Source organism: Rutidosis leptorrhynchoides, chromosome 4 (genome assembly GCF_046630445.1).
Source record: "Rutidosis leptorrhynchoides isolate AG116_Rl617_1_P2 chromosome 4, CSIRO_AGI_Rlap_v1, whole genome shotgun sequence".
NCBI classification, from domain to species: domain Eukaryota; kingdom Viridiplantae; phylum Streptophyta; class Magnoliopsida; order Asterales; family Asteraceae; genus Rutidosis; species Rutidosis leptorrhynchoides.
In genome coordinates this window covers 277,631,276-277,703,364 of record NC_092336.1, presented here as the reverse complement: position 1 = coordinate 277,703,364, position 72,089 = coordinate 277,631,276, and the positions used below count along the sequence as shown (strand labels likewise).

The 72,089-nt window shown below is 32.4% G+C and overlaps 2 protein-coding genes across 2 annotated transcripts; both read left to right on the top strand.

The window, feature by feature from the left end:
* Positions 1 to 26,664: 26,664 nt before the first annotated feature.
* LOC139841626 (uncharacterized) lies at positions 26,665 to 27,561 on the top strand. The gene is made up of 2 exons (XM_071831837.1): positions 26,665 to 26,838; positions 26,938 to 27,561. Exons 1-2 carry the CDS (start codon positions 26,665 to 26,667, stop codon positions 27,559 to 27,561), a joined length of 798 nt encoding a protein of 265 aa, XP_071687938.1.
* Positions 27,562 to 27,582: 21 nt separating this feature from the next.
* LOC139841625 (uncharacterized) lies at positions 27,583 to 39,164 on the top strand. The gene is made up of 6 exons (XM_071831836.1): positions 27,583 to 27,808; positions 27,852 to 27,993; positions 28,067 to 28,165; positions 28,631 to 28,685; positions 28,835 to 28,986; positions 38,474 to 39,164. The coding sequence occupies exons 1-6, from the start codon at positions 27,583 to 27,585 to the stop codon at positions 39,162 to 39,164; spliced, it is 1,365 nt and encodes a 454-aa protein (XP_071687937.1).
* Positions 39,165 to 72,089: the final 32,925 nt, after the last annotated feature.

Below are 72,089 nucleotides of genomic sequence, written 5' to 3'. Positions count from 1 at the left end.
CCTCAGATGAAGAGTCTAAAGAGAATTCGCTTTCTGTAGATAAGAGATCATCATCTTTGTGCTCTATCTTCAAACGAATTGACCCATCTTGAGGATCAGCCTCTAACTTATCCGTAAACCTCCTATCACGACGATCCAATCGTTTGATTCTCTTTGCCTGTTAGTCTGTCAACTGTTTCAGGTCAGCAGCTACCTTCTGTGATTTCTCAAGTTCAGAGGTCAATGAGTTCACTTGAGCTTGCAACTCATTCACCTTCTTCTTTCTGTCTTTATCCTTCTTAATCACATCATCAACCTTATTAACCAGATTGAGCACTGTAGCTTGGAGAGTAACAAATGCAGGATTAGCATTTTCAAGAGCCAATGTGCTATCCCCCTGAGTAGAAGCAGCTTGAGGTGTTGTGACTTGTTGTGTAGGTTGAATAGGTGGTACCGTAGGTGCCTGAACACACTGAGTAGACGGTTCCTCAGATCTTTAAGTAGGAGAAGCCCCACTTGAAGGATTTACAGCCCTTCTCACATGACCTCTCTTTCTTTTCGGTCTTCTCAGAGGTTCATCCACCTGAACTTCTTTCCTTTTTAATGACATCAATAACTCACCACCTTCAGTCACCTCATCTTCCAAACTAAAGTTCTCCAGATCATCAGTTGTTCGACTCGATTGAGTCCCAACCTCGACAACCTCATCTTCATCCTCCGTTTCAGCAAAATCAGGAACAATATCCTCTTTGTCGGAATCACTATCTTCATTTCTCTACATTCTAGGGTTCCTCACCACGTAATCAGCCTTTTCCAAATGCCCAAACAAAGGACGGTTTGGTGGTGCCACTTTACCCTTGTAGTAAATCATACGCCTTACCAAATCATTTGTCATAACGTTTAGCTTAATGAGGTCCTTATCCTTCCTATAAGCTCGGTATGTTGAGAATTAATAACAAGCTGGAGAAATCGGGGATATAGCAGATAAGGATCAGACTTAAACTTGCTGTTCTTGATCAAGTAATCAAAAATAACCCCAGAGAAGTTAAACGGAAGATTCAGAATTAAAGCCACCATCATAGATTGCATCACGAAATTCAAATCATCATGACCTTCCCTTCTCGAGCTCAGACAATGAACGATAACATGGGCCAAATATTTAAAAGTTGGACAGAAACCTGACTTCAACACTTTTGACTTTGTCAAATCTCCAGAATATTTGCATCTCTGGAAACAGCCTTTAGCAAGTCCCAAATTCAGCTAAGTTTTCATATCCGCTGCATCATGAAAGTTCATCAGCCTCCTTATATGCCCTTCAGTAACAACAATTGGTTTACCCTGAACCACACTGTTTAGCACATCAACCCTCCATTCACCATCCATAGCCTTAGAAAAAGTAACATTCTTCCAAAATTCACGTTGATGAGAAACATATGCTGGCACATCAATAGTGATAGCTGTGTAGATTCGAGAATGCTCAAGAAACTCCATAATCCCATGATAATCAGCCAAAGTATCAATCTTATTCAAGTTTGCAAGCATGTGGTTATTGGGTCCAACCTGCAACTCATTGTTATGCTCAGCAGCCTTCTTAGATCGAGACTTTGTTACCCTTCTTGGTTTAGACTTCTTTTCAGCACGTGGCTGACCAGAACCTGAACCGGTATCCCTGGCAGTAGGAACATTTGAAACGGGAGTTCCAGACATATCTGAAATACACAACCACAATATCGCGAACACAAAAATTATTAGCTAAAAATCAAAATTAGTGTTTCTGATATGTACCCGTACGGTTGTAATGGAAACAGAAACGGTTGCAAGTGTAACAGTACGAGTATGCTCTGTATTATACGAATGCACCAATGCCTGTTTAAATTATTGATTATGCTGTGCAACCGTGCGGATGCACAGAATAGTACTCAGTTGTAAGCACAACCTTGCGGTTGCATGGTGCAACCGTGCGGTTGTATTCATCCGAACAGTTAGGGTTTTCAAAACTCAAATCCACCAAACCGAGTGTTGATCATCAAATAAATCATTATAATAGCATCTAATACCTCCGATTAGCATGTTTAAAATAACAATTTCAGTTAAAACACATCAACACTCCCTATATTGATCTTAAGTTCACAAAAAATAAAAACTAATTAAAACAAGAGATTTAATGGATAAAAAGGAACCTGTTATAGATGAAATTGATTAGAAACTTGAGTAGAACCAGAAAAACGAGATCAAAAACTCCCCTTAGCACTTTGCAATTTATGAAGAATTTTACACTTAACCAATTTTGAGCACAAACAACTCACGGTTCTGAGTTGGGGTATATATACCCATCCTGCAACCGTGCGGTTGCAGTGTTGTATCCGGCATAAAAATTATGCAACCGTGCGGGTGCAAATTGTATCCGTACGATTGTAACTAAAGTTCAAAAACTCTTTAATTACACGTAACCGGGCGGTTACATGGTGTAACCGTGCGGTTGCATTGTGTAACCGTCCGGTAGCAAATTAACCTTTAAAATTTAATTTTCAATTCTCGTCTTTTCTAGCTTTAAATCTCAACCAATTCATCTCACTTATTTAATCTAGACCATAAAATCTCAACTTTTTCCCATCATTACCAGATCCAAAAGTATTTTAACCTAAGTCAAATAAATTAATATCCGACTTATAGAACTTTTCATTTTACGGATCTCTTTCACTAACTCTTTCACACTTGCTTACTCCCCCTGGTCCACTCATACAGAGTTTATGAAGTAACCACCAAAATGCAGATGCAAAATATACAGTATGAAACATGAACAAATATTAAGAACACACTAAATCTTTTCGTCTTTTTCATTTTATAATGCAAACTATGGAAAAGTAAAATAATGCATGCATATACATTATGATGAATTAAATTAATAAACTAACCGTATAGAGAATATCCCAAGCACGAAAACAGATTAAACTATCAAAAACAAACTATATTGCTAACACAGCATTACCTCATATTTTTGTGAGAAGATGAATTAATCAACATTTTTCTTGTGTGACGACCCGGAAATTTTTGACCTAATTTAAACTTAATCTTTATATGTTTCTGACACGATAAGCAAAATCTGTAATGTGGAGTCTCAAAAATTTTGAACTGTTTCAGATATTCAATTGACTTTCGACCATTCCCGATGATTCACGAACAATTACTTGTAAATAGATATATATATATACTTACATATATATAAATAATAATTTGAAATATATTATATTAGAATTAACTATGTAAAATAAAACAATATATAATAACTATTATTTAAAACATATCTATATATATAAATAAGGTATATTGAATATATAAATATAGTTTCAAATTTATTCAGTAAACGATAGAAGCACTCGTTTATCATTCAATGGTTATTTAAGCAAGCTAAACTCAAACTTATATGATTTTAAAATAAACGGAGATTCGAAAACTAGTGATATAAATTTTAGGCTTATTAAAAGTATATTTAGGAGCTATTTGCATATTTTACTTGGGGTTGGGAGCTAATAATTAATTTAATTTTTAATTAATAATTTTAAACAGTTAACGATCATTTATTTTTATAATAACGACTAAAATAAATAAATATAATTTATGTAAAATTTTGGGATTTTTCTATGGGCTTTTATCCGCCACTGATTATCAACGGAGTACGAAACATCCCCATTTAAGTTATGTCGAATGAACCATTCCATAATTTAAGATGGCTTTACTCTTAGTATTTCAATTCACATGTGTTAAGTATATATTATATTATAAATATTATTATATTATATATTCCTGTTATCAATTTGTTATCACTTATCCGTGATTGAACAGAGAAAAGATGATATTATGTGTCATGATTCAACTATCTTAAATATCCATTTATGTGTGTATATATATATATATATATATATATATATATATATATATATATATATATATATATATATATATATATATATAATTATTATGCAGAGAAATAGATATAGATATATAAAACCCACTTTCCATCACCACTTGTAGTTTGTGACGACCCGGAAATTTCCGACCAAATTTAAACTTAATTTCTATATGATTTCGATACGATAAGCAAAGTCTGTAATGTTGAGTCTCAAAAATGTTGGAACTATATTCATGTAATCAATTACCATTTGACCATTTCCGACGATTCACGAACTATTGTTGTAAATAAAAATGTATACATATAAATTTATATATATATAAATGTAAGTATATGTAACAAATTGAAATTATAAAATACAAGTTAATCAATAAAATTAATTATGTATACGAAATAATTAAGTTATTATTAAAATAAATACCTATATATACATATATATATATATATATATATATATATATATATATATATATATATATGATTCTATACAAATTAAGATTTGTATATATATTATAATGTATAAATATTAAACGGCATATGTAATATTAACAAATTAAATAAAAATTTCAAGTTTAGGTATAGTGATATATGAATCTATATATGTTTTCTATTAAATACATATATAAATAGTAATTATTCAGTAAATGTTATCGTATAATATAATAATACATAAATAATAAATGGTATTATATTAAATTATAAATTTGAATTTAATTGATATATTAATAATATTTTCATTTCTTTTATTATTATTATTATTGTTAATATTAATATTAACATTTGTATTGGTAATATTATTACTTTTAATATAGAATATATATATATATATATATATATATATATATATATATATATATATATATATATATATATATATATATATATACATATACATATATATATATATATATACATATATACATATATATATAATTTGATATGGTTAAATTGTATTATTATTATTATTATTATTATTATTATTATTATTATTATTATTATCATTAATAATATTAAGTATTATTATTAGTATTACTAATATGACTATTATCATTTATATTATTATTATCATTATTTGTAATTAAAATTATCATTTTTGATATTATCACTATCATCAATTTTATTATTATTATTATTATTAATTGTATTATTATTATTATCTTATAAATGATATTATGATTATTATTATTATTATTAATATATTTATTAATTATTAATATGTATTAAAAACACAAGATTACAAATTCAGATTTATATCCTTTTTAACTGTAACTGATTTGTATACTCATGTATCTGATTATTGAATTGATCCACTAATTGTACGATTTCTGTTAGATATCACTGTCTTTTATTTATTTATTTTTTTCTTCATGACTTTCTAGTCTGCTTGTCGACACCAGTGCTATAAATCCAATGAATTGTATTATGTTATTGATAACTTATTCAATTCATTATTTACATTATCAGTTACCAATTAAAATCGTTTTTATCTAGCAAATTAATCAGAATAAATGGAAAGAAACAGGTACGATACCCTGTTCTTGAACCATTTAATCAAAAGCTTGAATTTGAGACATTTTGCAAAATTTATAAATGCAGTTGTCTTAGAAATCATTTACTTAATCTGTATACAAAATCTTAAACTCCAATTCTTTTTCATGATTTCTAATTTTCGAGTCAAACTTTTGAAATTAAAAAGTCAACAGAACGTTCATCGCAAAATTCGAAAGCGTTTTGATATTTTGAGTTCAATTAAGAATGGAGAAAGTTTCTAGGAACGTTTTACTATATTTTTCATGTTATAATTATAATCTAAAACGCTCTTAAAATTTGAATTCGATTTAGAGTTCATTAACGGGTTCATCGAACTGTTACAGCTCAAATCCTTTGTAGTTTGTTAAAACTGATTTAATCAAGATTGAGAGTCATTTATGTATCAATTCCTAGTCCTAAAACTAATTAAGAAACTCGTTATTACATGAGTATGATCTCTGATCGATTTTCAAATTGATGATGAAGAAATTCGAATATAAAGAAAAGGGTTATATATATATGGGTATGGAGTATATCAGGAAACAGAATTTGGAGGAGTGGTTTGTGTGTTGGTTATGTGAGCGAGAGGTCTCGGGTTCGATCCCGGGTGTGGGCATCAAATTTTTTTAAAGCTTGTGAGGTAGTTTTTCTCATTATTATTATTATCATTATCATTATTATTATTATTATTATTATTATTATTATTATTATTATTATTATTATTATTATTATTATTATTATTATTATTATTATTATTATTATTATTATTATTATTATTATTATTATTATTATTATTATTATGATTAAGATTAAGATTATTGTTATTATTAATGTATTATCATTAATATTGTTACTAGTATTATTGTTATCCCTATTAATATCATTAAAAGTATTAATATGGAAATTTTAGAATTTTCATTGTTATTAATATAGGTATTACTAATATTACTATGATTATTACTATTAATATTGTTATTATTATTAGGAAAATGATACAAATCATTATTATTTTCACTAATATTAGTATTTGTATCATTTTTATAATTATTAGTATTAATATTATTATTAGTATTAACATAAATATCATTCTTAACAATATCATTATTATTAATAGTATTATCATTATCACTAATATCATTAGTAGTAAAATTATTATAAATATTATTATTATCAGTATTAGTATTATTAATAATACCATTATTACTAAAAGTAACATTATTTTCAAACCTGTTGTTTTTGTTAAAACTAATAGTATCATTAAAAGTAACAGCTTTACTATTATTATTATTATTATTATTATTATTATTATTATTATTATTATTATTATTATTATTATTATTATTATTATTATTATTATTATTATTATTATTATTATTTTATTATTATTATTATTATTATTATTATTATTATTATTATTACCAATATCATTAAAATTATTATGATTATGAAAATAAAGGTTTTAAAGATATTGTTAAGGTTATAAGTATAAAATAAAGATTACATATACACAAATATATTTAAATTACATAACTTAACTATATTAAAATTTCTATATTTAAAAATAAAAATATATAAATAAATAATGAAATTTATAAATTATTAAATATAACAAATACATTATTAATAATAATAAATAGAATTATTCAATTACAAGAATATGTTTTAACATATATATATATATATATATATATATATATATATATATATATATATATATATATATATATATATATATGAATGATATAGGTTCGTGAATCCAAGGCTAACCCTACACATATTCAATGCCATCATATGTATTTTTACTACAAAATACAGTATTGTGAGTTTCATTACTCCCTTTTTATATATATTTTTGGGACTGAGAATACATGCGCTGATTTTACTAATGTTTTACGAAATAGACACAAGTTATCAAAAACTACATTCTATGGCTGGATTATAAATATTGAATATCACCCCTTTTTAGCTTGGTAACCTAATAATTAGGAAACGGGTATGGCCCCTAATTGATGCGAATTCTAAAGATAGATCTATGGACCTCGACAAGTCCCATCCGGGGTACGGATGCTTTAGTACTTCGAGATTATTATTATTATACAGACGAGAGGTTCTGTTTGGGGATATTCTATGCATTAAAGTTAAGTCGGCTATCAAGCGTTCACCATATGAATGATTTTTAATTCGCGGGTTACGCGTGCTATTTTGTACTCGGGTTACGTGTACAATTAAATATATGAAATCTTGTGGTCTATTAAAATGATGAAAATGAATGTTTATGATAAACTAATGAACTCACCAACCTTTTGGTTGACACTTGAAAGCATGTTTATTCTCAGGTTTGAAAGAAATCTTTCGCTGTGCATTTGCTCATCTTAGAGATTTAGTTGGAGTCATTCATGGCAAATTTCAAAAGACGTTGCATTCGAGTCGTTGAGTTCATCAAGATTATTACTAAGTCAATTATAGTTGAATATATTATGAAATGGTATGCATGCCGTTAACTTTTGATGTAATGAAAGTTTGTCTTTTAAAAACGAATGCAATGTTTGTAAAATGTATCATATAGAGGTCAAGTACCTCGCGATGTAACCAAATGTAATGTATTCGTCTAGATGGATTAGGACGGGTCATTAAATAGTTCTCTCTTCCTTCTTTCCTTACTTGATCGACAATTCTAAACAATTAGGCCACCTTTCTAATGCCTTTTAATACTTTATGATTCAATTATGAATACTGTTTTTGTTTTAGCATCTATCCACCACCTTTATATATTATATTTTCAACAACTTGTACGATATTTGTTAGCTGTAGGTTTCAATCATCAATCACCAATTCTATTTATATTTATATATATATATATATATATATATAGAGAACGTATATATAGATAGATTAATCATCACTCCACCTTCCACTTGCTTTACTGATTGATACCCACACACACACTTTCACTGTTTCTAATTGAACTCCTTCCTAACTAATCACATATATTATTATATACATATACATCATGCTAAGATTATACATATATGTAGTGACCCGAACTTTTCCATGTTTATATATATTAAATGAAATTGATATTTACATGATTAAGTGTTTCCAACATGTTAAGCAATCAAACTTGTTAAGACTTGATTAATTGAAATAGGTTTCATATAGACAATTGACCACCCAAGTTGACCGGTGATTCACGAACGTTAAAACTTGTAAAAACTATATGATGACATATATATGGTTATATATATGGTTAACATGATTTTATGATAAGTAAGTATCTCATTAGGTATTTTAACAATGAGTTATATACATAAAAATGAGACTATTAATTTAAGAAACTCGAAAACGATATATATAACGATTATCGTTATATCAACGTCTTACTAATTACATATGAATCATATTAAGATATTGATACACTTGGTTAATTATGTTAAATGATAAGTAAATATATCATTAAGTGTATTAACAATGAACTACATATGTAAAAACAAGACTACTAACTTAAGGATTTCGAAACGAGACATATATGTAATGATTATCGTTGTAACGACATTTAAATGTATATATATCATATTAAGATATATTAATATATCATAATATCATGATAATATAAAAATTTAACATCTCATTAGATATAATAAACATTGGGTTAACAACATTTAACAAGATCGTTAACTTAAAGGTTTCAAATCAACATTTACATGTAACGACTAACGATGACTTAACGACTCAGTTAAAATGTATATACATGTAGTGTTTTAATATGTATTCATACACTTTTGAAAGACTTCAAGACACTTATCAAAATACTTCTACTTAACAAAAATGCTTACAATTACATCCTCATTCAGTTTCATCAACAATTCTACTCGTATACACCCGTATTCGTACTCGTACAATACACAGCTTTTAGATGTATGTACTATTGGTATATACACTCCAATGATTAGCTCTTAGCAGCCAATGTGAGTCACCTAACACATGTGGGAACCATCATTTGGCAACTAGCAAGAAATATCTCATAAAATTACAAAAATATGAGTAATCATTCATGACTTATTTACATATAAACAAAATTACACATCCTTTATATCTAATCCATATACCAACGACTAAAAACACCTACAAACACTTTCATTCTTCAATTTTCTTCATCTAATTGATCTCTCTCAAGTTCTATCTTCAAGTTCTAAGTGTTCTTCATAAATTCTACAAGTTCTAGTTTCATAAAATCAAGAATACTTCCAAGTTTGCTAGCTTACTTCCAATCTTGTAGAGTGATCATCCAATCTCAAGAAATCTTTATTATTTACAGTAATATATCTTTCTAATACAAGGTAATACTCATATTCAAACTTTGATTCAATTTCTATAACTATAATAATCTTATTTCGAGTGGAAATCTTACTTGACCTTGTTTTCGTGTCATGATTCTACTTCAAGAACTTTCAAGCCATCCAAGATCCTTTGAAGCTAGATTATTTTTTGTCACTTCCGATAGGTTTACCTACTAAACTTGAGGTAGTAATGATGTTCATAACATCATTCGATTCATACATATAAAACTATCTTATTCAAAGATTTGAACATGTAATCACTAGAACATAGTTTAGTTAATTCTAAACTTGTTCGTAAACAAAAGTTAATTCTTCTAACTTGACTTTTAAAATCAACTTAACACATGTTGTATATCTATATGATATGCTAACTTAATGATTTAAAACCTGAAAACACGAAAAACACCGTAAAACCGGATATACGCCGTCGTAGTAACACCGCGGGCTGTTTTGGGTTAGTTAATTAAAAACTATGATAAACTTTGATTTAAAAGTTGTTATTCTGGGAAAATGATTTTTCTTATGAACATGAAATTATATCCAAAAATTATGGTTAAACTCAAAGTGGAAGTATGTTTTCCAAAATAGTCATCTAGACGTCGTTCTTTCGACTGAAATGACTACCTTTACAAAAATGACTTGTAACTTATATTTCCGACTATAAACCTATACTTTTTCTGTCTAGATTCATAAAATATAGTTCAATATGAAACCATAGCAATTTGATTCACTCAAAACGGATTTAAAACGAATAAGTTATGGGTAAAACAAGATTGGATATTTTTTCTTGTTGTAGCTACGTGAAAATTGGTAACAAATCTATATTAATCATATCCTAGCTAACTTATATTGTATTATACATGTATTCTAATATATTATGTAATCTTGGGATACCATAGACACGTATGCAAATATTTTGACATATCATATCGACCCATGTGTATATATTATTTGGAACAACCATAGACACTCTATATGCAGTAATGTGGGAGTTAGCTATACATGGTTGAGGTTGATTCCAAATATATATATACTTTGAGTTGTGATCTAGTCTGAGACGTGTATACACTGGGTCGTGGATTGATTCAAGATAATATATATCAATTTTTTCTGTACATCTAACTTTGGACAACTAGTTGTAGGTTACTAACGAGGACAGCTGACTTAATAAACTTAAAACATCAAAATTTATTAAAAGTGTTGTAAATATATTATGAACATACTTTGATATATATGTACATATTTATTATTGGTTCGTGAATTGACCTGTGGCCAAGTCTTACTTCCCGACGAAGTAAAAATCTGTGAAAGTGAGTTATAGTCCCACTTTTAAAATCTAATATTTTGGGATGAGAATACATGCAGTTTTATAAATGTTTTATGAAATAGACACAAGTAATTGAAACTACATTATATGGGTGAATGATCGAAGCCGAATATGCCCCTTTTGCTTGGTAGCCTAAGAATTAGTAAACCGATCTACTAATTGACGCGAATCCTAAAGATAGATCTATTGGGCCTAACGAACCCTATCCAAAGTACCGGATGCTTTAGTACTTCGAATTCGTTTTTATCATGTCCGAAGGATTTCCCGGAATGATAGGGGATATTCTTATATGCATCTTGTTAATGTCGGTTACCAGGTGTTCACCATATGAATGATTTTTATCTCTATGTATGTGATGTATATTGAAATATGAAATCTTGTGGTCTATTATTATGATTTGATAATATATAGGTTAAACCTATAACTCACCAACATTTTTGTTGACATTTTAAGCATGTTTATTCTCAGGTGATTATTAAGAGCTTCCGCTGTTGCATACTAAAATAAGGACAAGATTTGGAGTCCATGCTTGTATGATATTATGTAAAAACTGCATTCAAGAAACTTATTTTTGATGTAATATATTCTTATTGTAAACCATTATGTAATGGTCGTGTGTAAATGGTATATTTTAGATAATCATTATTTGATAATCTACGTAATGCTTTTTAAACCTTTATAGATAAAATAAAGGTTATGGTTGTTTTAAAAATGAATGCAGTCTTTAAAAAACGTCTCATATAGAGGTCAAAACCTCGCGACGAAATCAATTAATATGGAACGTTTATACTCAATATGAACGGGACATTTCAGTTGGTATCCGAGCGTTGGTCTTAGAGAACCAGAAAATTGCATTAGTGTGTCTTACCGAGTTTGTTTGGATGCATTAGTGAGTCTGGACTTCGACCGTATTTTTCTTCAAAAATGATTGTTTAACATTTTTGTTGTTGGAAACTATATATTATTAACATGTAAATATTATGTGATATATTAATCTCTTAACGTGTTTGATATTATGTGATAGATGTCTACCTCTAGTACAAATCCCATTGATTCACCTAATAATAATGAAGAATCAAATATATTTTGGGAAGATTCACAAATTCCCTAAGAGGAACCGGAAGAGGAGGAACCGGAAGAGGAGGAACCGGAAGAAGAGGAATTAGAAGATGAGGAATCGGAAGAGGAGGAACCAGAAGAAGAAGAGGTTCCGGAGGAAGAAATATTGATACCTATAGTAAATCGATTAAATAAAAGAAAATCTTCAACCAACGAACCAAAGTTAATAATGGTCAATGGTGTTTCCGCAGAGGAAGCAAAATATTGGGAGGATTACCAATTTTCCGATGAATCGGATCCCGATGAGGATTCCGATGATGTTATAGAAATTACCTCGACCCAATTTAATAAAGCGAAAGAAAATAATAAGGGAAAAGGTATAAAAATAGAGAAACCCGATTCCAACCCCGATGAACTTTATATGTATCGACAACATCCGTATTTCCTAAAATGTAACAATGACCCGGGAACCTCTAAACCACCAGGTTTTTCTAAACCATTATGGAAAACGACGGCTCGTATTAGAGGAACACCATATATTCCTAGAAAATTAGGAAAACGAACCAAGTCCAAAGAAGAAGAAACCAGTGATTCAGATTAGAAGGTTGTAATCATGTTGTGTATTATATGTATTGTAGTGTGCTTGTACTTTTATGTTCTATGTAAAAATTGCTTGTATTTCTTGTTAATTATCTTTTACGAATCTAATCCTTGTCTATTTTACAGTATAAAAACAAAATGGACGTTAAGAGTAGACGACCGAATATTTTAGAAGACCTACCAGAGGATATGATTGAGGAAATCTTGTCTAGAGTCGGTCAGAATTCATCGGCACATTTAGTTATGGCGAAATTAACTTGTCAAACATTTGAAAGACTTTCCAAAAATGCCTTAGTTTATAAAAGGCTTTCCTTTGATAGGTGGGGTATATCACATTGGGGAGACCGTAAGTTATACCGTGTTTTCTTCAAAGCATTAAATGCGGGGAACCCAAATGTAATTTTATGCTACGGGTTAAGAACCTATTTTGAATCAACATATCCCAACATAGGATTTCGTGAATTAGAAAGAGCTTATAACATGCAACATAAAGAAGCATGTTATGCTTACGGGTTTGTGATGTTCGCTTCTTACCAAACTGAGAAAAAGAACATCGGATTGCAGCTTTTAAATAAAACTTTCCCACAAGTGACGGATTCAGTAGTTGGGGTGAGAAACAAGGTTTTTAGATTATTATGGGGCTGTTGGACATTACGAAACCCTCGTCCTTTTGACGACATTACAACATGCTGCCTAGCCAATGGTCATAACGGTTATTTTTCACAAGACCAAGGATGGGAAGTTGTTTTAGTAAAACCAGAATGCATGACTTGTTTCTGGACTTATGAATTACGTGTCTTTATTTCCTTTGATAAACAACTTGCGTATTAACTAGGTTTATCTTCAAAACTGTCCTGTATCAAAGTGTACTATATTTCATGTTATATGTAATATAGCGAAGTTGTAAGTTTGAAGAATAATTATATGTGATATATTATTATAATCAGTTTTTCATATGGAATTGTAGTAGTTGAATTGTATATTAGCTACTAAGTATGAACTTAACGGGTAGGTAGTACCCGAATTTAAACTTATAAAACGCTAATATGAAGAAAAAACTTTTATAAATGAGCTCATATTATACTACGAAATACTATTGACTACTCTTAATATTCTGTATGATTAACTCGATTCAGTTGTCTATTTTGAAGGAAATGGCACCGACTACTCGACACACCATGAATATGAACGAAGAGGAATTTCGTACCTTTCTTGCTGCAAACATAGCCGCAGTACAGGCTGCGCAACATACCAATAATAACGCTGAATCTAGCAATGCAGCTAATAGCGCAAGAAATTGTGTAGGATGCACCTACAAAGAATTCACTGCCTGCAAATCTTTGGAATTTGATGGAATCGAAGGACCAATTGGATTGAAACGGTGGACCGAGAAAGTCGAATCGGTGTTTGCCATAAGTAAGTGTACTGAAGAGGACAAAGTTAAGTACGCTACGCATACCTTCACAGGTACTGCGTTAACATGGTGGAACACCTATCTTGAACAGGTAGGACAAAATGCTGCTTACGCACTACCGTGGTCGGCATTCAAGCAATTGATGAACGAGCAGTACCGTCCTAGAAACGAAGTCAATAAACTCAAGGCAGAACTTAGAGAGTTACGAACACAAGGGTTCGACGTTACCACATATGAACGACGATTCACAGAGTTGTGCCTATTGTGTCCGGAAGCATTCGAAGATGAAGAAGAGAAGATCGACGCGTTTGTAAAAGGGTTATCGGTAAGGATTCAAGAAGATGTGAGTTCACACGAGCCCGCTTCTATACAGAAGGCAACTCGAATGGCTCATAAATTCATAAATCAGATTGAGGGAAGAATTAAAGAGCAGGCGGCCGAAGAAGCCAACACGAAACAACTCAAGAGGAAGTGGGAGGAAAACGGTGACAAGAGTCACCAGTACAACAATAACAACAATTACAACCACAATCGCAACAACTATCCCAACAACCGCAACAACAATCGCAACAATAACCGCAATCTTAATAATATCTACAACAAACATCCCAACAACAACAACAACAACAACTACAACAACCGTTTTAACAACAATAACAATCCCAACAACAACCTCAATAACAACAACGGTAACAAAAACCAAAAACAGCCATGTCATAGGTGTGAAGAAAATCATCAGGGGTTTTGCACGACATTTTGCAACAGGTGTAAAAGAAATGGTCATAGCGCGACAAAGTGTGAGGTCTACGGACCAAAGATTAACAGAACTAAAGGAACAAATAATGCCGGAACAAGTAATGCCGAAATGAATAGTGTCGGAGCAAGTAATACAACGCTGTTTGTTATAAATGTGGAAAACCGGGCCACATTATTAGAAATTGCTCGAATCAGGGGAATACTAATGGGCAGGGCCGTGGAAGAGTTTTCAATATTAATGCGGCAGAAGCACATGAAGACCGGAGCTTGTTACGGGTACGTTTCTTATTGACGATAAATCTGCTTATGTTTTATTTGATTCGGGTGCGGATAGAAGCTATATGAGTAGAGAATTTTGTGCTAAATTAAGTTGCCCATTGGCACCTTTGGATAGTAAATTTTTACTCGAATTAGCAAATGGTAAATTAATCTCAGCAGATAATATATGTCGGGATAAAGAAATTAAATTGGTTAGAGAAACATTTAAGATTGACTTGATACCAGTAGAGTTAGGGAGTTTTGATGTGATAATCGGTATGGACTGGTTGAAAGAAGTGAAAGCAGAGATTGTTTGTTACAAAAATGCAATTCGCATTATACGAGAAAAAGGAAAACCCTTAATGGTGTACGGAGAAAAGAGCAATACGAAGTTAAATCTTATTAGTAACCTGAAGGCACAAAAACTAATAAGAAAAGGTTGCTATGATGTGCTAGCACACGTTGAGAAAGTCAATTCCGAAGAAAAGAAAATCAATTATATTCCCGTCGTAAAAGAATTTCCCGATGTATTTCTGAAAGAATTACCGGGACTACCTCCACACCGATCTGTTGAATTTCAAATAGACCTTGTACCGGGAGCTGCACCAATAGCTCATGCTCCATACAAACTCGCACCTAGCGAAATGAAGGAACTTAAGAGCCAAATACAAGAACTTTTAGAGCGTGGTTTTATTCGACCAAGCACATCACCGTGGGGAGCTCCTGTTTTGTTTGTCAAGAAGAAAGATGGTACATTCAGGTTGTGTATCGACTACCGAGAGTTGAACAAACTTACCATCAAGAACCGCTACCCACTACCGAGAATCGACTACTTATTTGATCAAATATAAGGCTCGTCTATTTATTTGAAGATCGATTTACGTTCGGGATATCATCAAATGCGGGTGAAAGAGGATGACATTCCGAAGACTGCTTTTAGGACGCGTTACGGTCATTACGAGTTTATGGTTATGCCGTTTGGATTGACTAACGCACCAGCTGTGTTCATGGACCTCATGAACCGAGTGTGTGGGCCATATCTTGACAAGTTTATCATTTTTTTCATCGATGACATACTTATTTACTCGAAGAATGATCAAGAGCACGAAGAACATCTGAGAAAAGTGCTAGAGTTGCTGAGAAAAGAAAAACTGTACGCTAAGTTTTCAAAGTGTGCATTTTGTTGGAAGAAGTTCAATTCCTCGGTCACATAGTGAACAAAGAAGGTATTCAGGTGGATCCAGCAAAGATTGAAACCGTTGAAAAGTGGGAAACCCCGAAAACTCCGAAACACATACGCCAGTTTTTAGGACTAGCTGGTTACTACAGAAGGTTCATCCAAGACTTTTCCAGAATAGCAAAACCCTTGACTGCATTAACGCATAAAGGGAAGAAATTTGAATGGAAAGATGAACAAGAGAAAGCGTTTCAATTTTTAAAGAAAAAGTTAACTACGGCACCTATATTGTCATTACCTGAAGGGAATGATGATTTTGTGATATATTGTGATGCTTCAAAGCAAGGTCTCAGTTGTGTATTAATGCAATGAATGAAAGTAATTGCTTATGCGTCTAGACAATTGAAGATTCACGATCAGAATTATACGACGCATGATTTGGAATTAGGCGCGGTTGTTTTTGCATTAAAGACTTGGAGGCACTACTTATATGGGGTCAAAAGTATTATATATACCGACCACAAAAGTCTTCAACACATATTTAATCAGAAACAACTGAACATGAGGCAGCGTAGGTGGATTGAATTGTTGAATGATTATGACTTTGAGATTCGTTACCACCCAGGGAAGGCAAATGTGGTAGCCGACACCTGAAAAGACAGAGAACCCATTCGAGTAAAATCTATGAATATAATGATTCACAATAACCTTACTACTCAAATAAAGGAGGCGCAACAAGGAGTTTTAAAAGAGGGAAATTTAAAGGATGAAATACCCAAAGGATCGTAGAAGCATCTTAATATTCGGGAAGACGGAACCCAGTATAGGGCTAAAAGAATTTGGGTACCAAAATTTGGAGATATGAGAGAAATGGTACTTAGAGAAACTCATAAAACTAGATATCAATACATCCTGGAACGGGGAAGATGTACAAGGATCTCAAGAAATATTTTTGGTTGCCAGGTATGAAAGTCGATGTTGCTAAATACGTAGGGGAATGTTTGACGTGTTCTAAGGTCAAAGCAGAGCATCAGAAACCATCAGGTCTACTTCAACAACCCGAATTCCCGGAATAGAAATGGGAAAACATTACCATGGATTTCATCACTAAATTGCCAAGGACAACAAGTGGTTTTGATACTATTTGGGTAATAGTTGATCGTCTCACTAAATCATCACACTTCCTGCCAATAAGAGAAGATGACAAGATGGAGAAGTTAGCACGACTGTATTTGAAGGAAGTCGTCTCCAGACATGGAATACCAATCTCTATTATCTCTGATAGGGATGGCAGATTTATTTCAAGATTCTGGCAGACATTACAGCAAGCATTAGGAACTCGTCTAGACATGAGTACTGCCTATCATCCACAAACTGATGGGCAGAGCGAAAGGACAATACAAACGCTTGAAGACATGCTACAAGCATGTGTTATTGATTTCGGAAACAGTTGGGATCGACATCTACCGTTAGCAGAATTTTCCTACAACAACAGCTACCATTCAAGCATTGAGATGGCGCTGTTTGAAGCACTTTATGGTAGAAAGTGCAGGTCTCCAATTTGTTGGAGTGAAGTGGGGGATAGACAGATTACGGGTCCGAAGATAATACAAGAAACTACCGAGAAGATCATCCAAATTCAACAACGGTTGAAAACCGCCCAAAATCGACAAAAGAGCTACGCCGACATTAAAAGAAAAGATATAGAATTTGAAATTGGAGAGATGGTCATGCTTAAGGTTGCACCTTGGAAAGGCGTTGTTCGATTTGGTAAACGAGGGAAATTAAATCCAAGGTATATTGGACCATTCAAGATTATTAATCATGTCGGACCAGTAGCTTACCGACTTGAGTTACCTCAACAACTCGCGGCTGTACATAACACTTTCCACGTCTTGAATTTGAAAAAATGTTTTGCTAAAGAAGATCTCACTATTCCGTTATACAAAATCCAAATCAACGAAAAACTTCAATTCATCGAAGAACCCGTCGAAATAATGGATCGTGAGGTTAAAAGACTTAAACAAAACAAGATACCAATTATTAAGGTTTGATGGAATGCTCGTAGAGGACCCGAGTTCACTTGGGAACGAGAAGATCAGATGAAGAAGAAATACCCGCACTTATTTCCAGAAGATACGCCAACACCTCCAACTGCTTAAAATTTCGAGACGAAATTTATTTAACGGGTAGGTACTATAGTGACCCGAACTTTTCCATGTTTATATATATTAAATGAAATTGATATTTACATGATTAAGTGTTTCCAACATGTTAAGCAATCAAACTTGTTAAGACTTGATTAATTGAAATAGGTTTCATATAGACAATTGACCACCCAAGTTGACCGGTGATTCACGAACGTTAAAACCTGTAAAAACTATATGATGACATATATATGGTTATATATATAGTTAAAATGATTTTATGATAAGTAAGTATCTCATTAGGTATTTTAACAATGAGTTATATACATAAAAATGAGACTATTAAATTAAGAAACTCGAAAACGATATATATAACGATTATCGTTATATCAACGTCTTACTAATTACATATGAATCATATTAAGATATTGATATACTTGGTTAATTATGTTAAATGATAAGTAAATATATCATTAATTATATTAACAATGAACTACATATGTAAAAACAAGACTACTAACTTAAGGATTTCGAAACGAGACATATATGTAACGATTATCGTTGTAATGACATTTAAATGTATATATATCATATTAAGATATATTAATATATCATAATATCATGATAATATAAAATTTTAATATCTCATTAGATATAATAAACATTGGGTTAACAACATTTAACAAGATCGTTAACTTAAAGGTTTCAAATCAACATTTACATGTAACGACTAACGATGACTTAACGACTCAGTTAAAATGTATATACATGTAGTGTTTTAATATGTATTCATACGCTTTTGAAAGACTTCAAGACACTTATCAAAATACTTCTACTTAACAAAAATGCTTACAATTACATCCTCGTTCAGTTTCATCAACAATTTTACTCGTATACACCCGTATTCGTACTCGTACAGTACACAGCTTTTAGATGTATGTACTATTGGTATATACACTCCAATGATCAGCTCTTAGTAGCCCATGTGAGTCACCTAACACATGTGGGAACCATAATTTGGCAACTAGCATGAAATATCTCATAAAATTACCAAAATATGAGTAATCATTCATGACTTATTTACATATAAACAAAATTACACATCCTTTATATCTAATCCATATACCAACGACCAAAAACACCTACAAACACTTTCATTCTTCAGTTTTATTCATCTAATTGATCTCTCTTAAGGTCTATCTTCAAGTTCTAAGTGTTCTTCATAAATTCTACAAGTTCTAGTTTCATAAAATCAAGAATACTTCCAAGTTTGCTAGCTTACTTCCAATATTGTAGAGTGATCATCCAACCTCAAGAAATCTTTCTTATTTACAGTAAGATATCTTTCTAATACAAGGTAATACTCATATTCAAACTTTGATTCAATTTCTATAACTATAATAATCTTATTTCGAGTGGAAATCTTACTTGAACTTGTTTTGTGTCATGATTCTACTTCAAGAACTTTCAAGCCATCCAAGATCCTTTGAAGCTAGATCATTTCTTATCACTTCTAGTAGGTTTAACTACTAAACTTGAGGTAGTAATAATGTTCATAACATCATTCGATTCATACATATAAGACTATCTTATTCGAAGATTTGAACATGTAATCACTAGAACATAGTTTAGTTAATTCTAAACTTGTTCGTAAAAAAAAGTTAATTCTTCTAACTTGACTTTTAAAATTAACTTAACACATGTTCTATATCTATATGATATGCTAACTTAATGATTTAAAACCTGAAAACACGAAAAACACCGTAAAACCGGATATACGACGTCGTAGTAACACCGCGGGCTGTTTTGGGTTAGTTAATTAAAAACTATGATAAACTTTGATTTAAAAGTTGTTATTCTGGGAAAATGATTTTTCTTATGAACATGAAACTATGTCCAAAAATTATGGTTAAACTCAAAGTGGAAGTATGTTTTCCAAAATAGTCATCTCAACGTCGTTCTTTCAACTGAAATGACTACCTTTACAAAAACGACTTGTAACTTATATTTCTGACTGCAAACCAATACTTATTCTGTCTAGATTCATAAAATAGAGTTCAATATGAAACCATAGCAATTTGATTCACTCAAAACGGATTTAAAACGAATAAGTTATGGGTAAAACAAGATTGGATATTTTTTCTTGTTGTAGCTACGTGAAAATTGGTAACAAATCTATAATAATCATATCCTAGCTAACTTATATTGTATTATACATGTATTCTAATATATTATGTAATCTTGGGATACCATAGACACATATGCAAATGTTTTGACATATCATATCGACCCATGTGTATATATTATTTGGAACAACCATAGACACTCTATATGCGGTAATGTGGGAGTTAGCTATACAGGGTTGAGGTTGATTCCAAAAATATATATACTTTGAGTTGTGATCTAGCCTAAGACGTGTATACACTGGGTCGTGGATTGATTCAAGATAATATATATCAATTTTTTTCTGTACATCTAACTTTGGACAACTAGTTGTAGGTTACTAACGAGGACAGCTGACTTAATAAACTTAAAACATCAAAATGTATTTAAAGTGTTGTAAATATATTTTGAACATACTTTGATATATATGTACATATTTGTTATAGGTTCGTGAATCGACCAGTGGCCAAGTCTTACGTTCCGATGAAGTAAAAATCTGTGAAAGTGAGTTATAGTCCCACTTTTAAAATCTAATATTTTGGGATGAGAATACATGTAGTTTTATAAATGTTTTACGAAATAGACACAAGTAATTGAAACTACATTATATGGGTGAATGATCGAAGCCGAATAAGCCCCTTTTGCTTGGTAGCCTAAGAATTAGTAAACCGATCTACTAATTGACGCGAATCCTAAAGATAGATCTATTGGGCCTAACGAACCCCATCCAAAGTACCGGATACTTTAGTACTTCGAATTCGTTTTTATCATGTCCGAAGAATTTCCCGAAATGATAGGGGATATTCTTATATGCATCTTGTTAATGTCGGTTACCAGGTGTTCACCATATGAATGATTTTTATCTCTATGTATGGGATGTATATTGAAATATGAAATCTTGTGGTCTATTATTATGATTTGATAATATATAGGTTAAACCTATAACTCACCAATATTTTTGTTGACGTTTTAAGCATGTTTATTCTCAGGTGATTATTAAGAGTTTCTGCTGTTGCATACTAAAATAAGAACAAGATTTGGAGTCCATGCTTGTATGATATTATGTAAAAACTGCTTTCAATAAACTTATTTTTTATGTAATATATTCTTTTTGTAAACCATTATGTAATCGTCAACCACCCTGTTCAACCACCTACAACCACCACCACTTATCCGGTATAAACCCAAACCGAAACCCCTTTGATTACTATTGCTGCCATTGTGTTTCTGTCTTCTGTCCAACACCTCTCTATCTCTCTTTCTCTTTTATCCTCGTTCGATAAACACCACTTCCATCCGCCATCACCTTTGGCCACTATCACAACCATGACACCACCACACCTTCATTTAAAAACATCATTGAAAACCTGCAACTAATTCTTGATCATTCGTAAACCCACCCTACACAACCCACACATCATTGTTAACTGTGTTTACAGTCGAGAACCATCGCATCACCACCCTCGTTCTCTCTCTCCTGCTTCTAATTCAAATAACCACCAAACAAACTATCATTGCTACTGTTTATTCTTGCTTTATTCCTGCTGTATCTTTTCGAATACCACAGGCCACTTCTATCACTCGCTATGGCTGCTGTAAGTTCCTATTCTTGCTAATTCGCTTCTGTTTCTATTATACTACAATAAAGAGATGATTAAAGACATTAAATACTGAAAATAACTATAAAGGAAGAAAGTGATAAAGATGATTCCCTCTTGTGGTCGACAATCATCAAACAACTAGTCCCACCCTCCATTAGTGTATATAAAAATATATTGCTGGACGTTGAACTCATTAAACCTAATAATCGATACATGAAACTTGGGCTATTTAAAAATAATCTAGCCTACATGGACTATTTTCATGGGCCACAATTCTTTTTACATAAATGGGTCGCTAGGTTATGCTTAATTGGGCTGTGAACTCAATACTATAAACTGAAAACGAGGATAGATAGGAATTGATGATGGAAAAATTATGATAAATATATTAACTTTAAGGATAACGATGATGATAAATAATTGATGATGGAATGGTGAGACGTTGATGATTCTGTGATAAAATGATAACCGGATGATGATCGTGATGATTAAACGGAGATGGTGATTAAATAATGATGGTAGTGATAATGATAAAATGATAATGAAGAAGATAATTAATGAAAACAATAAAGATAATGATACATATGAAGATGAAACAGAAATAAGGGATAAATAGATTTAAGAACCAATTAAATCAGAAATAAGGTGACAGAGGAATGGTTAAAGGCGTTAATGAGTTAGCGGGAGGTCGCGGGTTCGAGCCCGGGCCGGGGCAGTTTATTTTTAAGCATTTTCCATTTAAGGTAGTTATTTTATTTATTATCATCATCATCATTATTATTATTATTATTATTATTATTATTATTATTATTATTATTATTATTATTATTATTATTATTATTATTATTATCGTAAGGAGTATTGTTATAATTATTATCACCATTAATATTAAGATTAATATTAAGATTATTATTACTATTATTATTATTATAAGTATAAGTATTATTATTAAGGTTATAATTAGTAGTATTATTATGATTAAAATCATCATCATCATTATTATTATTATTATTATTATTATTATTATTATTATTATTATTATTATTATTATTATTATTATTATTATTATCATCATCATCATTATTACTAAAAATTATATGTATAATAATATTAATCTTAATACATAAAATAAAATATATACACTTGTTGATTACGATTAAGTGTGTTAATATATATAATTGAATATATGTTCGTGAATCCGAGGCCAACCCTACACTTGTTCAGTGCCGTCATTTGCATTATTGCTACGAAATACAGCATTGTGAGTTTCATTTGCTCCCTTTTTAAATGCTTTTGCAATATATATTTTTGGGACTGAGAATACATGCACTGCTTTTATAACTGTTTTAAGAAATAGACATAAGTACTTGAAACTACATTCTATGGTTGAATTATTATACCGGATATCACCCTTTAAAAAGCTTGGTAGCCTAAGAATTTGGGAACAGACCCCCAAATTGACGCGAATCCTGAAGATAGATCTATGGGCCTAACGAACCCCATCCAGGTTATGGATGCTTTAGTACTTCGATTTTATATACAGATGAGTGTACCTATATATTTGGGGATATTCTATATGCATTTGTTATTGTCGATTACCAGGTGTTCACCATATGAATGATTTTAATTCGCAGGTTATGCGTGCTATTTTATTACACAGGTTATGTGTAATATGAAAATGAATCTTGTGGTCTATTAAAATGATGGAAATGAATGTTTATGATAAACTAATGAACTCACCAACCTTTTGGTTGACACTTGAAAGCATGTTTATTCTCAGGTTTGAAAGAAATCATCCGCTGTGCATTAGCTCATTTTAAAGATATTACTTGGAGTCATTCATGGCATATTTCAAAGACGTTGCATTCGAGTCGTTGAGTTCATCAAGATTTTTATTAAGTCAATTATAGTTGGATATATTATGAAAGGGTATGCATGCAGTCAACTTTCGATGTAAAGAAAGTTTGTCTTTTTAAAAACGAATGCAATGTTTGTAAAATGTATCATATAGAGGTCAAATACCTCGCAATAAGATCAACTATTGTGAATCGTTTATAATGTATATGAACGGGGCATTTCAGTTGGTATCAGAGCAGTGGTCTTAGCGAACCAGGTCTTGCATTAGCGTGTCTAACGGATAGTTGTTTAGATGCATTAGTGAGTCTGGACTTCGACCGTGTCTGTATGTCAAAAGTTTTTCTTATCATTTTATGTCAAAAATTACCTGCTTATCATTCTTAGTCTAGACACATCTTACTTCATTGATTGCATGAATAGTGCATAGACAAAATTCGTATCTTAGCGTATCTGCTAATTCATATCTTAGTGTATCTGTTACTATAAACTTTGCCTGACATATTCCGCAAATTCCTCCGTAATCTACGAGATCTTTTGTTCTATATATACGGATATTCTATGTAATTAGAATACCAACCGATAGCCAAAAATCATTTCATATCGAAAAATCATTTATTCAATCGTATGAAATGGATCTCGCCACTAGTTCAAGTCCCTCGGATTTTGATATGGATTTTCACTCAAGCTCCGAAAGCAGTGTGACCGGAGTGGAGCAACCAATTAGCCATCATCTATTCTGGATGAATTGGGGATGGGTTCGTAGCCTATTAAATCATTGGAGATAAGAAGAAGGTGATTTCTTCCATCCATCACATTCCCCTCTTGGTGATGAACCTGAAGCACTTACCGGTGAACCAATCCGAAACACCATTTTCTCACTCATTTCCAGAGTATCTTGTCATGATTATATACTATCTCAAATTCAAAACCTTATTCATCCACTCGTTCCAACTGCCAATCATCCCGGAGTAATAGAAGAAGTCAACGAACTTCGTGCTCGAGTAGTAGCTTTGGAGAGTACAATGCACAACTTGCAGGCATCAACAGTACCACCGGCATCAACAGCACCAGCAGCCTCAACATCACACGCCTCAACATCACAATCTATACCTTGAACATAATCCTCGTTCTACATATCGTTCTACGTACTGTTCTAGACCATCTAACTTGTTCTACATATCTCTCTACATCAATACGCCTCATGGAATATTCACAACAATAACCGATGAAGTATTGATTCATAACTTCATTGGAGAATCATTTTATGGCAATTATGTAATCTCTAAAGTCTTAGAGATCATTTATTCTAGTTTCAACCAAAAATCAAATGAGATTAATATCATATTAACTCATTAAATTCATGATTACATCTGAAGAAAATATATATATGTATGTATATTTTCATAAAGATTGTAATTAAAAATTCTATTGTACAAACTGTTAATGATGTGAATATTTTAACGGGTAGGTAATACCCGAGGAATATTTAGATTTCACATTAATAAGGTACACTGTACATTCTTCGAATCTGATTCAACAGTCATTTACTATCCTACTTACATCCACCGATATACGTATCCGTTCACCGCAGAATAACCATTTTCATTCAATTTCATATTTGGATTTTGACCTATCAGAATCCAACAAGTGGTATAATGAAGAAAACATTGGACAAAATAAAATTTGTTAGAAACAAACAAATTAACTAAGAGAAATTTTGTTAAGAATCTACGCTAACAAAATCCAAGCTAACTGTTCCTAGCTAATTGTTAATTCCTTATTACATTTTATTTATCGCAATTTATTTATCGTAATTTAATTATCGCAATTTTAATTCTTGCAATTTTATTTATCGTTATTTAATTTCTGTTATTTCCTTTACGCACTTTAAATATCATCGGGACACATATACAATGTTTTGACATATCATATCGACGCATCTATATATATTATTTGGAATAACCATAGACACTCTATATGCAGTAATGCTCGAGTAACCTATACATGGTTGAGGTTGATTCTCAAATAATATATATACTTTGAGTTGTGATCGAGTCTGAGACATGTATATAATGGGTCTAGATACGTATTAATTAATTCGAATATTATATACTAAACTATATATGAATTATTGAATTACTAACTGTGGACTACCAACGTTGGACAATTAAAATGAATTAAAATATTAATTATAACATATGAAACTAAACATTTCTTCAAGTTTGCCATTTGATTTCATCTTAAACCTAGTTTGTATCTTGACAATTACAATCTGCGTTCAAACCTTTCATGATTCTTGAAAATACCTCAATCGAGAGGATGATCGAACCATACGTTATCTACGGAAGGAAAGATTTATGCATATAGTTATGCACCTGAAAAACTCTCGGAACCTGAGTAAACGTGTAACACGTAGCTGTGCTAATTCCTTTAGCGTTATTATTACTGAAAATAACTTTGAAACTCCTGTTCGAGATAGCCAGTTTTGTCACAGCTCCAGCAAGTCAACTTCGACTTTTCGTTCGAAACAACCTTATTATAAACTTAATATGGTGGATGTTAACCATTTCGGGTTTCGTTTCACTTGGAACCAAAGTCCTAATGCTTCAACGGGAATTTTGAAGAAGATCGATAGAGTCATGGAAAACGATGTTTTTATTAGTAGGTTTACGAATGCCTACATCATCTTCCAGCCTTATAGAACCTCTGATCATTGTCTGGCCGTGCTAAAAATTCCTATAAATTTTGTGTCGAATCCTCTACCATTTAAATTCAGTAATTATGTCACTAAGCATGTTGATTTTCATGCAACTGTTTCATAGGAGTGGAGGACTAATGTCCAAGGCTATTCGATGTACAGGTTAGTTAACAAGTTACGCATGTTGAAAACTCCAATTCAAAGATTGATGTGGTGTAAGGGTGATATCCATAAACGTGTTGTCCAATTACGTGATGAGTTGGAGAGTGCTCAAAAAGAAGTAGATGCTCATCCTTATTCTACTACTTTACGTGAAAAAGAAAATATAGCTTTAAAGCATTACAATGAGGTGGTGTTCCAGGAGGAAAGCTTGTTAAAACAAAAATTGAAAATTGAGTGGCTTCGAGTGGGATACTGCAACTCTAATTACTTTCATAAAGTAGTGAAATGGAGATTAAACAGAAGTCGTATTGATGTAATCACTGATGCAGATAATCATGTGGTTAAAGGTGCTGCTGTCCCTCAGGTCTTTGTTCGGCATTATGAGAATTTTTTGGGTTGTGCGAGTACGTGTGATGAATTTGTAGATCCAAGATCTCTTTTTACAAAACAAATCAGTCAAAGTCAGAGTGATTATATGGCGCAGCCGGTGTTGGAGCATGAAATTAGGGATGCAATTTTTGACATTGGTAACAACAAATCGCCAGGTCCGGATGATTTTACTACGAGTTTCTTTAAAGATGCCTGAGATATTGTAGGTGCGGATGTCATGAAAGCTGTTAAAGATTTCTTTAGTAATAGTCAGATACTGAAGGAGGTGAATAATACTATTATCACTCTTTTGCCAAAGGTTCAATCGCCTTGCCGTGTTACTGATTATCAGCCAATCTCATGTTGTAACGTCATTTATAAATGTATTAGTAAAATCATTACGACTAGGATTAAAGGGAGTCTAGAGGATGTGGTGAGTGCAAACCAATCTGCTTTTATTCCTGGTAGAAAAATTAAAAATTACTGATATTATTTTGCTCACTCAAGAGATGATGAAGAATTATCATCTTAATCGGGGAACGCCGAGATGCTCTTTCAAAGTTGACATTCAGAAAGCCTGCGATACGGTAGACTGGAATTTTCTCGAGGCTACTTTAATTTGTTTTGGTTACCCTAGGAAGATGGTGAAGTGGATTATGGCTTGTGTTTCATCTACCTCATATTCTATATGTGTTAATGGCCAACTTCATGGGTTTTTTTAGAGGTAGGCGGGGCCTTCGCCAAGGTGACCCTATGTCGCCGTATCTTTTCACGCTAGTTATGGAAGTTCTCACTCTTATGTTGCAACGTAATGTCTCTAGGTCTGATGGGTTTCGTTTTCATCCAAAATGTGATAAGTTGTGGATCATCAATCTATGTTTTGCAGACGACCTTTTTTTTATTTTCGCATGGAAATGCTACTTTGGTTAGAGTGATTCGTGATTCTCTAGAGGAGTTTAAAAGATGCTCGGGTTTAACTCCTAGCCTCCCAAAGAGTACCGCCTTCTTTTCTTAGGTGAGACCTGCGATCAAGAATCAGATTCTTAGGATCTTACCTTTCGAGGAAGGGGCATTACTGATTATTTACTTGGGGGTTCCGATGGTTTCGTCTAGGCTTATGTACCATGATTGTAGGATCCTTGTTGACAGGGTACGTAACCGAATTAATGACTAGAAGAACAAATTTCTTTCATTCGCGGGTAGAGTTCAGTTGATCTCCTCAGTCCTGGTTTCTATGCAAATATATTGGTGTTCTGTCTTTTATATTACCTATGGCTATTATTAAGGAGATTGAGAAACTTTTTCGTGGTTTTTTATGGTGCCAAAGTGAGCTCAAAAAGGGTAAAGCAAAAGTTAAGTGGGATGTCATTTGTTTGCCAAAAGAAGAGGGCGGATTGGGCATTAAACGGTTGAAGTTTTGGAACATTACTTTGATGACTTCTCACTTTTGGAGACTAATGACATCTAATCAATCCCTATGGGTGAGGTAGATTCAGGAGTATCATTTATCGGATTCTAATATATGGGAAGTTGCTGCTAGACCTGATTCAGCTTGGAGCTGGCGTCGTCTGTTGCATATCAGACAATTCATACGGAAGTTTTTGGTGTTCCAAATTGGCGATGGAAAGACAGCATCATCATGGTTTGATAGTTGGAATGGTGTAGGTCCTCTTGCTGAATTCTGAAATAACCCATCCTAATCCATCTGGACGAATACATTACATTTGGTTACATCGCGAGGTACTTGACCTCTATATGATACATTTTACAAACGTTGCATTTGTTTTTAAAAGACAAACTTTCATTTCATCGAAAGTTGACGGCATGCATACCAATTCATAATATATCCAACTATAATTGACTTAGTAATAATCTTGATGAACTCGATGACTCGAATGCAACGTCTTTTGAAATATGTCATGAATGACTCCAAGTAATATCTCTAATATGAGCAAATTCACAGCGGAAGATTTCTTTCATACCTGAGAATAAACATGCTTTAAAGTGTCAACCAAAAGGTTGGTGAGTTCATTAGTTTATCATAAACGATTATTTCCAGTGTTTTAATCAACCACAAGATTTCATTTCTATTTCTCATAAACATACATCCCATACATAGAGATAAAAATCATTTATATGGATTGAACAACTGGTAACCGACATTCACAAGATGCATATAAGAATATCCCCATCATTCCGGGACTCCCTTCGGACATGATATAAATTTCGAAGTACTAAAGCATCCAATATTTTGGATGGGGCTTGTTGAGCCCGATAGATCTATCTTTAGGATTCGCGTCAATTAGTAGATCGGTTTACTAATTCTTAGATTACCAAGCAAAAGGGGCATATTCGGCTTCGATCATTCAACCATATAATGTAGTTTCAATTACGAGTGTTTATTTCGTAAAACATTTAAAAAGCGCATGTATTCTCAGTCCTAAAAATATATATTGCAAAAGCATTTAAAAAGGGAGCAAATGAAACTCACAATACTGTATTTTGTAGTAAAAATACATAAGTAGTTTAATCATAGAGACTGTATCACATCAACATCATCGATCTACTCATCATCGACCTAATCATTCATCAATCGATTCCGAATCGGTCCATTAATTAATCAAGTATGTACTCGATTTATTAATATTCTTTTAGTTTCTTTAATTACTCTGTGATTTCCGTTTAATTGTTAGAGCAACAGCAGCAATAAATGATATTCTTGGTGATTTGATGATGGTAGTCGAAAAAAGAATTTGATGAAATTGTTTGACAGTGACCGTTTGATGTTGTTTAGGTTATTCATGACTGAAATTGAAAACAATTGATGTACAGTAAACGTAATGACGACTGTTTGGGTGTGGTGTTTTCGGGCAGAAAGTTATTGTGAATAGAATCATGACAGGTGCTGCATCTTCGTAGGTAAGGGTGATGATTTAGCTGGTTAAAATAATGTAGCTGCAGGTGTTTGTAAATTGAATGAGGTAGTCATCGGTTATGTATAGATACATGTGATTTTGTATCTATAATGATAAATTATAGATATTGATATGTGTGTGAATATAAATCTTAATGATTGAATCTGAATATCTGTGTGTAAAATGTGTGAAGTTTTATATAAATGAAATTTTTGTTTTTGTTTTTGTTTTTAAAAAAATGAAGATATAACACAGGTTATTTTAGTGGTTGTAGTTGGTTGTAACAAAAAGATGAGTGTAGCAGTGACATAAATAACAAGGTTAATAGTTGCAGTATGGTGGGTTTGAGCAGCAGCAGAAAACGTACTCTAGTGGCCAGCTGTTATTGGTTCAAGCAGAAACGAATGGGACTGCAGCTTGTAATAGTAAAACAGAAACATTTACAGCGATTTCGTGATCATGTTTAAGGGCTTGAAGTGGTGAAGATGGTGGAGAAGAAATGGTGTTGATTCACGAAGGTGTGGTGAGGATGATGGCTTCATGGGAGAAGAGCAAGGTAGCGTATGTGGTTGTGATGTAGGATAAAGTTTTTGCTAGGTGAGCAAACGAAATGGTGAGTGGTCGTTAATGGTGATTCCGGTGATGGTGGTGTTGGGTGACGGTTAAGGTTAGCCGGGAGTGGTGTGGAAGAGGAAAGACAATTGATGGTTGTTTTTGGTTACTCAATGTTTCAAATTCTTGCTTTCAGTTATGGGACTGTGCTTAATTAATCAAATTATTTTATCAATGTTACTCAATGTTGATAAAACTCTATTTATCAACTCATAATCGTCATGAAAACATTTTTATTGTTAGCCATGACGACCTCGATCAAATTTCGGGACGAAATTTCTTTAACGGGTAGGTACTGTGACGACCCGAAAATTTCCGACCAAATTTAAACTTTATCTTCATACGAATTCGACACGATAAGCAAAGCCTGTAATGTTAAGTCTTGAAAAATTTTGGAACTATGTTTATATACTCAATTTCTCCTCGACTGTTTCCGATGATTCACGAACAATTAATTGAAAAATGAATGTGTATATATATAAATAACAAATTTGAAATATAATTTGAAGAATTATATGTTGTTGTTATGAAATATGATATTATAATGATTATTATTTAAAAACATATCTATATATAAATAAAAGTATATTAAATATAATTATTAAATAATAGTAATACTCTTTCGCCGATTCGTTGGTATTTAAATAAGTGATTCAAACTTATGTGATTTTAAAATAAACGAAAACTCATTAATAGACTACGTAAACTTCAGACTAGTTGAAAATACATTTACTATATTATTTTAAATTTTAATTAATTTTTATATTTTAGTTGAGATTGAACTCGAATGACAGGTCAATTTTTATAATCGGCATGAAACAAGTTTAAACTTGAAATTATGAGATGTTGGAATTAAATGATGGTCCATAATTAAGTTTTATCAATTATAAATTTACTATAAATATATTTAAATACCTCTTACGTTTTAATACCCGTACAGATTAATTGGAATTAAGAATAGCCAGACACTTCACTAAACCACTACTTATCTCTTACAAACGCATGTGCAAGACTTTTTTTTAAACTCTTAACACATTTAATGTTTTCTACACATTTCTTTTTAATAATCATTGAGTAATTATATATTTATTTTCTGTTTTGAGTCATTTTCAAATCTATTGCTGAATATAGACATATAACTTCACGTGAAATAATATTAATCTTCGATTACTGTTTGAATGCCTTTACCATCTCATATATATACAAATATTGAAGACCCACTTGTCCCCTATTTATTTATTTCTGTTTTACATCACTCTCCGTGTTCTATTCTATACAAATATGTTGACATAGGCTTTCACTAATCAAACACCACAACCACTTAGAATTTTACATATGCTTCTTTTACTTTCCCATTGATGCTCAACAAACCCCACAACTCAAATTCGTTTAGATTAACTATACAAATAGATATCAGATAGTTACACATCCCTATCACTTTCTTCCTTTTATCCACATAACAAACAAATCAACAAATCCTTCACTGTGCTTAATTGATCTAATTGCTTGAGATTACTGTTTCAAATTCTTGCTTTCAGTTATGGGACTGCAGCTTGTAGTAGTAAAACAGAAACATTTATAATCGTCATGAAAATGAATATAGTAGTAGTAAAATAATTTGAAACATTTAATTAAACATTTGTAATGTAGTAGTAAAATAATTTGATTAATAAAATAAATAGAGTTTTTAAATAATTAAAAACGAATGGGACTGCAGCTTGTAGTAGTAAAACAGAAACATTTATAGCGATTTCGTGATCATGTTTAAGGGCTTGAAGTAGTGAAGATGGTGGAGAAGAAATGGTGTTGATTCACGAAGGTGTGGTGAGGATGATGGCTTCATGGGAGAAGAGCAAGGTAGCGTATGTGGTTGTGATGTAGGATGAAGTTTTTGCAAGGTGAGCAAATGAAATGGTGAGTGGTCGTTAATGGTGATTCCGGTGATGGTGGTGTCGGGTGACGGTTGAGGTTAGCCGGGAGTGGTGTGGAAGAGGAAAGACAATTGATGGTTGTTTTTGGTGTTCATATTTCTAGGCTATATATATATACATATATATATAGAACATAGGATCGATAAGATTATATAAATTTAAATATAAATTGATAGATAGAGATAGATGATAGGGATATGGAACTGAAAGCAAGAATTTGAAACAGTAATCTCAAGCAATTAGATCAATTAAGCACAGTGAAAGATTTGTTGATTTGTTTGTTGTGTGGATAAAAGGAAGAAAGTGATAGGGATGTGTAATTATCTGATATCTATTTGTATAGTTAATCTAAACGAATTTGAGTTGTGGGGTTTGTTGAGCATCAATGGGAAAGTAAAAGAAGCATATGTAAAATTCTAAGTGGTTGTGGTGTTCGATTAGTGGAAGCCTATGTCAACATATTTGTATAGAATAGAACAAGGAGAGTGATGTAAAACAAAAATAAATAAATAGGGGACAAGTGGGTCTTCAATATTTGTATATATGAGATGGTAAAGGCATTCAAATAGTAATCGAAGAGTAATATTATTTCACGTGAAGTTATATGTCTATATTCAGCAATAGATTTGAAAATGACTCAAAACAGAAAATAAATATATAATTACTCAATGATTATTAAAAAGAAACGTGTAGAAAACATTAAATGTGTTAAGAGTTTAAAAAAAAAAGTCTTGCACATGGGTTTGTAAGAGATAAGTAGTGGTTTAGTGAAGTGTCTGGCTATTCTTAATTCCAATTAATCTGTACGGGTATTAAAACGTAACTCGAGGTATTTAAATATATTTATAGTAAATTTATAAATGATAAAACTTAATTATGGACAATTATTTAATTCTAACTTCTCATAATTTCAAGTTTAAACTTGTTTCATGCCGATTATAAAAATTGACCTGTCATTCGAGTTCAATCTCAACTAAAATATACAAATTAATTAAAATTTAAAATAATATAGTAAATGTATTTTCAACTAGTCTGAAGTTTACGTAGTCTATTAATGAGTTTTCGTTTATTTTAAAATCACATAAGTTTGAATTGCTTATTTAAATACCAACGAATCGGTGAAAGAGTATTACTATTATTTAATAATTATATTTAATATACTTTTATTTATATATAGATATGTTTTTAAATATTAATCATTATAATATCATATTTCATAACAACAACATATAATTCTTCAAATTATATTTCAAATTTGTTATTTATATATATACACAATCATTTTTCAATTAATTGTTCGTGAATCATCGGAAACAGTCGAGGAGAATTTGAGTATATAAACATAGTTCCAAAATTTTTCAAGACTTAACATTACAGGCTTTGCTTATCGTGTCGAATTCGTATGAAGATAAAGTTTAAATTTGGTCAGAACCTGTCATGATTCTATTCGCAATAACTTTCTGCCCGAAAACACCACACCCAAACAGTCGTCATTACGATTGATGTACATCAATTGTTTTCAATTTCAGTCATGAATAACCTAAACAACATCAAGCGATCACTGTCAAACAATTTCATCAAATTCTTTTTTTGACTACCATCATCAAATCACCAAGAATATCATTTATTGCTGCTGTTGCTCTATCAAACAATTAAACAGAAATCACGGAGTAATTAAAGAAAATAAAAGAATATTAATAAATTGAGTACATACTTGGTTAATTAATGGACCGATTCGGAATCGATTGATGAATGATTAGGTCGATGATGAGTAGATCGATGATGTTGATGTGATGCAGTCTCTATGATTAAACTACTGTGTTTATTGATTCTTCCTAAACTCGAACAAACCAAGACTAAATCCCAAATTGATAAAGATTACAGCTCCTCTAACTCGCAAGATCTAAAATTTATTGATCGATTCATGAACCAGAGACCTAGACCGATCGACCTTGCGGTTGCTTTATCTGTTTAGGTTGAATGAATATTATCACACACACAACACCCATCGATTTAAGATGGTTGATACTATCTGGGCCATTTAAACCGAAATTGATTGCAACATGGGCTTAGACATGATATTAAGTGGGAATTTAGATTGGGCTTGGGAACTGAGGTGGGCTGATGTAAATTGCGGCCCAATATTAACTAATAGGTATAGGTTACATAAATTAATCGGGGCATTTAAATCAGAGAAAAATGATACGGATCATTTGGTAACGGCGTGTTAGCGGGTTAGCGGGAGGTCGCGGGTTCGAGCCCGGGCTAGGGCATTATTTTAAGCCTTTTTCATTTTGAGGTTTGTGAATCCGAGGCCAACCTTGCATTGTTCAGTTCCGTCATATGTATTTTTCCTACAAAATACAGTATTGTGAGTTTCATTTGCTCCATTTTTAAATGCTTTTGCAATATATATTTTTGGGACTGAGAATACATGCGCTTTTTAAATGTTTTACGAAATAGACACAAGTAATCGAAACTACATTATATGGTTGAATGATCGAAGCCGAATATGCCCCTTTTGCTTGGTAACCTAAGAATTAGTAAACCGATCTACTAATTGACGCGAATCCTAAAGATAGATCTATCAGGCTCAACAAGCCCCATCCAAAGTATCGGATGCTTTAGTACTTCGAAATTTATATCATGTCCGAAGGGAGTCCTGGAATGATGGGGATATTCTTATATGCATCTTGTGAATGTCGGTTACCAGGTGTTTAATCCATATAAATGATTTTTATCTCTATGTATGGGATGTATGTTTATGAGAAATAGAAATGAAATCTTGTGGTCTATTAAAATACTGGAAATAATCGTTTATGATAAACTAATGAACTCATCAACCTTTTGGTTGACACTTTAAAGCATGTTTATTCTCAGGTATGAAAGAAATCTTCCGTTGTGCATTTGCTCATATTAGAGATATTACTTGGAGTCATTCATGACATATTTCAAAAGACGTTGCATTCGAGTCATCGAGTTCATCAAGATTATTACTAAGTCAATTATAGTTGGATATATTATGAATTGGTATGCATGCCGTCAACTTTCAATGAAATGAAAGTTTGTCTTTTAAAAACAAATGCAATGTTTGTAAAATGTATCATATAGAGGTCAAGTACCTCCCGATGTAACCAAATGTAATGTATTTGTCCAGATGGATTAGGACGGGTCATTTCAGTTGGTATCGGATTCACGAACCTCAAAACGAAAAAGGCTTAAAATAATGCCCTAGCCCGGGCTCGAACCCGCGACCTCTCGCTAACACGCCTTTACCAAATGATCCGTATCATTTTTCTCTGATTTAAATGCCCCGATTAATTTATGTAACATATACCTATTAGTTAATATTGGGCCGCAATTTACATCAGCACACCTCAGTTCCCAAGCCCAATCTAAATTCCAACTTAATATCATGTCTAAGCCCATGTTGCAATCAATTTCGGTTTAAATGGCCCAGATAGTATCAACCATCTTAAATCGATGGGTGTTGTGTGTGTGTGATAATATTCATTCAACCTAAATAGATAAAGCAACCGCAAGGTCGATCGGTCCAGGTCTCTGGTTCAGGAATCGATCAATAAATTTTAGATCTTGCGAGTTAGAGGAGCTGTAATCTTTATCAATTTGGGATTTGGTTTTGGTTTGTTCGAGTTTAGGAAGAATCAATAAACACAGTAGTTTAATCATAGAGACTGCATCACATCAACATCATCGATCTACTCATCATCGACCTAATCATTCATCAATCGATTCCGAATCGGTCCATTAATTAATCAAGTATGTACTCGATTTATTAATATTCTTTTAGTTTCTTTAATTACTCCGTGATTTCTGTTTAATTGTTTGATAGAGCAACAGCAGCAATAAATGATATTCTTGGTGATTTGATGATGGTAGTCAAGAAAAGAATTTGATGAAATTGTTTGACAGTGACCGTTTGATGTTGTTTAGGTTTTTCATGACTGAAATTGAAAACAATTGATGTACAGCAATCGTAATGACGGCTGTTTGGGTGTGGTGTTTTCGGGCAGAAAGTTATTGCGAATAGAATCATGACAGGTGCTGCATCTTCGTAGGTAAGGGTGATGGTTTAGCTGGTTAAAATAATGTAGCTGCAGCTGTTTGTAAATTGAATGAGGTAGTCATCGGTTATGTATAGATACATGTGATTTTGTATCTATAATGATAGATTATAGATATTGATATGTGTGTAAATATAAATCTTAATGATTGAATCTGAATATCTGTGTGTAAAATGTGTGAAGTTTTTTATAAATGAAATTTTTGTTTTTGTTTTAAAAAAAATGAAGATATAACACAGGTTATTTAGTGGTTGTAGTTGGTTGTAACAAAAAGATGAGTGTAGCAGTGACATAAATAACAAGGTTAATAGTTGCAGTATGGTGGGTTTGAGCAGCAGCAGAAAACGTACTCTAGTTGCCAGCTGTTATTGGTTCAAGCAGAAATGAATGGAATGCAGCTTGTAGTAGTAAAACAGAAACATTTATAGCGATTTCGTGATCATGTTTAAGGGCTTGAAGTGGTGAAGATGGTGGAGAAGAAAAGGTGTTGATTCAAGAAGGTGTGGTGAGGATGATGGCTTCATGGGAGAAGAGCAAGGTAGCGTATGTGGTTGTAATGTAGGATGAAGTTTTTGCAAGGTGAGCAAACGAAATGGTGAGTGGTCGTTAATGGTGATTTCGGTGATGGTGGTGTCGGGTGACGGTTGAGGTTAGCCGGGAGTGGTGTGGAAGAGGAAAGACAATTGATGGTTGTTTTTGGTTACTCAATGTTTCAAATTCTTGCTTTCAGTTATGGGACTGTGCTTAATTAATCAAATTATTTTATCAATGTTACTCAATGTTGATAAAACTCTATTTATCAACTCATAATCGTCATGAAAACATTTTTATTGTTAGCCATGACGACCTCGATCAAATTTCGGGATGAAATTTCTTTAACGGGTAGGTATTGTGACGACCCGGAAATTTCCGACCAAATTTCATTTTCAACAAGCCTCATCCAAAGTATCGGATGCTTTAGTACTTCAAAATTTATATCATGTCCGAAGGGAGTCCCGGAATGATGGGGATATTCTTATATGCATCTTGTGAATGTCGGTTACCAGGTGTTCAATCCATATAAATGATTTTTATCTCTATGTATGGGATGTATGTTTATGAGAAATAGAAATGAAATCTTGTGGTCTATTAAAATACTGGAAATAATCGTTTATGATAAACTAATGAACTCACCAACCTTTTGGTTGACACTTTAAAACATGTTTATTCTCAGGTATGAAAGAAATCTTCCGTTGTGCATTTGCTCATATTAGAGATATTACTTGGAGTTATTCATGACATATTTCAAAAGACGTTGCATTCGAGTCGTCGAGTTCATCAAGATTATTACTAAGTCAATTATAGTTGGATATATTATGAATTGGTATGCATGCCGTCAACTTTCGATGAAATGAAAGTTTATCTTTTAAAAACAAATGCAATGTTTGTAAAATGTATCATATAGAGGTCAAGTACCTCGCGATGTAACCAAATGTAATGTATTCGTCCAGATGGATTAGGACGGGTTATTTCAAATTCTTTTCTTTGTATGAGATTGTTAGAGCTGGGTTCCATTTTAATTCTAAGGTTTGTGATGTTTTCAATAGTGAAGGACCAACGTGGCCATTAGATCGGTTCCATAAATTTACCCAGTTACGTTCTATTGCTGCTCCTCAGCTTTCTAATTCGAATGATATGATGGGTTGGAGGGACAATGATGCAGTTGTGCCTAGGTGCTCGGTTTCTATTGTTTGGAATTCTATCAGATCGTCAGCTTCTAAGGTCCCTTGGTTTGATGCGATATGGTTCTCGCAAGGTATTCCAAAACATGCGTTTGTTACATGGTTACTGGTTGGTGAGCGGGTGAAAACATATGAAAAACTTAAAGCATGGGAGCTGAAATCTAATCCTATCCTGGAATGTGTGTTCTGTAAGCAATGCATAGAATCGCATGCTCATCTTTTTTTTGAATGTCGGGTTACGTCGCATATTTGGGATAGAGTAAGCAGATTGATTCATCTTCCTAATCAAAGTTTTAAGTGGCGAGATATTTTCGGTATGATCATGCAGGTGCCAGGTCTCAAATCTGTCAAAATGGTGGTTGCTAAGCTATGTTTCGCTGCTACGGTGTACTTCATTTGGCAGGAGATAAATTGGAGGATTTTTAGGAAATCTCGTCGGTTAGAGGATCAAGTCTATGATGTCATTTATAGTAATGTCAGGTTAAAATTAATGACAGTTATTTTTAAGCCATCCGGCAATGTGGATAGGCTTAAGATGGACTGGCATCTTGGCTAGGGTGTCTGGTTTTTTGTTGTGTTTTGTTTCTAGTTGCTTGAGTCTCTTTTGTCGGCTTGGGTAGCTAGTGGTCATTTGGGTGGGCTGCTAGGCTCTCTAGTAGCAGCGGTTTTGTACTGTTATCATTTTTTTATTATTTAATATAATATTTGTCGGGGTAACCCATTACCCAAAAAAAAAAAATCTTATTTCTTTCCAAATTTTCTTAAATATTCGATCTATGTTTTTTTTTTCCTTATTCCTTTCCCAACCTTTTTACTGCCAAATACACATAATGGGGAGAGAAGACATGGGTATTATTCAGTTATATAATTATGGAAAAATTACACAACGAGTTTGAAAATATAGATAAAAAACCATAGCATAAACATCTAAACTATTACATACTCATTTAGGAGCATATTAATTTGCAGGGGTTGCTGTCATCAATGGACTTGGAGGTATTGTGATAGGGCACATGTCTTTACACGGTATGTACATCTACGTTTTTATATATTGAAAAGAAACCGACCTATATTATGTAGAGGAAAATATAGAAAAGGGAATGCATTATAACAAAGTAGGGGATAATATAAAGAAGGGAATGCGGATTTGGGAAGAAAATGAGGAAAGACGATTAAATAGATTAAGTTTATTTGATAAAGATTGAGTTAAGTTGATAAATGTGAGGTTAGAAGGGATCATTAAAGATGACAAAGCTGTAAATCAATCATTAAATGTAAGATCAAAATTGTTCATGCATATATTTTCCGAGGAAAAATATATCCACAAACAACAATATGAGATGGGTTTTTTTAGGCGTCAACGTTGTTAACCTCCGGTCCGGCTACAGTGATAACCCGTACTCGAGATGGTGATCTCGGGAGGGTGGCTAACGAATTACCCGTCGGTCGATAGTCGGGATCTATCGATGACCAGAGGGAGAAAAACCCTACAAGATCCGTAGGAAAAAACCCTAGATCGTGTAGTCGCCGTAAAGAGGCATTTAGCATGAGATGGAGAGAGCCGTATGCGATGGCAGGAGTGTCCTTGATGTAGGGTTTTACCCCATATTTATAGTTGGGAATTAGGGTTTAGATAACTTGTGCGCTAAGTCAATCGTAGGCCCTAATTAATAAAACCCTACGTCATCAAGTCCCCCAAGTTCGGTATGATATTTTTGTCAAGTATCGTATCGAACTTCTTGTCAGGCTGCGAAAAACAAGTTCACAAGAGCACGCGCAAGCAACTGCGCATAAACCCGCGAACAGATGTGCGCAAAACCGCATGCGTGGTGTGCGTAGAACTGCGGACAACTATGCGAAAAACACGCGAAAAGAGAGCGCACGCACAGTTGCGCAAACGCGCGAATGTCTGCGCGAAAGATACCTGCACCTGAACCACATATAACGAATTAAAAGCTCAATAAGATAGACAAACCTTTAATACCCGCGTGATTGCGAGAGTACGAGACGTCACGTTGCGCCTCTCAATGAAAGCACCACTTGATCATGCATGTTTTCACCATAGGGTTTAACATGCCTGCTCAATACGTTGGTGGGGTTTAAGGATCTTAGAACAAGGCTCTCCGATCCGGCTACCGTGAATAACCCTGGCCGACATGATGATGTCGGCGGGGTAGCCAAGTGATTAAGTCCACCTTCGATAGCGGTCGCTGATCAGAAGGCCCAAATAAGGTTGTAGGTGCTAGCTTAATGAAGAACTAACCTGCTAACCTTGAAGAGACGGAGAATGATGCTTAATTACGTAAGACGTGTGGCAGATGGTAGTTACGTAATGTGATGATCCCTAGAATGATAGTTAGGGTTTGTATATATTGGGAAACCCTAATTCTAGAACCATCCGAGATATTGGCAATCCTTTCCATAACAAACTCCCCGAATCACGGATGTAATTATGGAAAAGATATTTACTTGTTAGCCAAGCAATCGCTGTACCGAGAACAAAGGCATCAGATACAAATCCGCATACCGCATAGCTGTCACACCCCCCAAAATGGACCAGGGGTAATTGTGACCAATCATATCATAACACAGTTGTATAAACGAGAACGACTCTATATGAGACTTTTTAAATAAAACCTTTGTTAATAAAATAGCGGAAGCAGTAATACATGTTTACATTATTATTAAAACGTAAAATAAATGTTTATGAACTAAAATATAATATGCGATGTGGACTCCATGCAAGCATCAAATCTATCATCACAAAGTTGCAAACAGCTAGCTCAATCATCACCTGAGACAAAACATGCTTAATGTGTCAACCAAAAAGGTTGAGTGAAATTCACAAGTTTATAAATAATATCCAAAGTTTTAGACCACAAGATTTAGTTTAAAGTTGATTGATATAGAAATATCAATCTAAAAGTGTTGCTGCATTTTGTAATATCGCTACTAAACAAGTTTACCCTATGACACCTTGTACTGTCAGTGTCGTGGAATCATTATTATGTAACCAAAGACCAACGGTCGAATGGTTAGAGACGTTACTCTCAATAGGCCTACTCACAATAACTAAGTTTGCATTTAAACGTAGCAATTGACGATATTACGGTAGGGATTTAGCATGAATCAAAGCATGACAGCATAGTTAACAATTTAGTACTTGTGTCTTAGTGTAAAACAGTTATAAAACAAGCATGTGTCTCACCCCAAAAGTTATAAATAGTTAAGTAAACAGTAAAAAGTGGGGCTATGAAGTTCACCTTAGTAGCACACGAAAGAATTGAACGGAAGGACGTGACCGAGATCTCAACCTAGAGATAGAACGTATGATCAGACATTGCCTAACAGACAATAGTATATAGTACTATATTGATAGTAATGGTTCACTAAAGAATTTCCATTTTCGGAAGGTTACTATTTATGGAAAGTTTCCACTTATAGTAATTTTTCAATTTTAGAAAGTTCGGGTTAATCTTTAGCAAGACGTTGTATAACTTTACTCAAACTTCGTTGCTATCAAATAAGTCAGGAATGACCAGATGTAACCGGGGGCCCAGGACTCTTGACCAGAATCTAAGTCATGGCATTCGAGATCCACAAGCTTACCCATAAATGGCAACCTAGACATCATTCACTTACGACCGTGAGTAGCGATGAAGTTCACATGAATTATACATTATCTTTGATTAACCTTCACTTTAGGTGTATACACACAACGAATTATTAATGTACTTAATAATTATATATGTGATAATATAACCTAAGTTTTATTTAATATTTAGTTATTATACCTTAGTATGTCTTATATATATTAAATATAATTATCTTTAAATAAATACCTAAATTACTTCAAAAATAATAGTGTTTTATTAATCGAACATTATTCAAAAATGTCTAAATAATAAATTAAATATCTAAAAATTACATACATAATTTTTATAGTCTTAGTTAATCATATAAATTAGTAGAAAATTTTAAGAAAACGTTTTTTTTATATTTTTGTATTTATTTTTGTTTTTACCCTTAATGTATTCACAAAATAATTTTAATTCTACATAATTACTAAATAAACCCAAATAATTATTTTTATAATTTTTATAAGTTTCTATCAGTCTAATAACCTGTAGAAAAATATTTAAAAAAAAATATTTTTTATTATTTTATATTTATTCTTAATTTACCTTCGAATTACATAATAATAGAGTTTAATTATATAGTAAATACCAATTCGACCCAAGTAATTATTTTTATAATTTTTTCAGATCTATATAAGTTTTAAAAACTCAGAAAAAAATTATATATATTTTATTTTTGGTTAAAAGTATTTATTACGAATTTTACATTGTTTTTACGTTTAAACACTACATAATTCGTATTTAATTATAAATAATATTCCATATATTATCAAAATTATTTTTATGCATCATAACACTTATAATACTAATTATAACATATAAACATAATTAATTTCGAATTTTACAAAGAATATACAATAAATATAAATATAAATGACAATATTGAAAAAAATTAATAAAAATAGAAAGTACCTCAAATTTTCTTCAAGGTTTTGAGAGAATAACTTAAGTTTTTGTGTTTGGTAAGAAAAAATAAATGAGGAGCCATGTATTTATAGGTAAAAAATGATTGGTGAAAAGAAAAAAAATAATAAAATAAAGGTGCCAATTTTGACAAAATAATAAAAACATGTTAAAAATGTTTTTAATAAGTTTTTGTTTTTGAAAATATTTAGTCAAAATTCATGGGCTCATTATTTAATTTATAAAAAAAATCTTATTTCTTTTTATTTTTATTTTTTTTATAAGCTAAAAATATATATAATGATTAAAATAATTTATCATTTAATTAATAATTATGTTACATATAGTTTTAAATATAATACGCATTAATATTAACTAAAGTTATTTTATATAATTAGTGTAAACTTTAGTTAACAGAACGTGTCAACTAAAAATAAATATTTGATCAACGTCGAATTTAATTATATATTACGTATGGATAACAACCCTATAGTCAAATTAGTCAATTCAGGCATGAAAATATGAGGGTTGTTATAGTACCTACCCGTTAAAAGAAATTTCGTCCCGAAATTTAGTTGTTGCCATTAATCGGTTTTGTTCGTACATAGACGAGGATATTTACGTTTTATTTGGTTTTCACGTTCCCAGGTATGCTCGGGGCCTTGCGTGAATTCCAACGGATAGAATATTGTTCTGTTTCAAGAATTAAAATCATACAAACCATAATTTCTACAAGTTCTTCTACGAAGTGCATTTTATTATTAATGCGGAGATCATTCAAAATGATGATGTTATACAAGTCATTTCAGTAAATTGGATATATAAAATGTGTTATGAATAATATCGAGCTCATTTAAACCTTGAGCGTTTATGCCACCACGCTAGGGTAGACAAAATAGAAAGGAGTTCATGAAAATCATAGTCGTGAAATTTGATAGAGATTGTCATTCTTTACAACAAGAATGATTAATATGAGTTGAAAATATTGTTTTATCAACATTGGATAATATGGATAAAACGATTCGATTATAGGAAGAGTATAAATGAAGTTATCTTAAAAGTTTGAAATAAGGAAATATCAGTTTGCCTTAACTTTTGACATAATTAAAGGTGATTTCCGGAATTCAAGGGATTTAAAGGAAATCTTTATAATCTGTATAAGATTTGATTCTCCGGTAATTAAGGAAATTAAAATTGCCTTGATTGTTGTGTCTAGAATTTTGCTATAAATTAGCTTCTTTTGTTTCATTATCTTCACCACTTATATACTTTCTTTCTCGATTCATACTTCCAAAGATTGTGAAAATGCTACATCCAGTTCTTATCCTGGATATTTTTCTGACTATCGTTTCTGTCATTCTTCTTTTTCATTTACCCCCAGAGGAATCTGTTTACTTCTACAATTACTTTGGGGTTATAGTGTTTTTAATTCTCCCGTGTCTTTATGTTGCTATACGCATTGATATACACGGTTTGTAATTTCCGTGTTGTTATCGGGCTTTATATTTTCCCTTATATGTCGGAGCTCTATGCTCTTGTTTTTCCTTCCCGACTTCAAGTCAAGCGAATAATGGTCTAGAATTCGTAGGTATGGAGTTTCAAATGATCATAATATACAAAGCAGAAGGAAAGGTAATAGCACGATTTGATTTGTCAAATTACTAGAATTACTAAGGATAGAACTATCAAGAATATATGTTCTTGATATGTTCAGAGGTTAAGTAGAATGTAAAAGTCATGTAACATGGCAAATGATGATTATAAAGTCTATGAATCATCATCTTCCATTAAAAATTTAGCATGACTTACTGTAATATAATCACGTTGGCCTGACATCATTATATTATACTAACTCATGCTTCAATTCCCAACACTACCTCAAATCATTCAAAATTTAAACTTGTATGTTATAGAAATATAGAAACTAAAACAGTTTCCTTTATTATGTAACACATAAAGTGCGAAGTGATAAATAATTTCGGACAAGAGTAGTTATGAATGTATCTTCAGAAATATGGAGGATATTTATAACGAAAGATACGATGATATCTTAGAATTTTCTAAGATCAAATGATAACGAGAAAAATTCTTCTGTAAGGATTTAGAATGCGTAAGGAGATCTTTTGTGATTTTCATCAGAAATCGAATCATCTAGATTCTTTGATTACAGGTTTAATCCTTGTGATTTGTCCACGGTCTCCTTCATGGTTTGCTCAATCCGTTTTTCAGCACCAAATTTTCTATCGAGCGTTCCCAACACCCCATTCTTTATCATCAAACTCCTGGCCATTTAGGCCATCTACAATTTTGCTGTTTCCTCTGCATTTAATGCAGCCATATTTGAATCGTCGGTTATCAATCTGAGATGGTTTCAAGAAATTTCGTTTTTAGATGATTGAACGCTGATTGTGATCGTCAAGATTCAAAGGATGTTTTCAAAAATTTTGAATTTGAAGTGTTTAAGCGTAAGATGCATCCATCAATGGATCTAACAGTTGACGAAGAAATGTTTGTGATTTTCAAAAGTAAGGAATGGTAAGTTCGGTGGTTTGATGTGATAATTCATCATAGAATACGAATGAATATAATTCATGAATGTAGTGATCTTTAAGAAGATAACACTTGCTAAAGTTTTACTTAAATTCCGATATGTCAAAATCAGAATATGTATTTGAATTTGTATGAAAATGGTTGTTCTTTAGTAAACGGATACATATGTGGATGTAAGTAGTATAGGTAATGACTGTTGAATCAGAATTGAAGAATGTACGGTGTAACATATTAATGTGAGATATAAATATTTCTCGGGTATTACCTACCCGTTAAAATATTTTCACCGTCAACAGTTTGTACAACAGAATATTTAATTACAATCTTTATGAAAATATACGTACGTATATATTTTCTTTCAGATGTAATCATGGATTTAATGAGTTAATATAATATTAAACTCATTTGATTAACGGTTGAAATGAGAATTAATAATCTCCAAAACCTTAGAGATTTAATAATTGTCGCGAAATATTTCGCTAATGAAGTTATAAATCAATACTTCATTGTAACGACCCGGAATTTTCCGATCGTTCTATACTTATGAGATTAATATTTACATAAATTAAACCTTACCAACATGATAAGCAATCCAAACTGTTGAGACTTATATTTTTGAAAAGAGTTTTACACAACGTTTGACCGTCCAATTTGACCGATGATATCACGAACTATATAACACACGATAATTATACGATTATGTATATGTACATATCTATACATATTTAACATGATTTAAGGATGGTTTAACATTTCATTGTGAACTAACAACAATGAGTTATAAGTATACTTTGAGACCACTAACTTAAGTTTTCAAAACGATAACTATATGTAACGTTCTTTGACATATATACTTACAATCTATAATGTGATGTGATTTATGTCACCAATATGATTTAAGTGTAATAGGATTAATTTGTAACCAAAATAATCTTGATAAATATCGAACAAGTTTGGGGAAATGTGGAGTGCACACTTGTTTGAACTTATCTTGATTATGACGGGGGTTCGGGGGCAGCGCCCCCGATAAGCGGGGTCCAAGGGGTGGCAACCCCTGGCGGGGTCCAAGGGGCAGAGCCCTGGCTGGGGTCGAGCTGCCCGGTCAGCTTGGAAATTTTTTTTTGGGCTAACACTGCTTTATTAAAAATGTCTTAAAATTTTATTTTTGGCCCGGTTGGACCCAAAATAAAAGCCCGATTTTGAGCTTCTTTTACCGTATCATACTCATCATCCATACGTATTTACTATTGGTAAATACACATCAAATCAATATCCTTATCGGCTTTAGATCTGCCCTAGATAAGAGGGAATCTTATTTGTAAGCTAGCATACATTATTACTCAAAAATTCAACACAATAATTTGTCCTTGTTCCCTCAACAACCAGACTGTCCTATAAGTATCACCATCACCTTGGTTTTTCATTCCATTCTTACAACCATCTTTCTCTAACAAAAAAAAAACACACTCTTAGGAACTCTAAGTGTTCTTCACAATCTCAGCAAATACTCATGAAGAACTAGCTTCATGAACAACCTATAATCATCATAAGAAAGTTTGATCAAGATTATTTTCTATCTTTTCCAGTAGCTTTATCCAAGTAACTTGAGGTAGTAACCTTATTCATAATCTTATTCGATTCATATTTATATAGCTATCTTATTTTGTGTTATAAAATTTTTAACAACAATAACATAGTTTGAATGATTTCAAACCTGTTCGCAAACTAAATAGATCCTTCTAATTTGATTTTTAAAACACTTCAAAACCTGTAATATATCATATTATGACAAAATCGGATTAATCATATCTTGGCTAATTAACATAATATTTAATATATATTTACTTATGATTTGATTTTATATATTCCAGGACCACCCGTAAACAACACGAGAAGATTAATCATAAGACCTCATGATTGTACGCAACACGTCATCTGACAACACGGTACTTTATGTACGCAACACGTCATTTGACAACATGGTACCATGGGTCGAGATTAATTCTGATCAATACGAATACGATGGGGTCTTTATTTATTTTATTGAGCAACTAATTGTGGACCATTAACAACAGACTGCTAACTACGGACTAAGAAAATATTAAAAGTATTATAAGTATATATATATATATATATATATATATATATATATATATATATATATATATATATATATATAACGATTACTTGAAAAGAAAATATGTTGATATATTATATATATGGTTAGGTTCGTGATATCTATCGGAGACCAAGTCGAGTTAAATACCTTCAAGACAAAAGTGAGTATATAGTCCCACTTTTAAACTCTAAATATTTCGGGATGAGAATACATGCATTTTATGATTTACGTTATGGACACAAGTGATTAAAAATATATATTCTACGTTGAGTTGTACCACTGGCATACTTCCCTGTAACTTGGTAACTACTATATACATGAGGTATTGTAAACGCGAATCCTGTTGATAGATCTATCGGGCCTGACAACCCCAACCGGACTGGACGACCAGTATTCAACGGTTGCACAGTACTTCGTTTCGGTGACTACACTTGGTACGGTGTAGTAAGATTTTATAATAAAGGGAATATGCGACGTTGATTAAATGTTAAGTATGGTTATCAAGTGCTCAACAACTTAGAATATTTTTATTAAAACGTTTATATATGAAATCTTGTGGTCTATATTTATAACGCTACCGGCATTAAACCTATATCTCACCAATTTTATGTTGACATTTTAAGCATGTTTATTCTCAGGTGATAACTAAAAGCTTCCGCTGCAACATGTTGAATTTAAGCAAGATCTTGAGTATGCATATTTGTGTCAAAAATAAAACTGCATATCGGAGGATTTGTAATGTAAAATATGTTAGAGGTCGTATTGTTATTATCACATGTAAAGTTTGTAAGTCTAAGATTATCGCTAAACGATAATCATTATTAAGTTGTTTAAACCTTGTATTTGTAATAAAAGCTATGGTTTGTATTGTAAAAACGAATGCAGTTTTTGAAAAATGTCGCATATAGAGGTCAATACCTCGCGATGAAATCATATGTTATTGTATTCGTCCTTATGGTTAAGGTCGGGTTATGACATGTGGTATCAGAGCGTTGGTCTTAGAGAACCAGAGAATTTGCATTAGTGTGTCTTATCGAGTTTGTTAGGATGCATTAGTGAGTCTGGACTTTGACCGTGTTTGATTTCGAAAACTATTGCTTATCCTTGTTGGTTAAAAATTAATATGTAAATATTATGTGGTATTAACGTGCTAGTTGTTATGTGATAGATGTCTGGCTTAGAACTTATTATCACATTCAGCGACTCCGAACCAGACTCTTCAGATGGTATTCCAGTCATTAATCTATCTGATGATGAAAACGATACCTTTGGGGAAGACTCACAAGTTCCGGATGAATCAATTGAAGAGGAACCGGAAAGTGATCCTGAGGAGGAAGAAATACAGGAAATTACGAAAGACAAGTTCGAACGAGGAAAGAAACGAAAGGCTACTGAAATGGAAAATCTAAATCCCGAGTCTAGAGAGGATGTTGTGGCACCAACTCCACCAGATACTTCCACACCTATTCCCGCTATTCCTATTAGTTCTATCCCGACATCCAGTTCTTCGGTTCCTCAGCCAAAACGCAGGGAGACAACCAGGATAACCTTTAAGCAATTTTTTGAACACAAACGCTTTGGGTTAAACGATACGTTGTTGTTTTAAACCATGGGATCATATAATGTTTTGTATAATATTACTAGTGTGGTTTGCTTAATGTTTGATGTAAGATAAGCATATGTAAAATAGTGAAGTGTGAAATGCAATAATTTTCCATGGTTAAGTATTATTTGGGTGGTAGTAATTGATTTTCGTACTAAGCTATTAAGTATGAACTTTAACGGGTAGGTACTACCCTAGATATAATTATAAAACGCTAATAAGAAGAAAAGGCTTTTATAATAATAACTGGTTCATATTATTAATAAGCTACGATGTACTGTAAATACATACTACATCTATAATATTCCATGTGAATAATTATTTTTTTCATTCTTATTGAAGATTATGGCGCGATTGAACCGAATGACGGAACAAGAAATCCAGGAACTCATCAATCAGCGAGTGAACGACAGAATGTTATGGGTCGAGGCTGCAAGAGGTGCTGCAGTTAACCCAAATCCTCGTGTGGGGTGCACTTACAAAACTTTTCAAGGTTGCAAGCCCTCATCATTCAGTGGAACAGAAGGACCGGTCGGTTTAACCCGGTGGATCGAAAAGATTGAGTCTGTGTTTAAAATCAGTGGTTGTATTGAGAAGGACATGACCAAGTATGCATCGTGCACCCTACAAGATAGTGCACTCACGTGGTGGAAAAACTATGTGAAGGCCGTAGGAGGAGATGTAGCTTATGATACTCCTTGGGAAGAATTCAAAACAATGCTAATCAACGAATATTGTCCAAGGAACGAGGTTAGGAAGTTGGAAGCTGAATTACGAAGCCTGAAAGCTGTTGGTACTGAACTCACCACCTACAATCAGCGATTCATGGAATTAGCTTTGCTATGTCCCGAATTGGTACCAACCGAAGAACGGAAGATTGAACTGTACAAAGACGGTTTGCCTAAAAAGGTCAAGGCAAATGTTACAGCATCCAAACCCAAGACTATTCATGAAGCTATCACCATGGCGAACGAGTTGATGGACCAGATTATTATGGACAAGAACACCGATGTCAAGACATCGGGAAACAAAAGAAAGTGGGAAGGTAATCATCAACAATCCAACAAGAAACAAGAAACCACGCAAGGTGCGGGTAGCGGTTCGAACTCAGGTTACAAGGGACGAAATCCTTTATGTAACAGATGCTACAAACATCACTCTGGTTATTGTAATGTGGTGTGCAACAATTGTAATCGAAAAGGTCATCTTGCTGAAGATTGTAGGGTTCCCGCTACAAATACAAACGGTACCAAGACTCCTGCCACCAATGCAAATAGAACTGCCTTGGCCACTGTTACTTGTTATGGGTGTGGGAAACAGGGTCATTATAAGAGTCAGTGCCCGAATCCAGAGAAGAATAACGGATCTGCACGTGGAAGAGCATTTGTTATTAATTCTAGAGAGGCGTATGAAGACCCGGAGCTTGTTACGGGTACGTTTACCATTAATAACTTATCTGCATCTATTATATTTGATACTGGTGCTGATAGAAGTTACGTGTGTAGAGACTTTCATGCTAAATTGAATTGTTCATCATTACCTCTAGATGCTAAGTACATGATTGAGTTAGCTAATGGTAAACTAATTAAAGCCGATAAAATTTGCCGTGATTGTAAAATAAATTTAGCCGGAGAAACATTTAAGATTGATTTGATACCCGTAGAATTAGGAAGTTTTGATGTAATAGTCGGCATGGACTGGATGTCCAAAATAGGAGCTGAAGTTGTGTGCGCCAAGAAGGCAATTCGCATTCCTCGTAAGGATAGAACGCCATTAATGATTTATGGAGAGAAGGGTAACTCAAAGCTAAAACTCATTAGTTGTTTGAAAGCTCAAAAGTGCTTGAAGAAAGGGTGTTATGCTATCCTAGCACATGTTAATAAAGTCGAAATGAAGGAAAAAGTGAAAAGCATCAACGACGTGCCTGTGGCAAAAGATTTTCCTGAAGTATTTCCGGAAGATTTGCCGGGATTACCTCCATTTAGATCTGTAGAATTTCAAATAGATCTAGTACCAGGAGCTGCACCAGTGGCTCGTGCTCCATATAGACTTGCACCATCTGAGATGAAAGAGTTACAAAGCCAGTTACAAGAATTACTGGACCGTGGTTTCATTCGACCGAGCACTTCACCGTGGGGAGCTACGATTTTATTCGTCAAGAAGAAAGATGGATCTTTCCGAATGTGTATAGATTATCGTGAATTAAATAAGTTAACTATCAAGAATCGGTATCCACTATCGAGAATTGATGACTTATTTGATCAATTGTAAGGATCATGTGTTTACTCGAAAATCGACCTAAGGTCGGGCTATCATCAACTACGCGTCAAAGAAGAAGATATTCCAAAAACTGCTTTTCGGACACGCTACGGTCATTATGAATTTTTGGTCATGCCGTTTGGGTTGACTAATGCGCCAGCTGTATTCATGGACCTCATGAATCGAGTTTGTAGTCCGTATTTAGATAAGTTTGTTATCGTTTTTATTGACGATATTCTTATCTATTCCAATAGTGAGCAAGAGCATGAGCAGCATTTAAGGTTGGTATTAGAATTGTTAAGAAAAGAACAGTTATACGCCAAATTTTCTAAGTGTGCATTTTGGTTGAAAGAAGTGCAATTTCTTGGCCACGTTGTTAGTAGCAAAGGAATTCAGGTTGATCCAGCTAAAATTGAGGCCATTGAAAAATGGGAGACTCCTAAGACACCAACGCAGATACGCCAATTTTTGGGTTTAGCCGGTTATTATAGAAGGTTTATTCAAGATTTTTCCCGAATAGCTAAACCATTGACAGTGTTAACACAAAAAGGGAAGAAGTACGAATGGACCTTTGAGCAGGAGAGTGCATTTCAATTACTCAAGAAGAAGTTGACCACGGCACCTATTTTATCGTTACCTGAAGGGAACGATGATTTTGAGATATATTGTGACGCTTCGCGACAAGGTTTTGGTTGCGTCCTTATGCAACGGAAGAAAGTTATAGCATACGCATCCCGACAATTGAAGATTCATGAGCGGAATTATACGACGCATGATTTAGAACTGGGAGCAGTAGTGTTTGCATTGAAGATATGGAGACACTACTTATATGGGGTTAAATGCACTGTGTTTACCGATCATAAAAGCCTTCAACATATCTTCGATCAGAAACAGCTGAACATGAGGCAACGTAGGTGGGTCGAGCTGATAAACGACTATGATTGTGAGATTCGCTATCATCCTGGGAAAGCGAATGTAGTGGCCGACGCTCTAAGCAGAAAGGAACGGGAACCAATTCGAGTACGAGCAATGAACATAAAAATTCGCATGAATCTCAACTCACAAATCAAAGAGGCTCAACGAGAAGCTCTTACTAAAGAAAACATAGGAAATGAAATAATGAAGAAGTATGGGAAACAACTCGTTATACGGGAAGATGGAATTCGATATTTTGCAAACCGTATTTGGGTACCAAAGTTGGGTGGATTAAGGAAGTTGATATTGAATGAGGCACATAAGACAAGATACTCGATACATCCTGGAGTTGGAAAGATGTATCAAGATCTTAAGACGCATTATTGGTGGCCTAATTTGAAGACAGACATTGCAACATATGTTGGGGAATGTTTAACTTGTTCCAAAGTCAAAGCAGAACACCAGAAGCCTTCAGGATTACTTCAACAACCAGAAATCCCAGAATGGAAATGGGACGGTATTACCATGGATTTCATCACAAAGTTACCTAAGACTGCCTGGGGTTATGACACCATTTGGGTAATAGTTGATCGTCTCACCAAATCTGCACATTTCTTGCCTATAAAGGAAACGGATAGAATGGAGAAACTATTACGATTATACATAAAGGAAATTGTTTCAAGGCATGGAATACCTATTTCCATTATATCCGATCGTGATAGTAGATTTACATCAAAGTTTTGGCAATCACTACAGGAGGCCCTGGGAACTCGTTTGGATATGAGCACCGCATATCATCCACAAACTGACGGGCAGAGTGAAAGAACAATTCAGACTCTTGAAGACATGCTCAGGGCATGTGTGATCGATTTTGGAAACGGATGGGATAAATATCTACCATTAGCAGAATTCTCGTATAATAACAGTTATCATGCGAGCATTAAAGCTGCACCATTCGAAGCACTGTATGGAAGGAAGTGTAGATCCCCTATCTGTTGGAATGAAGTAGGAGATCGACAATTAACTGGTCCCGAGATCATACACGAAACGACTGAGAAGATAGTACAAATCAAGGAGAGATTGAAAACAGCCTGTAGTCGCCAAAAGAGCTACACCGATGTCCGAAGGAAACCATTAGAGTTTCAGATCGGTGATATGGTTATGTTAAAGGTGTCACCTTGGAAAGGTGTAATACGTTTTGGAAAAAGAGGTAAACTGAACCCAAGGTATGTAGGCCCGTTCAAGATCATCGAACGCATTGGACCGGTAGCTTATCGACTCGAATTACCACAACAACTCGCCGGAGTACATAATACATTTCACGTTTCAAACCTTAAGAAGTGTCTTGCAAAGGAAGACCTCACCATTCCTCTTGAAGAAATCCAAGTCGACGAGAAACTACAATTCATAGAAGAACCAGTCGAAATCATGGACCGTGAAGTTAAACAACTCAAGCAGAGCAACATACCAATCGTTAAGGTTCGTTGGAATGCTCGAAGGGGTCCCGAGTTTACTTGGGAACGAGAGGATCAGATGAAACAAAAGTACCCACATTTGTTTCCCGAGAACGCAAAATAGGTACAATTTTAAAATTTCGGGACGAAATTTATTTAACGGGTAGGTACTGTAACGACCCGGAATTTTCCGATCGTTCTATACTTATGAGATTAATATTTACATAAATTAAACATTACCAACATGATAAGCAATCCAAACTGTTGAGACTTATATTTTTGAAAAGAGTTTTACACAACGTTTGACCGTCCAATTTGACCGATGATATCACGAACTATATAACACACGATAATTATACGATTATGTATATGTACATATCTATACATATTTGACATGATTTAAGGATGGTTTAACATTTCATTGTGAACTAACAACAATGAGTTATAAGTATACTTTGAGACCACTAACTTAAGTTTTCAAAACGATAACTATATGTAACGTTCTTTGACATATATACTTACAATCTATAATGTGATGTGATTTATGTCACCAATATGATTTAAGTGTAATAGGATTAATTTATAACCAAAATAATCTTGATAAATATCGAACAAGTTTGGGGAAATGTGGAGTGCACACTTGTTTGAACTTATCTTGATTATGACAGGGGTTCGGGGGCAGCGCCCCCGATAAGCGGGGTCCAAGGGGTGGCAACCCCTGGCGGGGTCCAAGGGACAGAGCCCTGGCTGGGTTCGAGCTGCCCGGTCAGCTTGGAAATTTTTTTTTGGGCTAACACTGCTTTATTAAAAATGTCTTAAAATTTTATTTTTGGCCCGGTTGGACCCAAAATAAAAGCCCGATTTTGAGCTTCTTTTACCGTATCATACTCATCATCCATACGTATTTACTATTGGTAAATACACATCAAATCAATATCCTTATCAGCTTTAGATCTGCCCTAGATAAGAGGGAATCTTATTTGTAAGCTAGCATACATTATTACTCAAAAATTCAACACAATAATTTGTCCTTGTTCCCTCAACAACCAGACTGTCCTATAAGTATCACCATCACCTTGGTTTTTCATTCCATTCTTACAACCATCTTTCTCTAACCAAAAAAAAACACACTCTTAGGAACTCTAAGTGTTCTTCACAATCTCAGCAAATACTCATGAAGAACTAGCTTCATGAACAACCTATAATCATCATAAGAAAGTTTGATCAAGATTATTTTCTATCTTTTCCAGTAGCTTTATCCAAGTAACTTGAGGTAGTAACCTTATTCATAATCTTATTCGATTCATATTTATATAGCTATCTTATTTTGTGTTATAAAATTTTTAACAACAATAACATAGTTTGAATGATTTCAAACCTGTTCGCAAACTAAATAGATCCTTCTAATTTGATTTTTAAAACACTTCAAAACCTGTAATATATCATATTATGACAAAATCGGATTAATCATATCTTGGCTAATTAACATAATATTTAATATATATTTACTTATGATTTGATTTTATATATTCCAGGACCACCCGTAAACAACACGAGAAGATTAATCATAAGACCTCATGATTGTACGCAACACGTCATCTGACAACACGGTACTTTATGTACGCAACACGTCATTTGACAACATGGTACCATGGGTCGAGATTAATTCTGATCAATACGAATACGATGGGGTCTTTATTTATTTTATTGAGCAACTAATTGTGGACCATTAACAACAGACTGCTAACTACGGACTAAGAAAATATTAAAAGTATTATAAGTATATATATATATATATATATATATATATATATATATATATATATATATATATATATATATATATATATATATATATATATATATATATATATATATATATATATATATATATATATATATATATATATATGTAACGATTACTTGAAAAGAAAATATGTTGATATATTATATATATGGTTAGGTTCGTGATATCTATCGGAGACCAAGTCGAGTTAAATACCTTCAAGACAAAAGTGAGTATATAGTCCCACTTTTAAACTCTAAATATTTCGGGATGAGAATACATGCATTTTATGATTTACGTTATGGACACAAGTGATTAAAAATATATATTCTACGTTGAGTTGTACCACTGGCATACTTCCCTGTAACTTGGTAACTACTATTTACATGAGGTATTGTAAACGCGAATCCTGTTGATAGATCTATCGGGCCTGACAACCCCAACCGGACTGGACGACCAGTATTCAATGGTTGCACAGTACTTCGTTTCGGTGACTACACTTGGTACGGTGTAGTAAGATTTCATAATAAAGGGAATATGCGACGTTGATTAAATGTTAAGTATGGTTATCAAGTGCTCAACAACTTAGAATATTTTTATTAAAACGTTTATATATGAAATCTTGTTGTCTATATTTATAACGCTGCCGGCATTAAACCTATATCTCACCAATTTTATGTTGACGTTTTAAGCATGTTTATTCTCAGGTGATAACTAAAAGCTTCCGCTGCAACATGTTGAATTTAAGCAAGATCTTGAGTATGCATATTTGTGTCAAAAATAAAACTGCATATCGGAGGATTTGTAATGTAAAATATGTTAGAGGTCGTATTGTTATTATCACATGTAAAGTTTGTAAGTCTAAGATTATCGCTAAACGATAATCATTATTAAGTTGTTTAAACCTTGTATTTGTAATAAAAGCTATGGTTTGTATTATAAAAACGAATGCAGTTTTTGAAAAATGTCGCATATAGAGGTCAATACCTCGCGATGAAATCATATGTTATTGTATTCGTACTTATGGTTAAGGTCGGGTTATGACATTCATCGTTCATTGTTATTGATATATCTCGGTATATGATGTTGGTGCTCGTGGATTTCTTGTGAAATTCACAAGGCACGAATAATGTTTTCTAGAAAGTTTTGAGTACATCGAAAATGGAAGTGTAAAATCAAACATGTATTTGAATAATACACTTGATTTATTATGAAAATGGAGTTTAGTGTGCTGAAGCAGTGATTAACGATTGTTAAGTCATTAACAAAGGATGTACATCATAGCATATTAGTGATATGAATTAACCGAGTAGTATTTACTAATTAAGATTCACACGTAATAGCTTAGTACGAAAATATTTATTATTGTTCCAAACCATATATATATAAAGTATACATATATAATTCTTCAGGAAGAATGAGTCAATACATCTTAACTCATTATTACTAATATTCCTTGGTATCTATGGGGCGTATGATGTTAATGTTTGAGGTACTGAGTGTGATGTTGAGGCGTGGAATGCAGATGTTGTTGTTGGTGAAGCTGATGCTGTTGGCGGTGATGCTGATGGTACTGGTGGTGCTGGTTATGCTGCTGGTGCTGCTGCTGGTGCTCGTAGGTTTTGCACCATATTTTCCAAAGCCACTACTCGAGCGCGAAGCTCGTTGACTTCTTCTATTATTCCGGGATGATTGGCGGTTCAGACAAGGGGATGAATAAGATCTGAAATTCTAGATATTATATATTCGTGACGGGATATCCTGGAAATGAGGGTGAAAATAGTGTTCCGAACGGGTTCGCCGGTAAGTGCTTCAGGTTCTTCGCCAATAGGGCAATGTGGTGGGTGAAAAGGATCACCTTCTTCACTTCTCCATTGATTAAGTAGACTACGAACCCACCCCCAATTCATCCAGAAAAGGTGATGACTAATTGGTTGGTTCATTCCGGTTACGCTGCCATTAGAGCTTGAGGAGTTCAAGGAATCAAGTGAGAAATCCATATTATCTGATCGGAATAAGGGTTTTTGTTATAAGATGAGTGTTGAATATTGAATGATATATTTGTCTTCTTGATATACGTATATATAGCAAAAAGATTTCCGTAATTTACGGAGGAAATTTAGAAAAAGTGTTAGACAAAGTCTATTAAGATAGATATGATAAGATATAATAAGATATGATGTGTCTATACTCCAATAATAGCAGTATGATGTGTCGAGATCATAAAATGATAAGTATGTAATCTGATAATCTTTCGATTAAAGACTTTCAATTCGTAATGGCCTATTCAGGTCTACGGCTTGAGCTATAGGATCCTTTAAATCGATAATCCAAATCCTTCTATTCTAGAGTTTCGTAGACGCCATCCGTCAAGAAAATTCAATGATAAAAAAATAACGAGAAATCAAAGATTTAAAAGTAATGAATATGAGTAGTGATGACATTATAATGTCTTTGAGATAACTCAATGACATTTTCCGGTTCACAAACCGATGCATAAAGGCATAAATCATATAGGTACGTGATATAACAAGGAGGTTATATACGTTTGAGTATGAATAGTAACAAATATAGGAGTTTCAAAAATCATGGATAACATTTCATGTAATACATATGTAATACACAAAACTATGATAGATGACATAGGAATGTCGAGAACGGTGTCGCATTTAAATGTGGTGGAGGAATTGAATAGTACTTAAGAAAGTGAGCAGAGTTCTTAGGTTGGCTCGGCATTCTAAGATAAGTAAAGTTTCTAAAGTATAGTGTAGCATTTAACAGTTTAAGGCAACAATTAAAGGCACTATAGTCAAGGAAAGTTATAGTCCTACATTGCTAAGGTACCTAATTGTATAAGGCACACATAAAATGCAATCCTGGTTCTCTACATCAGCCTGCTCTGATACCAATCTGTCACACCCCCCAAAATGGACCAGGGGTAATTGTGACCAATCATATCATAACACAGTTGTATAAACGAGAACGACTCTATATGAGACTTTTTAAATAAAACCTTTGTTAATAAAATAGCGGAAGCAGTAATACATGTTTACATTATTATTAAAACGTAAAATAAATGTTTATGAACTAAAATATAATATGCGATGTGGACTCCATGCAAGCATCAAATCTATCATCACAAAGTTGCAAACAGCTAGCTCAATCATCACCTGAGACAAAACATGCTTAAAGTGTCAACCAAAAAGGTTGAGTGAAATTCACAGGTTTATAAATAATATCCAAAGTTTTAGACCACAAGATTTAGTTTAAAGTTGATTGATATAGAAATATCAATCTAAAAGTGTTGCTGCATTTTGTAATATCGCTACTAAACAAGTTTACCCTATGACACCTTGTACTGTCAGTGTCGTGGAATCATTATTATGTAACCAAAGACCAACGGTCGAATGGTTAGAGACGTTACTCTCAATAGGCCTACTCACAATAATTAAGTTTGCATTTAAACGTAGCAATTGACGATATTACGATAGGGATTTAGCATGAATCAAAGCATGACAGCATAGTTAACAATTTAGTACTTGTGTCTAAGTGTAAAACAGTTATAAAACAAGCATGTGTCTCACCCCAAAAGTTATAAATAGTTAAGTAAACAGTAAAAAGTGGGGCTATGAAGTTCACCTTAGTAGCACACGAAAGAATTGAACGGAAGGATGTGACCGAGATCTCAACCTAGAGATAGAACGTATGATCAGACATTGCCTAACAGACAATAGTATATAGTACTATATTGATAGTAATGGTTCACTAAAGAATTTCCATTTTCGGAAGGTTACTATTTATGGAAAGTTTCCACTTATAGTAATTTTCCAATTTTAGAAAGTTCGGGTTAATCTTTAGCAAGACGTTGTATAACTTTACTCAAACTTCGTTGCTATCAAATAAGTCAGGAATGACCAGATGTAACCGGGGGCCCAGGACTCTTGACCAGAATCTAAGTCATGGCATTCGAGATCCACAAGCTTACCCATAAATGGCAACCTAGACATCATTCACTTACGACCGTGAGTAGCGATGAAGTTCACATGAATTATACATTATCTTTGATTAACCTTCACTTTAGGTATATACACACAACAAATTATTAATGTACTTAATAATTATATATGTGATAATATAACCTAAGTTTTATTTAATATTTAGTTATTATACCTTAGTATGTCTTATATATATTAAATATAATTATCTTTAAATAAATACCTAAATTACTTCAAAAATAATAGTGTTTTATTAATCGAACATTATTCAAAAATGTCTAAATAATAAATTAAATATCTAAAAATTACATACATAATTTTTATAGTCTTAGTTAATCATATAAATTAGTAGAAAAATTTAAGAAAACGTTTTTATTATATTTTTGTATTTATTTTTTTTTACCCTTAATATATTCACAAAACAATTTTAATTCTACATAATTACTAAATAAATCCAAATAATTATTTTTATAATTTTTATAAGTTTCTATCAGTCTAATAACCTGTAGAAAAATATTTAAAAAAATATTTTTATTATTTTATATTTATTCTTAATTTACCTTCGAATTACATAATAATAGAGTTTAATTATATAATAAATACCAATTCGACCCAAGTAATTATTTTTATAATTTTTTCAGATCTATATAAGTTTTAAAAACTCAGAAAAAATTATATATATTTTATTTTTGGTTAAAAGTATTTATTACGAATTTTACATTGTTTTTACGTTTAAACACTACATAATTCGTATTTAATTATAAATAATATTCCATAAATTATCAAAATTATTTTTATGCATCATAACACTTATAATACTAATTATAACATATAAACATAATTAATTTCGAATTTTACAAAGAATATACAATAAATATAAATATAAATGACAATATTGAAAAAAAATTAATAAAAATAGAAAGTACCTCAAATTTTCTTCAAAGTTTTGAGAGAATAACTTAAGTTTTTGTGTTTGGCAAGAAAAAATGAATGAGGAGCCATGTATTTATAGGTAAAAAATGGTTGGTGAAAAGAAAAAAAAAATAATAAAATAAAGGTGCCAATTTTGACAAAATAATAAAAACATGTTAAAAATGTTTTTAATAAGTTTTTGTTTTTGAAAATATTTAGTCAAAATTCATGGGCTCATTATTTAATTTATAAAAAAAAATCTTATTTCTTTTTATTTTTATTTTTTTATAAGCTAAAAATATATATAATGATTAAAATAATTTATCATTTAATTAATAATTATGTTACATATAGTTTTAAATATAATACGCATTAATATTAACTAAAGTTATTTTATATAATTAGTGTAAACTTTAGTTAACAGAACGTGTCGACTAAAAATAAATATTTGATCAACGTCGAATTTAATTATATATTACGTATGGATAACAACCCTATAGTCAAATTAGTCAATTCATGCATGAAAATATGAGGGTTGTTATAATAGCGCACACAAGCACACGCATACGCACACTATTAAGCGCCCGCATACATATGAGGTGCGCATGCGGGTTGCGGTATCATTATTATTTTTTATGGGGTACATTACTTTATTAACGATCTTTTGTTGAATATAAGCTAGGCTTGCCATCATGGGAAGAATCTTTGTAAGTTTCAGTTGAAAAGTTGAACTTGCGGATGTATCACATACTGATTTAACTGTAATAATAAAGTATCATTGCTCTAATATAACAACATTGAAAGGTACTAAAGTTGACAAAGTTTTTATTGAAAATTATTTGTGATAGTAAGATTAGCTTATATATGTTTGATAAATGCATTATGCAGGTCTTAGTTTTAAAAAATCGATGGAATAATTCATGCATAGATTGAGATAGTTGATATACAGGATGACAATTTTTTGATGATATTTGATTACGGAGTATTTCTTAAGGGGGATGATTCTCACACACTGTTTTTTGATCCTCACACACCCTTTTACCCTATTATTAGGGAGGAGTTCAAGTAAATTGGTGTGTGAGGATCAAAAAACAGTGTGTGAGAATCATCTCCCATTTCTTAATAGTTATTTGATTATTTATATTGTATAGGATGACAATTTTTTAACTGCACATATGATCCATGAGTACAAGTCAAAGTTCAGGTGTTGATATTTTTATTTTTTATTTTTTTTATTTAACTTTTAATATGATAGAAGGTTGTTCCTGTATTGTAATGTTTTTATTTAGTGTTTAATTTAATGTTTGCTCACGTTGTGATTCATTAGTAATGTAAACACGTATATTCATGCAAGTACTTGATCCTCCACCAGTCGCCTCATTGGAGAAGTCATCATAGCTGAATGATTCAATTACTTCCTTGAAGTAAGAAATGTTGAAAACAAGTCCATAAAGAGAGCTACACGATATCTATTACATTCTTTAAAAATGCCATGGCAATGACATCACTTTTTAATTTAAACCTTAGCTTAAAAAAAATATTGGACACTTGGCACAACAATATATATCCTTGCTTACATCATCAAAAAATAACATTTTTAAGTTTAAAAAAAAAAAAAAAAACCTAAGTATGCACGTTTCATTATTTTTTTTTTCAAAAAAGCCTGACATCATTTAAACCCTAAATCTCTTTTTTGCTCTGTATCTCGCTCCTCTCCCAATTACAAAAAAAAAAACCCTAGAAAATAATTACCTTTGCACGCTTCTGCTGCCTAGAGCTTCACAACATTTTGAAAATTTTTTGTTTCTACGGTCTATCACCTCTTCCCACAATTGAAATTAAAAATTCGATTGTACAAGTAATTCTCCAATCTTGCTACTTGATTCATCTCCTCACATATTTCTTCTTTCTCTCATGGAATTTTTATTTTATCTATCTCTGTCTTATAAGTCTCAGTTCCAGGTAATGTAAATTTTAGGGTTTTAGGTTTAATATTCAACTTTCGTGTGGTCTTTTCTGTAATCCACAATCTTCTAATTAAAGCTTTACTGCCGTTCGATCGTCGATTCAATGTATGCTGCGGCTGCCATGGCTCCAGTTTCAATTGTAGAAGATGACAAATACCCAATTTTCACCATCTCATTTACAGGTAACCACTACCCATAATTATCATTATCGATTATTAACTATATATTTGTTAACTTCATATTGTTTATTTTGACTTTGGATTCAGAAGCACTTTCGAATTGATGAATAACAAGTTACATCCAAAATTGATCTTAAGGTGAAGGATATAGCAGTGATGCCAAAACACATATATTTGAAGTTCCAAGAAGGTATATATGCATCTTTATATTTGATTTCTTAAATATTGATTGGATGTAAACCTAACGTTTAATGCTATCTTTTTTAGTATTTGGGATTAAGACCTTTTGTAATCATATTTACGGACAAGAAAAAAGGTCACCTTTATTTGTTAAATGCACACTATGTGTTTGATGAAATGACCAAATAAAACAAAATTAATTTTTTTTCTTTCTGAAATGCACCTCTACATGTTTCTGACGTAATGTTTCTTTGCAAGTTCGAATTGTCAAAATGTGTGGAAATTGCTCGACTATACCTCTTGAGGTATGTTTTTGCTAACACAAAATTATTTATTTACTTGTATATTGATGAGACCACATAATATAATGTGATCCACTAATCTTGGTGTCTTTTTCTCCATTTTTTGTCAAAAATCAATTAAAGAACACGATTCATAATATAATGTGATCCACTAATCCACAAAATTATTTATTTTTTCATCATCTTCTCCATCAGTCACATGAATTTCATCAACGATTCATTGACCTCTTACAGAACAAGATTTAAATTACCAACTTTCTTCATCTTCTTTATGTTTCAATATTATTTAGCAACTTTTAGGTTTAACTTTTTGTCTTAAATTAAAATTCATCTCACATCCAACATGTAAGTATTTTGCTAAATTTATTCAGCATGCCTTTGTACCTGTACCACCGCACATTCTTAATTGATTCTTTATTGTACAGATTTAATCAATTACACATCCAATTTCATGATGATTAAGGTTATATGGTTTCTGAAGGATTTTACACTGAAATTGGGGACCGTGAGTTTCAAATACGACTTTGTAAGTCTATGATTCCATTTATTTATTTTAGGGTTTCATTCATTGAATTGAGGTCTTGCTATATTGTTTTCAGTCTCTTTTGAATTTTGTTCGGTCCCTCTTCAAAGTTTGATATTGGTTATATTTTGTTTAGATTTGACGACGTTAGGCTCATGGAGTTTTTGATGGGGTTTTGCTATATTATTTTCAAAACCCCTTTAATGATTGAATTCTGTTTATTACTTATGAAACTGTCATTACTATAGATTAATATCACAAGATAATTGTTTATTTTTAGGTATTTTATTACACCAAGTATATTTTGGTTCTAGATACTTGGAGTGAAATTATACCATTTTGGAACACACAAAGCTGCAGATATGATTCATGGGTGAAAAAGGTTTGGCATTCAAATGGTTTTTCAGTTGTCTTCTATATATATCTTTTAGTTTTGAACATGGCAGAGTGATTGGTACACAAACTTATATTTTGACTGATGTTAAAGTAAAGTGTTGCATGACATTATAGATGATTGCATAGAGGACAAAACTTGGCATGGAGTAGATGAAATAGTTCTCATGTTGTTTTTGCCCGTTCTCTTGGCATAGAGTAACACATAATAAAATGTTATAAATAGACGAAGTGTTTTTGCTCTGTTTAACAATGAAGTGCTATTGTGATAATAATCCTAAGTGTTTTTATAAATTTATTAGGCATGGTTATGCATTTAAAAAAGTTGTTAAACCACTCACTAAGGATTTTTACCATGGCTACTATTTATATTGTGATTTTTATTGTAATTTGAGTCATTGATGTTTGTAGGTCTTGAAAGTGTAGATATCCTTCATCAAATAATTAAAGAGCAGAAGTTTTCATATCTTCGTCGTATTTTTTGGCTATAATTCTTTTTAGCTTAACCTTCCGGTGAATACATATTCGCATTGTTAAGGTATGTTAAAATTAAGGTACTTATGTTTCTATATATGCTAATAATTTGGTATTACAAAGGCCTGACTATATCCTTACCTGACTGTATTTGGGGCTGTAGAAATGGTGATTCATTTATACTGTGGATTATGAATTTATGCTATTAGTTCGATTTACTTACCATTGCAAGCATTTTGACCCATTTACACTGTACCCCTTTTCATGATTCAACCATCAAGTTATCTATACATTTTGTTCTATCTATTTTTAATGTGCCATGTTACCTTAAACATATAGTTTGGCTAAATTGTATTTTGATGCATTTTATGTTAAATGTACAGGGAGAGAATTTGAAGGTTTTTAATTTTGAACCTACCTTAGAAGTTGAGGAAAGCTAAGGATTCGGTATTACCCAACAATTATGGCGTAAAAGGTATTTTTATGAAGAATGTTGCAGGTTGTATCGAAAGCTGTAGCAACTCAAACTACATCACAAACTGCATCACATAATATTGTAGTTATATGGGGAGTTATATAGACCTTACGGATGGAAGTTGAGGTATTAAAAAATCTTTCTTATATGCTTAATATTATCTTTTGGTGTGGTAAAGTTTACATGTTAGTATATAGGATTTTCAGTAAGACAATGTTTCACACAGGTATGTTCATCAACTGATAATATTGAGCTACCTGACCCATTTTGTTGTAAGCGATTATTTATTATCTGTTTGAATATTTCGTACTCCAATAGAACATATATCATTTTAAAAATTCATGGTTAAATCGATTATGGTCAGAAGCAGCCAACCAGCAGGTCAGAGGAAATGCATAAGTTATAAAGCAAGTTGATAGTTCACACGATGGACATATCACAGTGACATACTCCGTATTACTTATGAATGAGGTATATGTATTTTTCAGTTGTTTTAATCTTTATTCACGTATTTGATTTTTGTGTTATACGATTGTCATAAATGTAGAGAAAACACTTGCTTAATTAGTCTTTTTTGTTTTTTGGGAACTTAAGTAATGAGGTTCAATTTGAAGTATCTACCAAGGATAATATGTTTTAGGATAATAGTTGTCTGCATATATCAAGCATATGAGAACATAATAAATTGTGTTTCGATTAACCAAAACTCAGAAAATAGGCACGTGATATCTTAATTTAATACTTGATGGTTAATTGACAAACTTTAAAGATAACATAAGGTAGATTACAATATGTTTGTGGATTAGAAAGGTTTATGCATACAATCAACACTTTATTTTGGATATGAGATTTACTATACCAATGCAAACTGTATTTGACATATTCAAATATGTAGTGTTGCTGTAACTTTACTATAACGAGGCACTCTTATGGTTCATTGTCAGATGAAAATTTCGACATTGAATTGGCGAATCAATTTCAGAGAAAGTAAAGATAGGCACCAAAGATGGGTTATGGGGGTAATTATTCCTTGTCATCTTAGTTTTACTCTTTGGGTAGAATTATTAATGTTAATTAGGGTTTTGTCAATATGATTCATTTAATGTTGTCACACGTAAGTTGACAGTTCTACATTACAAAAAGGCACTACAAGTACAACAAAGTTGATGCCATTCTGCCATAAGAAGAACATTGGTGATTTTAGCCAAAAGTCTGCAGAACAAGTACGTCAACCAATTGGGAAGTGTCTTATTTATTATCTATGTGATGTAATTGTATGTTTATAGTATGGTAGTTTTGGTTTGATTTGGATTGTTATTCTTACTGGTGTTGAAAGTGTTCATTTTTGTGTCATTTGTTTCTTATGTTTAGATCTTTATACATCAATGTTATTCGGTTAAATATTGTTATTTTCTATTTTTCTCTAACTTGATAAATTATGCTATTTTATGTAAATGTTGATTATATAACATTCACATTCATATCATGGTTAAATAATATTATTCAAATATAACATATCATTCAATAATTTTCCTTTAAAATTCCGTGAATTTACGGGCCCTTGCACTAGTTGATAGAGGATTGAATCTACCCATTCGTGGTTGGCTTTAATAGCTTCTGTTAGTTGAACAAGCTTCTTGGATTTCGGGTTAGGATGCTAACTACTGGGAACATTATTTGTCGTCTGTTTTTGGCTGCAACTTACAACTGCACTAATTAGGCTTTATTTTGTGCCATGGTACACAAATTTGTGATCTTAAGTTGTAAAGATGGGCAAAAAAATTATGTTAAATAATTTTGATGATGAAATTAAATGCATAAATAAAGGTCTTGGCTATTGGGAAACTAAGCTATATAGGTATATAGCTTCCCAATGATGATGAAAAGATTTTTTTTAATGTTTATTTAATTATTTTTAGCAGATTTTTTTATTTCAAATTAGATTAGATTTTTTGTTCTGTGTTAAATTCTGAGTACCTACAATCTACACACGAAACCACAAATATTTACATCTCACTGCCTCAAGTGAAGCTTGAACTCACAACTTCTTGATTGAAGGGTTCCTCTCATACCTTCAGGCCAAGGGCCCTTTGGTATCACTTTTCAATATAATAATCAATTCTTATAAAATAGCTCTGATTCTACTTTTCTATCATAAACTTTTTTTAAAAATCATTCAAATTCGCGGGTCTTTAACTAGTTATGCAAATGAAAACGATTAAAATTAATTATTAAAACCAACGATTCCACTAACTTATCAAAATTACCTAACATCGATCAATTAAATACTTTTCCATCGTTCGTAGGCAATTACTATAGAAAACAATGTATTTCTAATTCTGCCTATTTTCGTATGTATATTCAGTGTTGTAAAAAACCCGATTACTCGTCGATTAATCTCCAATTAATTATTTTTAAGGGCTATCCGTTCCGATTTTCAAAAATCCGTTTAATTAAACGGTCAACGTCAATTGATGAGTCAAAACCGAATTTGGTAACAAAAATCAGTCAAAGTAAAAAATGGTTAACATTTTAACATTAATTTAAACTAGAACTTTATAGTTTATTAATTTCGAATATAAATTATTACGCTTCAATCAATCTCGTCCAACACGTTGAAATGATAAGTTGAAATTTGATCGAGTCAAATCTCTTAATCATCGCAACTTTGGCAACCACAAGCTAATGCTAATTGAAAGGGATTAAATGATAAGATTATTGCAATGCGTTCAAGGGATTAAAGCTAATGAGTAAACTTTCATTAAAAAAAAAGGACGGGTAGTAATCAAATCTCCTAAATATCACAAATCTTCAAAATCACTTACGGTTAAAATTTTCAAGGGATTAAATATGAGAAATCTTCAAGGGGTTAAAGCTAATGAGTAACCTTCAATTACTTAATGCAAGTTGAAATTCTATTACAATCTATTTTTTGTTTACGGTTTTGTTGTTATGTTATTATGTTTTGGATTCGTGATGTAGGTGTTTAGGGTTTTCGAGGGTATTTATAATCTGTTAATGTTTCTATTTGCTATATATGTACTAACACATTTGCATTATATGATGCTTAACATTTTCTATTCCCTTTAAAGTGTCAATATAATGGAGATATATGGTCCACAAGGATATGGAAACACAACTCTTGCACTGCATGTCATTTTATTTGATGTTGAAATATGATTTTTCTTTAAATCGGTTCCTCCGGCTTTAGATTATGATGAGTAAGTTTTCTTATTTCTTTCCAAATTTTCTTAAATATTCGATCTATGTTTTTTTTTCCTTATTCCTTTCCCAACCTTTTTACTGCCAAATACACATAATGGGGAGAGAAGACATGGGTATTATTCAGTTATATAATTATGGAAAAATTACACTCTGAGTTTGAAAATATAGATAAAAAACCATAGCATAAACATCTAAAATATTGCATACTCATTTATTAGCATATTAATTTGCAGGGGTTGCTGTCATCAATGGACTTGGAGGTATTGTGATACGGCACATGTCTTTACTCGGTATGTACATCTACGTTTTCATATATTGAAAAGAAACCTATATTATGTAGAGGAAAATATAGAAAAGGGAATGCATTATAACAAAGTAGGGGATAATATAAAGAAGGGAATGCGGATTTGGGAAGAAAATGAGGAAAGACTATTAAATGGATTAAGTTTATTTGATAAAGATTGAGTTAAGTTGATAAATGTGAGGTTAGAAGGGATCATTAAAGATGACGAAGCTGTAAATCAATCATTAAATGTAAGATCAAAATTTTATTTTTTATGGGGTACATTACTTTATTAACGATCTTTGTTGAATATAAGCTGGGCTTGCCATCATGGGAAGAATCTTTGTAAGTTTCAGTTGAAAAGTTGAACTTGCGGGTGTATCATGTACTTTGTGTCATGGGATAGGGAGAGGTCATGGGTTCAATCCTTAGGGATGACATGATTTCTTTAAACCAATTGAACACCAATAATGGTGGTATATATTGACCCTATAGGGAGGTTTTACCGGATTCGTTCTCGGACCTCTACCCGAACCACCGCCCGAATGGATGTGTTCCCCGGGTACCTGTGACGACCCAGAAATTTTCAACCAAATTTAAACTTAATCTTTTATGATTTCGACATGATAAGCAAAGTCTATTTAATTGAATCTCAAAATTTTTGAACTACTTTTAATATATTCAATTGACTTTCGACCATTTTCGACGATTCACGGACAATAGATATGTATATATAAATAATTAGACATAAATAATTATATATAATAATACATTAATAAATTATTAATTGTTGGAATTAAAAAAATATATTAATAAAATAAAATAAAATAAAATAATAAACGATATTATAAAGTTTATTATTAGAATGAATCTCTGAGTGATTGCGATACTTTGAAGAATCAATTAAATCTCAGAAAAATTACAAAATCTGTTTGATGTCCTTTCTACTTTTAAATTTCTTCATGATTGAAATTTATGTCTACACCCATTCATAATTCAATTTCTTTGACTTTTGAGTCACCAAATAAAGAAGTGTCACGGGTGTTTATATTTTATATTCTTTTATCAATCAACCACAGTATATCGATCCGTGAATTTGAATTTAACAATCAACTTATTGTTTCTATCCTTTTCATATCCACTAGTCTAATGCTTATATATTTATATATATATATATATATATATATATATATATATATATATATATATATATATAATATACATATGACATACATACATGCACTAATTTCTTTTCTCTTGATCCTATGTACAACCTCCAACACCATCATCTTTGTAGATTGATTCGTTTCTGTTTCTATGTAAACCACAATCATCAACTAATACCTTTCATCACCTATCTCCTTTCATCTCTTGCTACGGGTTCCACCACCACCATGATTATCTCCACCCATCGGCCACCACTTCATCACTAGAACACCACTTAAAACCGCCAATCTCACTCTACTCTCTCTTCTAACTTTGTTGGAGATCACCACTGTTTTCTATTATGTTCAAGACACCGCCATAATCATATCTAATCCCACAAACAAATCGACCATAGTCGACTACAACCCAAACCAAAACCACTTGAGTATTACTATTCAATTCCTTCCATTTATCACCGAGTGACCCACCACCGTACGAATACAAGATAACACCACCATATGAAACTATCACGGATGTTACAGTTTCCTATTTGGCAGCCCAACATTTTCGGTTCATTCCATAACCACCACACCCGTTACCACCTCAAACCCATTTATTTTTTTTTCCTTTTATCTTGATTCGATCCAACAACCATCGACCTCTTTCTCATATTTATATGACGATAACCAAGCCATCACTAGACCATCTTCAACCTTGATAACCGCCATCGACAACCAAACTGCTGCTGCCCTATTCTTCTTTTCTTCTTTTCTGTATCGACCTGTCAATATAAACACTTGCACATTAGCTTATGTTTACTTCTATTTTCCATTGAACACAACCGAAACCAAACACCCTAGTTACCACCGAATACAACCATCATCTTCACGAAACCCATTTATACATATTCTCTGTTTAACCAAAATAATCATCATCGAATATATCACTACAATTATTTTCGATTGTAATATTTAGAACTACAAAAACCTATATAAAATCATCATTATTATTCATACTGCACCTATTTTTCATTGTTGTTTCTGTTCCTTTGGAGAACACCAACACGACCACCATAAACCATCATAAACCGCTGCTATATTATCACAAATCGATCGCTGTTTAATACTGCAGCTGCTATATTTTTCTGTTTAAGGCGGCTGTTTGTTTTATTTTTTTTATTTCCTGTTACGAGAATTAGAGTAAATAAAGGCAATGATTATGGACAATGATGATAACGAATAATTGATGGTTAGGATGAGCTGTATAGAGGAAAACTACGTTGGTGTTCCTGTGTTTAACGAGCCCCACCACCACAATTTCATCGTGCAGGTTATATTAAAATCTGATACTAGGCTTCCGGTTTTCTTTTTTTTTTTTCTTTTTTTTTTTTTTGTAGGCTATAAAACCTTGTGTTGTTGGGTTAACTAAGTGAGTTGTGGGCCGATGAGTTTCAGTTTCCGGTTGGGCCAAGATTATGTGGCTATTAGACTAAGACCATAAAGCAAATAATTGATATTGCTATATACATATAGTGATTCGCTGGTAATCTGTCTGTTAGATCATAATAATGATGATGATTATGGTAAGATGATTATGGTAAATATATGAGTCGTAGATGATGAGATAATTATGATTAAGATGATGGCGACTTGATGATACATGATGATGTTGTGATTGGTGATTGTGATTAAGCGGATGGTATTATAGTGTTTAGATTATAATGAAAAGATAATCGATATCAAGGATGATACATGAGATACGAATATTAGGATGAAGATGATAATGAAATCACGAAACACGATTAGTTGATACATAAAATAATAACAATAATGATGATCATGATTTAGTTGATGATGGTATTAATTAAGATGATGATAAAGAATAAGATGACGATGATGATCATAATAATATGATAATGATATTCTGTGTACGATGATGTTATACGGTGTATCATTATGATGATAATAAACGATTTAACAATAAAGTAGATGATTATGATTATGGTAATCAAAAGGATAATAAGAGAATGATGATGACAGAGTAATGATTAAGGATGTTATCGGGTTAGCGGGACGTCGCGGGTTCAAGCCCGAGCAGAGGCCTTTTTTTTTAAAAAAGCTTGTTACATGGAGGTAGCATTCCTATTATCTTATTATTATTATTATTATTATTATTATTATTATTATTATTATTATTATTA

What these genes read in the sequence shown, in the direction of transcription:
- LOC139841625 (XM_071831836.1), top strand. Translation starts at nt 27,583, where the DNA reads ATGAAAGCTGTTAAAGATTTCTTTAGTAATAGTCAGATACTGAAGGAG. An exon ending in TACCCTAGGAAGATGGTGAA is followed by an intron (nt 27,994 to 28,066) that starts GTGGATTATGGC and finishes GGGTTTTTTTAG; the next exon opens with AGGTAGGCGGGGCCTTCGCC. An exon ending in TTGCAACGTAATGTCTCTAG is followed by an intron (nt 28,166 to 28,630) that starts GTCTGATGGGTT and finishes GCTATTATTAAG; the next exon opens with GAGATTGAGAAACTTTTTCG.
- LOC139841626 (XM_071831837.1), top strand. Translation starts at nt 26,665, where the DNA reads ATGGTGGATGTTAACCATTTCGGGTTTCGTTTCACTTGGAACCAAAGT. An exon ending in CCTCTGATCATTGTCTGGCC is followed by an intron (nt 26,839 to 26,937) that starts GTGCTAAAAATT and finishes ACTGTTTCATAG; the next exon opens with GAGTGGAGGACTAATGTCCA.